At 42.5% G+C, this 72089-nt stretch overlaps 1 long non-coding RNA gene across 1 annotated transcript; it reads right to left on the bottom strand.

Annotated features, from left to right (window-relative positions):
- Positions 1-27720: 27720 nt before the first annotated feature.
- On the bottom strand, positions 27721-37292 carry LOC310704378. Its single transcript, XR_014524747.1, has 3 exons — positions 35171-37292; positions 30477-30608; positions 27721-27976 (listed from the first exon to the last, which is right to left on the bottom strand). It is a non-coding gene; the product is annotated as an uncharacterized lncRNA (long non-coding RNA).
- Positions 37293-72089: the final 34797 nt, after the last annotated feature.

The following is a 72089-nucleotide window of genomic DNA, read 5'->3' as shown; positions in this document are numbered from 1 at the left end:
ACAGTAGGTGGAAAGGTTTTGCTTTCTTCCCTGTGAAAACACACCTTGAAAAAATAATTTCATTATGTTCCAATAATGGGGGCGGGGAGGAGAATGTGGATGTAAGAACCTTATGTTGTTATAAAAAAATATACAGTAATAGCACACCAATAATAATAATCCAGCTACAAAACTTCAAAATATAACCTCTGTGATTTCCCTTCCATTCCCCCCCCACCGTGTCAAAAGTTCCACAGACAATTAGCTTCAAATGCAGAACTACATCAGCTGCCTCTTCAAAGTCAAGCTGTAAACACTTTAGTGCTGTGTTCTTTTTGTCCTTAACCTATTTTTTTTCTTTTTGTAAAGGGAAGTCAGACTGTAAACATAACACAATTATTATTGAGTTTCAATGCATACAAAGCGCGTAAGATTTTCTCTTTTGAATGACTGGTTTGAAGCATTTTCATAGGGATAGGTGAAAAAGGGAAGCATTTGCTATGTGGTTAAGTTGAGGCAATGTTTGGAGGGTACTGTCAGTAAAGAAAGACCAAGGCTGCAGTCTTAGGCATACTTACTAGGGAGTAGGCCCCACTGAATTCAATGAGACCTCTGATGAAAGTAGGTGCAGGATTGCACTGTATTATTGTTATTATTTATTGAATTTATATACCACCCTATACCCACAGGTTTTAGGGTAAATCACACTGTAATCCATCAATTTAGTGCACAAATATGCAGAGAATTACACTGCAAGACTGATTTCCCCCACTAAATATACTAGCCCTAAATGAGTGTTATCACTCTGTTAACTATTTTAAACATCTGATAATAACAATATCAAAAATACTTTTGATAAACATATCAAACTATAATATAACATGCAAAGAAAAGAAATATTCATTAAATAAATTGATAGAACAAGCCTATTCACTGTGTATTCCAAAGTGAGCCCCATTGACTTACTTCTACTATGTTTACAGGACTGCATATTACCAGTGCTTTTAATATTAACTGAACAGACTTCATGGAAAATGTAGGAAAATGGCCAGAGTAGAAAGAGCACTAGAACCATTTCAGTATCATCAAGATCACTTTTTTTTAAAAAAGAAGAAGTATAGGATAAAAATGTTCACATTTGTTGTAAGACATAAGTCGGAGGGTCCTTTTTTAATCTCAATACCTTTTTAGGCACCACATACTAATTCTTGTAATTTTAGGCTTCGTTAACTGAGAAAATGCATCACTACAAAAAGATATAATGACAAGGAGGTATAACAATTACCTACTAACTTGTTCTGTCAGTTCAAGGATTTATGTTTGCCAAATGGAACTCCCCCATCCTCCCACAAATCTGTTCTGAAGGGTTGGGTTTACCCCTAGAACAGATTTAGGAGTAGCATGGAAGAAGAGAGGGGAGAAGTTCCATTGTGCAACTGGAAATCCTTCCACTGATGGAATGAGTTACCTGGATACTGCCTTGTAATAATACTTTTTGTTGGCAGCCATCTGTCTTGAGAGACAATGGAGTATGCCTCTGGGAGTAAAGTCAAGACAAGACCCTCCTCTCAGCCTCGCTGTTGTGGTCCAAAGGAAAGCAGAGCATTATGTCTGGCACCAGCTTAGCTGCAGAAGTTGCCAGAATGAGGTGTACAAGGTGCCACCCAACCATCATACAGACTTCACTTCGGTCTTGTGTAGGTTTACTCCTTAGCCGTTTCTTCTTCTGAAGATATCCCACAAGGCAGAGGAGGTTTAGGACCAGAGTTTTCCTTCTCCTAGATTGGCTACCTTCCCAGGTTGAAAAACCCATCTGTTCCTCACTTCCCTCTACAGCACCTGCAGAAATTGCCTTCTTGACCATTGGACCCCCTATTAGTCTCATCTCCTCAATCCATCGGAGCCTGTCTTCACATGCAGGAGAAGTCCCTAACTTACTTACATGAGACCCATTGGCTACCCTCACATGGTTTAGCTGGCCAGGGTGTGGTCTCTGTTGCATGGTGACAGCTTCTTGGAGCTGCAGGTGAGAGTTAAGTGCAGGGTGGGGACCAAAGGTGGACAAACTACCTCAGAAGGAGCACAACATGGCCCCTACCAAAGGTGCTACCCCTCCCCTAACAACGCAGAATTTGGAACTAAAAACTCAAGGACATGGAGATGGTTCAAACTGTGCAGTTCATTTGTTTCCAAGATATAGGAGAAAGAAGACATTTCTTTCAAGGAAAGCATTTTGTTTTGCTGATGAAAGCCAAGGAAGGAACTGTGACTGGGTCAGCAACATGTCATACTTAATAGTATCAAAAACTGTAAGGTAATTAAAAAGCAATAGGTCAGTCACACTGTGGCAATCTGGTAACTTTTAAAACTAATTAATAATTCAAAAAAATGGATTTTAGGGAAATTTTTGCTGTGAGGTTATCAGGCAAATTACTATCTAACACTGTCCCCAAGGTCTTAGCCAGGCACAGAAGGAGAGAGTAAAGGTGATGATTTAAGTAATTAGGGGATAATGGTAATTTATTTATGATAAATGAATAATAACATCACAAATCAAGGCAGATAAAACAAAGTTTCAAACAAGACATAGGCTCACAGGTCTTCTGTAACTTGATTAAAACCCTGATGCAGTTTTTAACAAATGCATTACAGCCTGTTCTGAGGATTTTAATATGTACTACAAAGATTTATGTACGCTTTAACCTTAAGTGTGTTGGGAATTTCAAAGCTACAGTTTAATCAGCATGGGAGGGAAATCTTCAAGATTTCAGACACCATGCAACTATGTGTTGGATATCCTGATGATCACAAATGGCCCTATTGCTATGGTTTTGTTTGATTAACTTGATGGGTGATTGTGGGAATGTTCAGGGATGCAGGAGATGATATATTGTTTGATTATATTCTTTCCAACTTATGTTAACAAGTTCTACAATTTAGCAGAGTAACATTCCCCTATTTAAACTTGCACAGCGGATGCATTTGCTAAGGCTTGATAAAGCCCCTAAAATATGTTTTCCTTTTGGTAATTCCCCATTTAGTCCCTCATAAAAGGATAGACATGACATAGTCTTCTATAAAAGTATAAAAAGAGTTTACTCACACATTCTGTTCACAATTGGATCCCAGAAGGCAGACATAAGTTAGAAAAGTAATATACACCTGGAAACAATCCCATAAGGAGACAGTCCCTTTGTCCTCTCTTGGCTGGAAGCCAAGAGAGCATCTTAGGCTAAGCGGATGTTGCTTCTTCGACGAATGTGGACAGAGAGAGAGATGGCTGACCAGTCCTGCTCTTTTGTTACCTGGGCAGGTGAGGTCACGCCCACCTCTAGTCACATGCAGAGGAAGTCTGTCCCAGTCTAGGAGAAACAGGAAGTTCCGACTGGCTGATCCAGACATCCCCTTTTATGTCCACTCTAGGGATGTTGTACTTGACTGCTCTTGTGTTTCACATCCTACAGTGATCAGAAAGTTAATTCAAGGTCAGAATGCTTCTTATTGGATCCAGACATGGGCATGTAACAGCCAGAAGAGTTTGAAGGAGGGGCAAAGAGATAGCTAGAAGCAATTTAAATCTTGTCAGAGAATTTGGAGTTTTTAAAGCAAAACTAGGATGCAATCTTTATGGTTGGAAGAGTTGCCCTTTGGACATCTGATGTAGAATTAGCTGCCTGCTTTAGGAGTCTGATTACAGCAGTGTAACCCTAGAAATATCTACTCACTTATTTCCAGCAAAATGTGGACAGGATTGCAGCATAGAAGTATTTAACATTGGCTAGATGATGCCCAAAGTTATCTTTCAGTTTAAAAAAGTTTTTGAACTGTACTTCAACGGCACAGTAAAAAAAAGTAGTTTTGAAAATGTGTTAGATTTATTGTGAGCCCTTCTAAGAGATAACTTTCTCACTTTTGAAAATAGAAAGCAGAAAATAGAAATGTTTTTTGTTGTTCGTGAGTGTTTGCTGCATGATGAAAGGCTGCAGCTCGTCTGCCTTTTAGTTTTCACCTTTTTGAACTACTGTCATGTGTCTGTAAATTTGTTTGCACCATGAATGTAATGTGTAAGTGAAAGACCAAGTGTGAATAAAAGCCAAAGTCAGAGAAACTGTGCTGCACATCCCCACACCCATGTATATAATTGACACTGGATGGCTTTAACTGCACCGTGGAAAGTGAAGACTTTTTTTTTTGGGGGGGGGGGAGACACAACAGAGCTCAAAATACTGTAGCCTTCAATTTCATGATAATGAGAACGAATTCCTGTAAAGATGTAGGCATAGCCAGTTCTGTCATGTCATACTGTGGCCAAGAAACACAATGTAACAGTGTTTGTAAGTAAGTAAGTAAGTAAGTAAGTAAGTAAGTAAGTAAGTAAGTAAATTTTTATTTATACCCTGTCCTCCCTGGCCAAGACCAGGCTCAGGGCGGCTAATATCAAATGTCAAATACATTAAAACACAATCAAGCAATTGATTAAAATACAGCTTAAAAATTAGAATCAGGATTAAATTAAATGACTGCCCATGAAATTACAACCATAGGGGTCAGGAACCTCAAGTATTCATCAGGGCCAGCTATCCATGTTGGTCCCACATGAGCCGATAAAAGGGCCAAAGAGGTAACTTACAGTGTCCCATGGGTGTGTGTGTCAAACTGGGCCCGGACTGAAGGCCAGATGGAACAGCTCCATCTTGCAGGCCTTGCGGAAGGATATCAAGTCCCACAGGGCCCTGGTCTCCAGTGATAGAGCGTTCTACCAGGCTGGGGCCAAAGCCGAAAAGGCCTTGGCCCTGGTTGAGGCCAGTTTAACCTCCTCGAGGCCTGGGACCTCCAAGATATTATTATTTGCAGACCACAAGGTCCTCTGTGGGTCATACCAGGAGAGGCGGTCCCGTAAGTACGAGGGTCCTAGGCTGTATAGGGCTTTAAAGGTTAAAACCAGCAGCTTAAACCTGACCCTGCACTCCACCAGGAGCCAGTGCAGCTGGTATAGCACTGGATGAATGTGGTCCCGCAGCAAGGACCCTGTGAGGAGCCTCACATTCTGCACTGGCTGGAGTTTCTGGGTCAGCTTCAAGGGCAGCCCCGCACAGAGTAAGTTACAACAATTGAGCCTGGAGGTGACTGTCACATGGATCACTGTGGCTAGATCAGGATGAGAAAGGTAAGGGACCAGCTGTTTAGCACGGTGAAGGTGGAAAAATGTTGCCTTTGCTGTAGTTGCAACCTGCACCTCCACAGATAGGGAGGCATCGAAGGTTACACCCAAACTCCTGATGGAAGGCGCTGGCACTAATTGAGCCCCCACAAGAGATGGGAGTTGGCTCCCAAACCCCATGTCATCCCGACCCAGCCAGAGGACCTCTGTCTTCTAAGAATTTAACCTCAACTGGCTCCCACACAGCCATCCAGCCACAGCTTCCAAGCATCTGGTCAGTGTGTCCGGGGCCGAGTCAGGATGGCCGTCCATCAACAGATAAAGCTGGGTGTCATCAGCATATTGATGACAACCCAGCCCCAAATTCCAGATAAGCTGGGCAAGGGGGCACATTAAAATGTTAAAAAGCATCAGAGAGAGGATTGTGCCCTGCAGCACTCCACACACAAAGGGGTGCCGCGACGACAACTCCTCCCCTAGCGCCTAGTTTGTCTAGGTGAAGAGGTGAAGTTATGCAGATCAGTGAAGATTTAATTCCCTGAACTCTAGGGCCATGTGATGGGTTTAGGTCCCACCCCAATGACATCCCTGAGTACTTTGCTCCATAAAAAAATGGCTGCCTTTTGCTCCTATGGGGTAAAGTGCTGCACTTGGTGTCACTGTTACGATGGACTTATAAGCTATCCTGTACCATTTGATGGCCTGGCTTTCACTTATAAGAAACTCAAAGGGGATGTAAGAGAATAGGGACAGTTTCTAGAGGGGTGCACAAAAGGTAAACTCTCCCGCCCTTCCCCCTCCAACACTAGAAATAAAATCACTGATGTATTATAAACTGAGTTTTGCAGCTCTATCCCTCTGGAATCAACTCCCAGCTCAGAATAGGCAGGCACACAGCTTCCTGATAGTTAGGTGCCTTCAGAATATTTTTTGTTTGTTTGTTTAAGAAGGATTTCTCTTAAGTGCAACCCAGTCACTTACAGAATATTAATTGTACATCTGTAGAAATTGTTTTAATGTTTTTAGAGTTTGTAGAATTTTTAAAATTGTTCTTTGGGCTCTTTGTTTTGTATTTTATCTTATTTTCCACCTTGTTGTACACCACTCCAATGAATGAATGAATGAAAATGCAACACTGTACATAAAACCAGAAGACGAAAACCCAGCATCTCAAAGGCAAACATCAAGTGGTGGAATAATTCAAACTTAATTAAAAGTCTGGCAGAAGAGGAAGCTGCAATGGAAAGGGCACTGTAATGGAAAGGGGCCTTCACAGCCTATGTACCACTGTGTGCACACACAGAAATGCACTGCTTCACCAAGGGGGCCTTGCCTTATGTAAACCCCACCCATACCATGCCCATTGTTCCAATGGATGCTTTATATTTAGGACTGGGTGGAGTCAAACCTGCTCTGAAAGGTTTGTGCAGGTTTGAGAGAGGAAGCACTGGATAGCTCAACTGGTTAGATCATGGTGCTGATAACTCCAAGGCCGCAGAGTTGATCCCCATATGGGACAGCTGCACAGTTCTGCACATTGCAAGGAGTTGGGCTAGATGAGCCTCATGGTCCTTTCCAACTCTACAATTCTATGATCCATTCCACCAAAACTCTAGAGTGGACTGCAATATCTGGGATAGATGCCACAGCCCATACTAGGAAAGGACAGATGGGTCGCTAGTACACACACACACAACCTCTCTCTCTCTCTCTCTCTCTCTCTCTCTCTCTCTCTCTTTCTCTCTCTCTCTCTCTTTCTCTCTCTCTCTCTTTCTCTCTCTCTCTCTCTCTCTCTCAATCTGTAGCATGATGTCTGTCTGCTCAGCATGTAGAATATTTGAAACAGGCAAGGGAAGGCCCAGCACAATCTGGGAGAGAGCTCTGATATGCTGAGAAGGTGCAAGCCATTTTTATCAGCTGTGTGGGAAAGTGTAGGTACATTAGCTCTATAGGAACATGCATTCATATGCTGCTTTTGTGCAAAATTAAGCTTAAAACTCTCCAAGTCCCATGAGAAACTGGAAGTTAGAGCAGTTTAACATTCAGATTTTGTGGTAACAATATTGTACCGTGAACCTCCACTGTTTCTCCTGTTTTGCTGAACGCTTAGGGAAATGGATCTAAAAAGATTCTGCCTCACAAAGTCCATGTTCTGCATCTAGCAAAGCATATAACATTTTATGGAAGGGCAAACATATTGTTTTGCTCTCCATTATATTCCTCCTGACCTCAGTTGCAGATGGGCTGTGTATGGGTTTCCTTAAGCAAAATAATGTGATTGGGATTTTTAAATCTGGGAACAATTAATAAAAGAACATGCTATACAGTCAGGGAATAGGAGCACAGATGTATTTTATTGGTACTGTAAACAAACCATTGACCCGGTGCTCCAACATGCCCTGCACTGCACCCAATTTGCTGCTGCTAGACCACCCGCCATAAAAATTAAATGAGAAATTTTGAGGGCTGTTGAGCACTGTACATTTTCACCATCAATAAGCACACACAGTTATTTAGAACAGGTGTTTCTGTAATTGTGATACATTGGGAAAGTGGAAAGCATTCAATGGTTATTAAGTCTCTCGCACTTTCATCTCTGCGCTGCTGTGTCCTGATGTTAGCGCTCAGGCTGCAAGGCGCTCTGAAAGGAGACTGGCGGAAAAATGCAACACCTGCAGCTGCAAAGTGCTTAATAGACTTTAGAATCAAGGTCACCTCCATTGTTATGATCACCACTCTATAAAAGGACTAAGAGGCCATTCCATAGCCAACTCCCCCCCGCCCCATGAGATTACCATCCTATTTTGTGGGGCTATGATATATTTCTAAAGTGGGACAATTTTTTTAAAGTCCCTAAAATGTGATGTTGAAAATATAGGGATGGATCCAGGCTTAACTGAATTAAACTGAACTGAGGTTTGTCGTGACTAAGACTTTAAGTATGATGTAAGTCTGGATCCAACCCTTAGAAAGCAGACTCTTTAGGGTATGAATTAAAAAAAAAGAAGTCCTGCTCCATTATCAGATTTTAAAACCCCCCTACTAAGATTCATTTAAGATGTTTTGAGACCCTCCACCCCAAGTTAGACTTGATTTTGAAACACTCGACCTGTTTCTTCCTTTTTATTTTATTTTTCTTAATATATTTTCCTATCATTTATAACACCAGAGAATATAAAACAAGTGATATGTCATTCGCTTAATAAGGATTTGTAATATTTAATGTGTGACTTGATGAAATATGGCTCTAAAGAACGGTGTGTGCGCCCCCCCCCCCGCATTTTAAAGTGGAGATGGAGATAAAGTACAATGAGGTTTTCCTCTCCTCCTCCTCACGTTACCCAAATCTGCTCCGGAGTTTCAGGAGAACCCCCAGAACAGCATACAGGGGAGTGAAAGAGAGAAGTATTGTTTCATCTGGCAAGCAGGAATACTTGTGCTGATGGAATGACCAGAAGAGTGCAACACCGAATTCTTCCTTCCGTATTAGAATTCCTTCTAATCTGTCATGGCTTTTGTAATAAGTGATCATGGTTTTGGGAAGCTGCATTTTGCCAGTTGCCTGAAAGCATAGTGTAGGGTTGCCATATTTCAAAAAGTAAAAACCAGGACACCCCCCCCCAAAGTTGTAGAACAATAAAATATCCCCCCTCCCATGATTTGCCTAAGATCCAGGACAAAGCACTACATTTCAGAAATCCCCCCCCCATGTCAATTTTGCCTTTGAAATCCTGGTAATGTTCAGGAAAATCTGGATGTAGTGGCCGAATACCAGCAAATGCAAGTAGAGGCAGTATGTGGTGACCATACAGAGAGAAAATATCACTCTATGGCGGTAAAATTCTAGCTTTCGTGATGATGAATATGGTACTGTGATTTTAACATATGCACATTTGAAAATCCCATGGAATGAATTCATATGCCATACTTCATATAGTATACTATAATTTACTTAGGTGGTATGTTTAGGACCATATACCCACAACAGATTTCCTATTTCCCACTAAATAAAAATGTAGGTGTGCTTTAATTGTTCAGCATCTTAGTGATTGTTTGGCTATAAAAATCACACGGCTTCCGCACGGCTGTTGTCTTCCCTGTTGCAGAGAGTGCTGACACGGAGGCACCTGTTCTTTCAGCCCACCATTAGAAATATCATTACATCTTGTCTCTAGAAATTGTGACTTTTTTCCAAAGAGGGAGATCAGGTCAACTCGGAGGTCGTTTCTGCAGCCACTGGTAATGCTAACAATGGCCTGGCAGGGGATTAGACAGAAACGCTCATTCAATAAAGTCGAAAGGATTTTTGTCTCCCCAAAGCACTGAGAGAAATGAGTTTATAGATAACTCAACTACCACTTGCCCTGTGGACAATATCCTTTAACTTCCACTGAGGCAGTGCCTTGTATGATGCTGGACTTTGTCCACCGTTAGAACAGAACTGGGAATCCTTGCTACCTTGTTCTCTTAGCATTGCATTAAGATGCTCTGTAAAAACATATCACGCCGGGGGCTATTTTTAGTGACAATTTTACAATTTGCTGGTTGTTTCTAGCATTGTGCAGTACACTATCACTTTCAACGGCTTGTTTAATTGCCCTGTCTGAGTAGATCATTTGCAACTCTGAGGGAAACCTGTTTCAGCTTTTAATCTTGCCATTGGCTTCTGCCTCATATCCACACTTGTCACATGCTCTGAAGCAATTGGGAATTGCATCCATTTTCTCAATTTCTTTCACAAATCAAGGTAATTTGTTTACTTACTATGCAAACGTAGGACTCAGAGCTGAACTAAATGTACAGGTTATTTTCTTCAATTATTTACAGCAAAAACTGACTGAAAGTTAGGCAAGGGGAAAGGTTTCATATACCGTTTATACTTTTATGTTTCATAAAGGAGCATAGATTAACACTAGTGTGTATTATTAGATACACCTATACACAAAAAGCAGGAATACTCTTTGGGTGTTTATTGGAAGGAGACTTTCACTTCTTTCCCCATTGTCCTGTATGACAAACCTCAGTCTGGGCATGACTTGAGTCAGTCAGAGATGGATTTAAGGTCGTGCGACCTATTCTTCTGCACTGGGCACTGAGTGTAGGGGGTGCTGCAGGGCATCACAACTATGACACAGTGAACTGAGCAGAACAGAAGGTGGGAGATGGGGGTACGCTGAATTTTGGCTGCACACAGGGCGCTACTGAAATTTGATATACCAGGGGTCTGCAACCTTTAAGACAAAAAGAGCCACTTGGACCCGTCTCCGAAGAAAAAACAACAACTGGGAGCCGCAAAACCATTGCGACATTTCAAACAAATTTATCTCTGGAGCCACGATCTGACAGCGGACGGGAAGGTGACGTCGGGACGGTGCGTGACTAAGGCACGCACCGCCCCCATGCGACGTCACAGCCAGTACAGCGCCGGCCACAGTGGGGAGTGTCGGGGCACACAGTGTGCCTCCTCCCCTCGCTAGTATCCGCCCCGGAGCCGCAGGAAAGATGTAAAAGAGCCACATGCGGCTCCGGAGCCGCGGGTTGCAGACCCCTGTGATATACCAAAGTCTATTCCCGCCTCAGCACTAGAGCCTCACTAGAATACTTGACCGCTGGCCCACAGGGTTCAAAATGATTTTTTTCCATCTCAACCTAAATTGGTTATAGGGCTTGGAGCGGGTTACCTTTCTGATTCCTGTTGGGTGATGTTGGAAGTTTCATATACTCTATCAGAAATGGCACTGGGCAGGGTCAGCATAGAAGGAGCCCCCCCAGGGGGGCTTGGGGTGGAGGATTAACTATGAGACACCCTGAGTTTGGGTTGGGGCCTCTGCCTGGCTGGAATCTCTCAGTCACCCAGTGAGACCCTGTATTCTTGGCTTGTGCCAGGGTTCAGCACTGGGCACCTTCCGGGGAGGGGGTTTGGTGCTTACCTACCCAAACAGAGTGCCATTTCATCAATGCCAGCTGGTGGAATGAGGAATTGGATCCTCGCCCTACTGCCATGCCAACCCTACCTTTCCACTTTCTTGGTTATTTTCACCACTTTGACAGGGCCACACACTGCACCTGCCTGGGCAAGCCAAATCTGCTGAAATTCCCATGTCTACATAGTTATCAAAGCTCCAGGAATCCTGTCTTCTTGCAGGAGGCAGTGGAAGACAGGAGTGCCTGGCGTGCTCTGGTCCATGGGGTCACGAAGAGTCGGACACGACTAAACGACTAAACAACAACAAGTTCTAGATACAACACCCACTATCCATGCATTTGCTGAACCTAGGAAAACATATCGCATCCTCTGCTAAAGCAATGGGACTTCATTGGTCCTTAAAAAGTATTCCTGACCGTTAGGTCCAGTTGCGGCGCTCATCTCGCTTTACTGGCCGAGGGAGCTGGTGTTTGTCCACAGACAGCTTCTGGGTCATGTGGCCAGCATGACTAAGCTGCTTCTGGCAAACCAGAGCAGCACACGGAAGCGCCGTTTACCGTCCCGCGGGAGCGGTACCTATTAACTACTTGCACTTGACATGCTTTTGAACTGCTAGGTTGGCAGGAGCAGGGACCGAGCAACGGGAGCTCACCCCGTTGCGGGGTTTCAAACCGCCGACCTTCTGATCAGCAAAGCCCTAGGCTCTGTGGTTTAGACCACAGCGGCACCTGTGTCCCTCATTGGTGCTTAAGTAGTACTTAAATTTGGTGGGCTGCAAACAATTAAAGATTTTTTTTTAGCAGTGTTGAGACTTGTTTTTCTGTTCTTGCACATACGTGGCATAGATATGCTATGTTATACGCAATGTATATATGTGGCAGAAATATTCATAAGAGGGGGAAAAGCTGGTTAAAGAAACGTTTCCATAACTGAAATTTCTGACAATCTCAATCTTTGTTCATTTAACTATAAAAAATAGATTGTAGCTGTGAACTGAGCTGCAAATATCACTTACTATTGTTGTTTTTTAATCTTCAGGCTGAATGTGTTATGAGCTTGACTGAAGTTTGAAACTTAATTACTTGGTTTTAGATAAAATCCTGTTTGTGTTGCATGATTTGTTACCTGAGCCTTGTATTATAGCTCCAGTCATTTGACTGGAGAGCAAACATGTCTTAAGCTGTCACATAAAGCAACTAAACAACTGAAAATTAGTGTCAGGTCTCCCCACCTCGCAAACAACCAGTACTTTCTATCTTTTGTTGAAATGAATTATCACAAAAACAAAATAAAAGAATAGTGGAAATACTATCTTTTTTTATTTTCAGGAATCAGACTGCAATCTATGCACACTTACTTGGCACGGAAAATGCAGTGCATCTCAGTCTTCTGAGTAGAAGCATAGAATTACACTGTTAATAAGTCTGCAATAACTGACATTCTATTTGTACCAGAAGCAGAGGAAAAGAGAGATAGTAATAGTGTAGCAGAGAGAGTTGTTGAAATAGGCAATGGCCTTTAATTAGTATCCATTGTATTGAGAAGAAAAAGTCGCTGAGGGGAGTATCAGGGGCATTAGGGAGCTTCCCACAGCTGTGAGTTTCATTTCAGTTTCCCTTTCCTTCCTTGCTTCTGTTGGTAACATGCAATGGCTGATAATCTTAAGTAAAGGAACCTATTTAATAAACTTAATCAATGTGTCTGTCTTCCTTGGAATAAGACAAAAAAACGAGTCCGCAGCAATTGCAAGTATGTGTCAGAATAAAATCAAAAAGAAGGGAGGAAGCTGTATGCTTCAGGACCTCTCACAAGCATACCCTCAGAGCATAACAAATTGGGATTTCCTCTCAATGCAAATAGCAGCTTGGGAGGAGTGATTTTTATCAGGATCCAAGTAGGTGAGGAATGGGTTAAATTGTCCCTTTCTGCCTGTTGCCATCCCAATAATTATCAGGCAACCCCCACCTGCTTAGCTGATGCTAGCAATTACATTTTTAAAAGTCTCTTTCACATTAATGCAAAGAGACAACATTTAAAGTCATGTCAAGTTGGGCTCTCACAAGACAATTAAAGAGTAAAACATCTACTACTGCTTAGTCTGAATCCTGTTATTTTCAGCCAATGTTTGCCCATCAACACTTCCTCTTCCCTAATGAGTCTGGAGGACTTAACAATATGCAGAGATATTGCATAGACTCCTCCTATCAACCAAACACATTAGGGAACAGTGAGAATTTCTATGAGAAAAGAAGGACCTAAACTTTCTAAATAAATACATTCACATTATTACCTTCCTGCTTGTGAAAATTTTGTTACTTCTCAGCACAGATGTTAGCTATTCTACATGAAAATGACACAGGAGACTCCAAATATCCTTAAAGCTGATATTATCCTTATACAGTGGTACCTCGGGTTACATATGCTTCAGGTTACATAAGCTTCAGGTTACAGACTCCGCTAACCCAGAAATAGTGCTTCAGGTTAATAAATTTGCATTAGGATAAGAACAGAAATCGTGTTCTGGCGGTGCGGCGGCAGCAGGAGGCCCCATTAGCTTCAAGTTAAGAACAGTTTCAGGTTAAGAACGGACCTCCGGAACGAGTTAAGTACATAACCCGGGGTACCACTGTAGTTGTAATGGTTCAGATGTGGATACTTGGTATTTTCCCATCATGACAATATATTGTGATAAAAAAATGTGGAATTCTCCAGAGCTGTCCTACCCATGATTAAGAATGGTGAGGAGAAGCTGGTTGTGTGTTTGTCATTGGACTCTAATGAGAGAGGTCCACTCACCCTCTCTGATGGGCACCATTGTGGACTGGCATTCCCACATCTGAGGTGGGAAGTCCCAGGCACTGCTTCCAGGCATCTCCACTACACAGGCACGTGGCTTGCTCTGCAGCCACTTTTTGTTGGATCACCTACCCTCCCGCCCTTTATGTATTGCTGCTGCATGTTGTTCTGCCCGACCTTGTTATGGCATAGCCGGTCCTCAAGGACCTCCTCTCCCACATGAACCAACCCAGTACTTGTCCCTGTCATTCACTGACTTTGATCTTGCAAACCCATAAATCAATCCTCAGTCTTGGCAATCAGCCCAGATTGACCTCATGTACTGATCACATAAGGCTACATCGCTGCCTTATCTCCGTAGTCTAAAAACAAGTTCCTATGTCATTACCTACTACATAAAATTAGCCCTTTAAAGGATGCTACCTCAGAACTCGAAATATGGCAATGACTCACACACAGTTTTGTGCCTAATATACAGGGACTGCATAAAGGCTCAGAGAGAGAATTTGTTGAAATGCCACTCCCTCTTCATGATCACAACATCTCTCGTGCTATTGCCAATAAAGGAGTAAGACCTGTTTAATGCAGGTCAACTTGCTGCTAGGTTGATACGCACAGGTTTTTCCTGTAAAGTGCTCTTATGTGTATGATTTCAGTCATTGTCACCTAAAAGCTCTTTGTACTTGGTTATGTTGAGTTTGCTATTATACAGGACATTTTCATATTTTTTTCTTGGTTATTGAATTGTCCCACTAGGTTATGACTCCACCTTGAATATTGTGGCAGCTGTGTATAAGCCAGCAGTTTATAAGACTACTGGCAAATACATTACACTTATCACAGCCAGTCAGCATCTCTAATGGTCTGTATTTAGTAGTTGCTGCAAATTAGTTACTGCATGTTAACAGGGCAGGTTAGGTCAACTTCATCATCAATGGGAAACTGTACCACTTACCAAAGACAATTTTGTGGCAAACTTTTACCAGTGACTCATCATAGTGAAAATGCATTCCCTTTGGAATAGGCTCAATGGGAACAAACCCAGAATCAGCAGTTCAGTCTGTAGCCTTTGTCATGTGTTTTAGTCAGAACAGGATGTCTCCCCACGTCCTGGACTTGAAAGCCCATTACTTGCAGTACCTACATCTTGTCTCGCTTTTGCTTCAATGTATTGGCCCACATCTAACTCATCACTGCCTCCCGGAAATAGTTCAGCACCTGAACTGCCTCTCCTGATTCAGAAGGAACAAGGAAATAGAGCAGGGTGTCATCATTCAGCCTACTGATGGCACCTGATGGCACAACATAAAGGGTACAAGAACCAGCCAGGACATGTTTATTAAATGATTAATACCTTCTTACAGCAGAAATCACACCCCACCCCTTCTCTCTGAAGCACGTTAATGCCTCTGACATTGAAAATCTATGTTGTCAATATGAAATGTTAATTTCAGATGGCTTCAGCTATTGTCCATTATATCTTCTGGGATATATTTATTCTACCTTGGCTCTCCACATAAGAAAATTGGGTTTTATTTTCTCCCCTGTCTTCTGAAACATCTCTCCTTCTTGCCCCACTTAGCCTTAATTGTATATATAAAAAGAAGATTTCTTGTTAATGAAAAGAATAATGTTAGGGTTGGAAGCATAGTTTAAACCCCCACACCTCTAAACCAGACCAATACAGGAGATTGTGTGCAAATCTGGGCCACTTGGAAGCAGAGCTTCTCTTCTTTCTGCCATGTGGGTAGCATGTTTGCCTGTGACGGCAGCTGATTATTTGTTCTTTTTCCCTGACACTGAACTAAAGAGAGCATTGTGGGAAAACCGCCACGACACATGACACAGTGCAAAGGAGGATCACAGCATGAGGCAGCATCAAGGGGCTTACTTGGCCTTGATGCACTCTTGCACAGCATGGGGGCTCCAGAGATGAGTGTCTCTTCCAAATGAAGCAGTAGTGCAATTCGCACAACTCCCAAGAGAGCACACGGTGACAAGGCTTTCAAAGCCATCATGTAAACAGGCCGGGGGGAGGGGGGGAGGGGAGGGGAGGGGGAAGAGAGAAAGAGTGACAACCCCAGAGCCAAGCACAAAAGGGGATAGTTCAAAAGAGGTTCACTTAAAAGCAGGGGGGGAAATAATGTAAATAGAAGTTCTCGCCAGCAATGGGACCAGTTAATATATTAACCAATTTCGCAACTGGGCAGAAAAGAAATCCAGCGGCATCCTGGGAAAGGAACGCGTCCAAACAATTTATGTTTTTGAGAGACTCAGGCTGGCCTGCTACTTCATATTGTTCTGTGATGCATAGATGTCGCTCTGAAATTGTCTTCACAATATCCTTGCTTCCCTTTGCAAACCTGTACTAAAAACAGAAGAATAAAGAAGCCATCTAAATGTTCCTTGGTGTTCTCTCTTTAAGCAGGAGATCTTCCTGAAGCCTCTCTTGCCTTGTTACTCCTGCTTATCATAATGCACTGCTTTTCTGCACCAGATTTACATTTCAAAAAAGAATAATACTGTACTGCTGTGTAAATATTAATTATTAATCTTTCATCAGTCCCTTCCATTGAAACATTTTTTTCTTTTTTTAAAAAAATCCAATCTGGTGATCATGTAGCAAGGCAAGTTTATTCACTACATTTCCCAGTCTTCCACTACACAAGCCTTTTTAAATTATCCATTCCATCCTTTCAGTCCAACTTTAAAAATTCCTCAGACTGTGTTGCTCCTTTGGCCTGCTCCTAAAGGCTAGGGATTATTGGGCTAGGGACCATTCCAGACATGTTGCTGTGGTTTTTAAATTGGGGGTTCAAGATGATTTGTGCTCATGGCATCAGGGTGGTTATTTCAATACTGTTTGCACCTGCAAATATTCTGAAGTAGGTGTATTGCTTTGTTTCCAATCAGTCAGAGGTGGTTTTTGGGTAGCACGACCGGTGCAGCCACAGGGGGGCACAACACTGCAGGGGGCACCACAACAATGAGAGGTGGGGTATGTCTGTGGGACATTCGCAGGGAAATCAAAATGCTTGCTTACAAAGCTATTGTACTACCAACCTTACTATATGCTTGTGAAACATGGACCACTTATAAACACCATCTCCAACTCCTTGAAAGATTCCATCAACGGTGTCTCCCAAAAATTTTACACATCACTTGGGAAGACAGGTGAACTAATATCAGTGTACTGGAAGAAGCAAAGATCACCAGTGTTGAAGCAATGATTCTTCAAAATCAACTTCATTGGACTGGTCATGTTGTGCAGATGCCTGATGATCGTCTTCCAAAGGAACTACTCTATTCCGAACTTAAAAATGGAAAGCGTAATGTTGGTGGTCAACAAAAGAGGTTTAAAGACTGTCTCAAGGCAAATCTAAAAAAACGTAGTATTAACACTGACAACTGGGAAACACTGGCCTGAGAGCGCTCTAGTTGGAGAACAGCCTTTAACAAAGGTTTCATAGGCTTTGAAGACACTCGAACTCAGGACGCAAGGGAGAAACGTGCTAAGAGGAAGGCACGCTTGGCAAATCCACACCGTGATCAACTCCCTCCCGGAAACCAATGTCCCCACTGTGGAAAGACCTGTGGATCCAGGATTGGCCTCCACAGTCACTTATGGACTCATTGTTAAAACCGTGTTTATGGAAGACAATCTTATTTGGCTATGAGTGATCGCCAAAGAAGAATGTGTGTGTGCTGAATTTTAGTGTCGCACAGGGCTAAAATTTGAGAGTGCAAAGTCCACCACTGAATCAGTGCATATGTCTCATTGGTTCCTGCTGAAATTCAGCAATCTTTTTCATGCCACAAATACTTGATGTGGGGAGCAGGGGTTGTCCTACATTTGTTGCAATATAGTGCAAGAGGGTCCTGCCAGACACTGGGGGAAACAGCGCAGAATAACCCACTAAAGCAGAATGATGTGTGGATGATCATATATAAGCCCATCACTGATGAGCTATGACACGCTGCAGAATACATTTGCAAAAAAAGCAAACCAAAAACTCCAGTGTGGAGAAGCCTTGGATCATGATGTCTGTGACAAGCCTTGAAACATAAGAAGAGCCTGTGAGATCAGGCCAATGGCCCATCTAGTCCAGCATCCTGTTCTCACAGTGGCTGACCAGGTGCCTGTGGGATCTAAGCTGAAGAGCACAGTCTTACAGCAATGAGTCTTAAGAAAAACAAAAGTGTCACCTTTGGTTACCAATAAAATGAGAGTGCATCTCTCATTACAGCTGAGTGCAATATTTTTATGACATCTTTATTTTATGGTATCTTTATTTAGAACCAGTGCTTTTTTCCCTTTTTCTAAAAAAAGGGGTTTAGGGCTACTCTCATTTTCCTACTCATATTGAAATACTGCCCCTCAATGAGGCCAAATTTAGATTCACAAAATGTTCAGGGGTATGCATACCCCTGCGTCCCCCCCAGAATAAAGGACTGTTTAGAACCAAAAGAAGCAACATGACTACAATTTAATAGAAAAACAATTACAAAAGAAAGAAAGAAAGAAAGAAAGAAAGAAAGAAAGAAAGAAAGAAAGGGAAAGATTAGAAGTTCTTGTTATGAGTTATGGAGGAGTTTGTAAGCACTAGCATGATACATACATATATATATATGAGTTATAGAAGATTTAGTAAAGACTAGCAGGATACACATATATACATCACCTACTAAACAATCTGTGCAGGACCAGAATTCAAACAACTTGTGCAGACTGAACAAAGAATAATAATATAGCATTGGTATAACCCATGCACTATGTTTTAAAATAATGGTCTGCTAAGATGGGTTGGGAAAAATTACCTCTTCAGAAGACATATGTCTGGGGAGCATGGTATCATTTTAAAGGGCAGAGACATCGATTAGGAGAAACCACATTTGCATTGCTCTTTTTATCTTTCCATCCACATGGCACTGGCTTAAGAAACAAACTTCTACCATTTCTCTTTCACAGTTACTTTAAAATGTATTCAGTTTTGTGTGTGGAAGTTGGAACTGTTCTGAGTATTGTATTTAATCAACAGTGAATTGGGATCAATACATTATCACTTACATGAAATCAGATAAAGCAGAAAGGCCAGCATAAACTACTGGGTATTTACTTTCTTTGCCACTTGTCCTGTAGTACTTTGCTTTAAAATAATTTTTTACTTCCACATTCTGAGATGCCTCAGATTTCAATAGAGAATGGGGAAACTGAACTATCTTCCCTGACCCTCCACACTGAGGATGAATTCACACATGCATGTCCATTGCAGTGGCAGACTTTGGGGTTTCAAATTTCAGTGGTACCCTGTGCGATGCCAAAATTTGTTCCCTCCCCACCTATTGCTTTCCATTCTACATCATAGTTGTGAAGCCCCCTGCAATGTCTCTGAAACTCTGTTCCCACTGTGACCGAACCAGTTGTGGTTCCTTAAATCCTCCTCTGTCCATTACTGGACAATGGCAATAGGTCAGAGGAAGGGTGGAGGAAAGAAGGAAGGAAGGAAGGAAGGAAGGAAGGAAGGAAGGAAGGAAGGAAGGAAGGAAAATAATGTTGACATAGAAACTAGAATTTTCCTTTTTTCCATTTGTTGGAAGTTTTAGTCTTTAAAAAATGCACACCAAGACGCCCCTCCATATGCTCAATGGCTGAAACGATGGCAGAAATGTCTTTTTCTACATTGAAAGATTATTGTGGCCTCCCATTCCTGAGCAGGTACAGGTTTGTGACAGATGATGAATGCTGACTGGGATAAACCTTCCTTTGGCTTTCACCTCTGCTTTTCCGTCATGCAATCAGAGTGGGCAGTAGAGGCTCTAGTCATTTCCAGGCTGTTGAGCATCATATAGCCAGAGTGCGGTTGAGCACATGAATAAAAGTAGCGTTAGCAGACACACAGCTAAGGTAACATCTACAAGCGCTCTCCTTCCACTTGCTGGAGGGCACAAAGTGATCATGCAGAGCTGATCTTGCTTAAGGGCATAAGCTGGGGTCATGAACAAATTTCTGCCCACAGCACAGCAATGAATATATATATATATACACACACACCATAGTAAGCACTTCACGCCTTATTCCAAAATCACTGAGTGAGCCACAAATGTTGGAGTAGACAGATAATTATTTTCTACATTGGTTAGCAATTCCTATGTTCAGCTCTTCTTGAGTAATGCTAACTTAAACTAATTGAACACCAAGGCATTGGCTTATTTCATGGAATTCTACAATTCTACGAATTGGAACAAACTCCAAGGGTCATCTAGTTCAACCCCATGCAATGCATCCATGACACTAAAGCATCCATGGCAGATGGCCATCCAATCTCTGCTTAGAAACCTCCATGGAAGGAGAGTCCACCAGCTTCCGGGGGAGTCTGTTCTACCATCAAGCAGCTCTTACCATCAGAAAGTTCTTCCTGATATTTAGTCAGAATCTCCCATCTAACTTGAATCAACTGGGTCAGATCCTACCCTCCGGAGCCAGAGAAAACAAGCTTGCTCCATCCTCCATGTGGCTGCTCTTTAGATATTTGAAGATGGATATCATATATCTGTCTCCTATTTTCCAGGCTAAACATACCTAGCTCCTTCAATTGTTCCTCATAAGAACTGGTTTCCAGATTCTTGATTATCCTGGTTGCCCTCGTCTGTACACATTCCAGCTTGTCAATATCCTTCTTAAATTATGGTGCCCAGAAGTGGACACAGTACTCTAGGTGTAGTCTGCCAAAGGCAGAATAGAGGTGTGTGTGTACACACACGCACCTTTAGAGCAGTACTATTATTCCCCTTGATCAGGACACTATACTTCTGTTGATGTAGCTTAGGACAGCATAAGCTCCCCCCCCCCCCATTGCATCATTCTGTTGACACATGTTAAGCTTGTGGTCTACAAAGACCCCTGGATTCTGGATGTACTACTGGTAAGCCAGGTGTCCTCCATCATATATTTGCACAGCAGTTGTTTCTTCCTAAGTGTAGAACCTGACATTTGTCATACTGAATTCTGATTCTGTCTTCTGAGGCATTAGCTCCCCCTTCCATTTTGGCGTCATCTGCAAATTAAGTGGATTTATAGTATTCTGGCTGACCAGCATAGAGAAAATGACAAGTGCAATTGTACCTGTGGATTTATTTGTTTGTTTAATCACTGTATGACCCCTGAATGTAAGTGAAAAAAGAGGCACTAGCTAAGGAGAGATATTGATGGACAATATTTGTGCCATGTGCAAATGAGAACTTCATTTTGTATTGGCAAAAAGCTCCAAGATTAGAAGATAATTCTTGTTGGTGTAAAAGTATCTTTGGAGAAGTCATTTCGGTTAGAAAAGGAAGGCATAGTGTTCAGCATATCCTTCTTCCTTTTGTACAGTGCTTTTATTTCTATGACTTCATAGGGATGAAGAAATCTGTCAATTTTGATTTCTTTCAGTTTCTCCTTTCCCCACCCCCCAAGCTTCATTTCACATCATTTCCAGATCGATTTGTGAATTTTTCTACGAATTTGTATGAATTTCCCTCTGCTACATGCTATTTTTCCTAATGTAGCTTTGTACATTGCCTTCACAAGTATGTGCTTTGTGTGCATGCTGTTTGGTTAGAGAACTGCATCTGTAACACTTGGAGAAGTGCAAATTCGAAGTATCGTTGTGTGTTTGGGTTTGCTTATTGGTTCAGAAGGGGCAAATTAGGTAGGTTAGCATGAACTCCACCTCTCTGGCCTCACCCCCTTATCCATGTATACCATTTAAACAAACCTCACTTCATAAGAATTCAGAGTAACCTGATGGGTTGTGCTGTCATTACATCTTGTTTGGCCTTAATGATCCCTTTTATATCTGGGCCTTCCTTATCATCCCTTTGCTTCATACATTTGTGTCTGAATGTTATTAAAACAATAAAGAAGGCAGAAGTACTGAAGTTATACGCAAGATATCATTTTGCATTTGATTACTGTAATTTTGAGCATATGGCTTATATTTACTTGTAATATTCTGTACAATAATCCCAGCTGCCCTCTTTGGAAGGATTTTTTATTCTTGACGACAACATGCACAAGAACAAAGATTTTGATTGCAGTTTTACCATTAAAGTAATACGTTTCAATTGACTAAGCAAGCTAGTAACAATTTAGATAAAAGGATGCAATATAACAATTAATGAGCTATACACAAATTCCTCCTTGTTCCTTAACTCTTCAGAGTGTGCAGATGAGTGAATTCTCCCATCCTTCTCTCCCTGTCTCTTCCGTTTGGAGGGTTACTCATATCTGCTCCCAAATTTTGCTTTTAATAAAATGCAGGAGATTTCTCACATTTCAGTGAGGGTGGCTCTCCTCCATTCTGTGTATAAGCATAGTGCTCCACATTTCTCATTGTGTCTGATAAACTTGCATGTCTAAACACAAACTGGTTGTGAGACTGGGAAGAATGAGCCACATCATTCCTTCCCCCACCCACTCCCAGTTCTTCATCTTCTCTACCAATGTGTGGATGTTGTCAGTGTACATTATGGGAATGAGAGGTCTGCACATGCTTCAGCTTTCTCTCAAGATACGGTTTTATTTTCTTTGGGAACTCAAGAAACTTGCACAGTATGTTGGAAGTACAGTGGTACCTCGGGTTAAGAACTTAATTCATTCTGGAGGTCCATTCTTAACCTGAAACTGTTAACTTGAGGTACCACTTTAGCTAATGGGGCCTCCCACTGCCACTACACCATCACCGCGTGATTTCTGTTCTCATCCTGAAGCAAAGTTCTTAACCCGAGGTACTATTTCTGGGTTAGCGGAGTCTGTAACCTGAAGTGTCTGTAACCTGAGGTACCACTGTATGTAAAGTGGATCCTCTATTGTTGAAACTGTTCTTTTGGATAGGGCCTATGATAGGACTCCTGAACCGACAGTTCATATCTCTGTGCACTCATGGTGCTGGGGAGATAGTGCCACCCTGAACCAGAACACACATTGCTAGAACACTGTGATCACTTGAAATAAATGTTCTTTTGACATGCTCAGCACAACATGCAAGTTGGCCTTTCTGTGACTGCCCCAGTGTTTTATTTCTAGTGCAAGCGCTACATCAATATGCAAGCTATGCAAAGTATTGTTTGACCCTCATTGTCGTCTTCACTGAGGCTTAGGCAAAGTTAGACCAGCTCCTCCTGCTCAATTGGGATCCATTCAGTGTCATGAAACGGGTCCTCAGCGCCCTTCCCACAGCAGTGAATGCATATATTTCAGTGGTATATAATGGGGTCTGCTCCCTAGGTACTTGGCAAAGTATAGTTCCTGTTTGCCCAAGCTTTGTGCATGGATACGTACTGTAGTTTTGAAGCTTAGGGTTAGTCTCCTAGCACAATACCACACAAAGAAGTGGAACAATCTTCAAAAAAGCTCAAGATGCATTAGCGAAGGTCAGAACGGAGTTTCAAGGGGGCTCATTTCTTAACTTGCCCACTAAGTAGCAACGAATTAATTCATTAATCCTTCTAGACACTTGCATGACTCATCACCAAATCCCTGAGAGCCTCACAATGATTGATTTTATTTTCACAAGACTTCTGTGAGAGAAAGAGGTGTGATCTCCATTTTTATGTCTGAAGGAATTGAAGTGCAGTGAAGGTTTAGTGTCTTGCCTTTGGCCACAAAGTCAAATTTACCCAAGATGTATGCCAGGTTTTTTTGAATTATTGGCCCATGAGCAATAGCTGAGGCATCCCAACTTTTTGTGAGCTCTGCTTCCCCCTCCCCCCACCAAGTCCAGGCTCTTTGGTCCCTTTCCTCAGTTTTCAAAAACTGTGCAGTCACAAACCCTTTGAGGAACTGCACATGGAAGGCAAGCTCCCACAAAGTGGCATCAGATCACACACCTCCACAGAGGTTTTCTGGTGAATCAGACACTGGTAACCCAGTGACAAATGCATACCTTCAATACTATCCTACAGTCAGGACCATACCTTTTCAGTGCCCACATTGTAGTTACTGTCCTGCATTTGATAAAATTCAACTGCTCTTCAGATGTGAAGTGGCAGAAAGAGAGATGATGGGGGGGGGGATTCTAAAGCCAATGAGGAAAGTCATTTCATCTATTTATAATTCTCATAAAGAGACTCACTTAAGAGGCTTGGCTGGAAATGTAGCCTCTGTTCCATCACAGCTTGTGATGGCAGAATGGTACAAGGAACAGAAAAAAGCTCACCCCAGCTCTCAGAACTTTAGAAAAGGGAAGGCATGCAATGATACTGAAATACGGCGCTACAATTTACATACTTTATGTGAAATCCTACTCTGTTTTTATATCTTTATAGTATACACAAAGGTCTGCTACCCAATCTATCTGGTGCTAGAACAGAGAAGTTACAGTTGATCAAAATCCACATTACTGCCTCAACAGCCACACTTCTCAAATGAACCAAAGGCAGCTTGGGATGGAGTTTGACCTACTTTCCTTTGGCAGAGGAAGCAATTTGCTGTGATGCAGTGGTGTGTGTCTGCATGTGTGCGAGAGAGAACACTCTGATGTGCGCATGGAGTGATCCCACCCACCAGCTGGCACATCTGTAAAGTGATGTGTGTGCACATTCATCCAAGGAAATGAGGATGCCAACTTGCATGCTGTATACACTGGCTGAAGCAAATACATAGCTTTGGGTCAGACACTGTGTGTATATGAAAATGATAGGACTGAGATCTGCAAATGCTGTGGAGTTACTTATTTCAGCTACCCATTTGCTTAAAACGTCTCATTTGAGACTTATTACAAAGGGATAGTGATTACATGAATGCATGCACTTGCAAAAAAAAGAGAGACTAGGATATAAACAAATTCTAAGGCATATAGTCAAGGAGAAACTCCTTAAGGTTAATATTTATATTCTTTATTTACTTTGGAAATAGGATTTCAAGGTGGAAAAATATCCTACTCTGCATTCACTCCCCCTTCTTGGTGCATCAAAGTTAAAAATCAAATCAATACCATCTCAGTATTAGACGGTGGTGACAGCATGCGGACATCAGTGCTGTAATTAAAAAGCCATTCCGCTCACTTGGTAAAATGTAATTTTAGCTGTAGTCACTAGCTGTTTCCAAGCAATCTATTTACCCCCAAAATATCCTGAGGCTTGGACCGAAGAGTGTGAAATGATCGAGTTTTAGTTATCCTCATACATAACAAATTTCAATTATAACTCAGACTGTAAAAAATGTTGTAATAATATTACACTGAAGTCCCCCTGCTAACTGGCATCTATGATTGGGAAGGAGGAAGAAAATGTAACCATTATTCTTGCTCTACATCAGGCTTCTTCCATGTGCTTTCAGGGAAAAAATGACTTCAACTGACTCAAAAGAGCAGCTCCTGGTGTACAGTTACGGTGTTCATGCTAAAAAACCCACACCTTCTTCATGGCAAAAATATTTTCTAACACTGTCATTATCCAATGAGCTAGGGTTCTGTTGAAAACATTTATCCGTTTTCACCATTTACAAAAATTAGAACTTTTGCGTTTTAAAAGTCTCTTTTCTCAAAACGCTCCTTTGTGTTTATTTATAATTAGATTTGGTGACCCACAATGGAAATGGTTTAACATCGGTGTGTAATTGCACCATTACACACACTGCCTGCTCTCTTGGCTCATGTGACTAACACAGCATCATTACCAACATGGAGTTCTTATCACATTATATTATTTTTGAAGTTGGTGCCAGCAAGAGAGAGTTTGGCAGTGGCAGCCGTCATGTTGTGGTTGTGCCTTTCAGAGCAGCGGCTGTGGTGGAAAGTCTAACAGAAAAAACAGCGGAGGAGCTTTTTAAGTACAGTGGTACTTCGGGATTCGAACAGGATCCGTTCGTGCGCATCTGCACGTGCACGGGTCGTGATTCACCGCTTCCGCGCATGCGCATGATGTCATTTTGAGTGTCTGTGCATGCGTGAGCGGTGAAACCCGGAAGTAATGTGTTCCGTTACTTCAGGGTTGTCACAGAGCGCAACCTGAAAACGCTCAACCTGAAACATATTCAACCCGAGGTATGACTGTACATAAGAATGTAACATCTCGTCCAGCATCCTGTTCTCAGAGTGGCCAACAAGATGCTCACGGGAAGGCCACAAACAGGACCTGTGTGCAACAACACTCACCCTGCATGTGATTCCCAGCTACTAGTATTCAGAATCAGACAACTCCAACAGTGAAGGAAGAACATAACCATCATGGATAGTAGCCTTGTTCTCCATGACTATCTCTATTCCTCTTTTTAAGCCATCCAGGTTGGTAACTATCTCTACCTTTGTGGGAGCAGTGTTGGACCATCCTGCCATGAGGGAAAGGGAGAAGAAGTTAAACAAAAACAGTTTTTTCAATTCCATTGTAACAATTCTTTTTTGCATTGATGCTTGCTGTAACAATCTTTTGTAATCTGTATCAATATTTTCAGAGGACCACCTGAAAAGCAGAAATACCTTAAATAATGAAAAGAATTGAAACTTAGGTATCCAACGATGAGCTCCATGACTGACGGGTGGGATATAAATGCAATCAATCACTGAAAATGGTGCACATCCTAGGGTTGCAATGTGTCCTCTTTTTTCAGGACATGTCCTCTTTTTCAGGGGTAAAAATTGAGACAAATTGCATTTATTTGCTTTGAATGGCCATCATAGCGTCGTCTGTTTTGCTCTTCAAAATATGGCAACCCTAGACTCCTTTGAATGACATTTCAGGGTGAGTAAAAAGAAAGTTTCAAAAATTCATTTGATGTGATAACTGCATTTGATATGTCAAAGTGCACCCAATGAAGGAAAAGTATTTTGGGGGCTTATAGGAGTTCTGATGTCCGTGTGGACCTCCCAAGCCTTTAGTATTTATTACTTTCTGTTCTGTGTCTCTAAAAAAGTGTGCATACAGACTGCTTGCCCTGGTAGATGCCATGGGTTCATAAGTGCAGAGAAATAACAGGAACAGGCCATTGGTTGTTGTATAAAATCCAAGCCAAATATTCATTGACTGCAGTAGGCAAGGCAGGGTTGGCAGGGATCAGTTACTCATTCCACCCACCTCTATATACTGTTGGGGTTGGGAAGCAGCCAAGCCCCCTTCATGGAAGTCATTCAGCACTGAACCCAGTCATGGTGCAAGCCAAGTATCCAGGATCTCACTGGGTGACTGTGGTGAGGATCCCAGCCAGGCAAGGGCCTCATCCTAAGCTTAGGGCATGCAATAGTCAATCCCGCCTCAGGACCCTTATGCAGCTCCCTTTATTACGTTGATCCTGCCCAATGCCATTTCTGCCCCCATACGTACAAATATTGCCAAATGCCTAACAGAAGCAAGCCTTAATTTCACTGAGCTAAAATAACCCCCACTAAGGGCCCACATTTCCAGCCCAGTCAAGCAGCAGCCCAAATATTTCAGTGAATGCTCTTAAGTTAAGGGTGGATGGGAAGCTCACAGGGTAATATGGCCCTGAACCCTTGAGGCTGAGCCTGTTTAAAGTCTTCAGCCTCTGCCCCATCTTATGAGATCTATGGGAACTGAGCTTTCCTCACTGGTCTCTGGGCCATCCATCACACATAGTGTGCCTGGAATGAGGCTTCTTTCATTTCAACTAAGGAGGAAACATTCCTCGCATGTGCATATTGAAACATAAGCAAGGCTCTGTGAAACAGAAGAAATATGGCACACAATTTTTTAAAGCATTGTTATCAATCAAATAAGAAAGATATAAAAGGATTTTATTTTTGGAAGGTCTTGCTACAGAATTGCAGAGGTGGCTATGAGGCTTGTATTTTAAATGTTGATTAGAACCCACCAGCAAATGCAAGCCATGAGTAAGATCTAATGGTGGCTGAAGGAGGCGGGTAGGGAATTGTCTTTTCTGGCACCCAGCAATAGCTCACTCCTCAATGGCTTAACTTGCAGGAAGATGCTGAAGAGATGCAAGCTGCGAAGTGCTATGAATAAAGTAGCAAGTTGGTTACTGTCGGGTTCTCTGTAACTTTCCGCTTCTCCTATTTCTCAGTTTGTCCTACAGTTATGCAGATCTGCTGTGCGCGTTAATCTTTCGCTTGGCAGCGAGAAAATGTTTGGGATGCCCATTTGAGGATCAAGATGTGATGCTGTTGATTAAATTACAAATGACACATGGCATCAATTCTTATTAGAGATGCTCAAGGCAAGCAGTAGCGTAAGCAGATTCGCATGGCCTCTGTGAAACACTTTATCTTGCCCATTTCTCAAAATGCTCAACTCAGTAATTATAAGCCAAGATTTCAGGCTAAGCTCAGCTGAGTCGTGCAGTTAGCTGTCAATCAAGGCTGAATTTTTTTTGGCAGTGTCTATGTGATAGTTAGGGATCATGGCTTTTTCACCCTACCCCTCGCGCTAAACAATCACCGCCCATTCCAGGAGTTTACTGGGAAAAGAGCTGCGTAATCAATTCTCCTGCCCATCATTTCAGAATCAATAGCAGCAACTCTTTACAATGACATTGAATTTCCAGACTTTCAGAATGCTGAGGACCTTTTGGTGCAGCTATAAAAGGTACAGAGGGAGCCAAACATCTTCCAGGACTGTACCTTGGGCAAAAATGGGGCCTACACATGTGACTAATTTATACTAAGCTTACCAGATTTTTTTTCAATAAATCCGGAGACACTTTTCAATTTCAATGGATTTTGTATGGGGACTGGTTTGTAAATCCGGGGACTGTCCCTGGGAAATGGGGACATCTGGTAACCTTAATTTATACCATCTGCCATGTACACCTAAATGTCACCTAACATTGAGACTTCCAAGGCATTTTCAGACCTTTTCCTTGTGTCAAATGAATGTATGGAAGGGGGTGGGGTTGTGTTTCATGGCACCCATGTATTTTGCCCCTACACATTAACAGAATTGTAGAGTTGGAAAGGACCCAAAGGGTCATCAAGCCCCTGCAATGCAGGAATCATTTAGCAAGAGTTAAAGGAGAATTTTTTTAAAAAAAGGGGGGGGGGCTTTTTGCTGCCAGCCTTGCTGCATCCCTCCTCCTCTCCATCCCAGTATGCTGTGGTGGCTCAGCTGGATGGAGGTCAGGTGAGCGGCGTAGCCCCACAATGCGATCTGCTACCGTATGTGAGATTATACTATAGCCTGCAGGGATAATGGAGTGGGATCCATTTAGGTCTCCCTAGATCAAAAAAGGACAGTGTACCTTTGCTATGTAGAGGCCTCCATCAAGACCTTGGACCTCCTAGGTTCAAAGTGATAAACAGCCAGCTTCCAAGGCAGAGGCGGTTTTAGGGTTGTGCAGCCGGTGTAGCCACACTGTAGAGAGTGCCACGACAACTCTCTGCACAGAGTGTGAGAGGCAGGGCACATGCTGAATTTTAGGATAGCACGGGGTGCTGCTGAAATTTGAAAGCCCAAAGTCTACCACTGCTCCAAGGTTACAGACCAAATCTACACAGGAGAGTCACACAGGGAACATGTAAATGGAACGTTTTTGCAGTATGTTAAAACTTTTAATTGGCTTTTGTTGGCTAGCTATATACTGCCTGGGGTTGTTTTTAAAGCATTTGTTGTGTCTTTTACCATATTAGTTAGAAGTAAATATTTGCTTTCAATAGTGTGATCTAAATGATTCAATTTCCTGCCATCTGAAATGAGAAAGCAGCCTTCTCTTATCCATCAGGTGAGATGTTTGCGAGTCCAAGGGAAAATGGCACATGAAAACATGTGCGCAGCGTGACGGAGGTCTTGGCAATTGGCATCTGAGTTCTTTTGATTTTTATGGGAGCATTTATGTTTCATTTCCAGTCTGTCAAAATACTACACAAAGTCAATTTGTTTATCAATAACAACCTGCCGAAGAAACCTACCTTTAAACAGGGCTGCGATAACTCAGATGAAGACATGACAGGCACATTTTGACAAAAAGTGATCCATCAAATCTCTTAACAGATACGCAGTAATTAGGAACAGAGCAGGTATTCCAGCTTGCGTTCAGTTCAACACCCATTTAGAAAAGAACTAGTGCATATTAGGGAGACGGATGCCACCTACCTTTCTAAGCTTTATTAAACTGTAATTTTGGAGGCACAAGGACAGCTATTGACTCTTGGAGCAGGTTTCAAATAAGGCGAGTGTTACTAAACTGGCAGGCTCGTGGGATTGAGACAGAGCATTTCCCTTCCAGATCACTGGGTTGAAACAGGCTAACTGCACATTGTAACTTTTTAACTCCTGCTCGGTGGCCTTAGTAGTTTGACTGTTACAGTTCATTTACTAGAGAGCAGGTGTTTATTTCACACACACACACAAGTGCAAACACAATATAAACTACTGCCGCAGCACCTGTCATGCTTCTAAGAAACTGTTTCGGGTCCCCTCCTCGGGTACCAGCTGCAGTTTCCAAACTGTTTGCAAAGGCAGCTCCATGTATAATGTATTGTCGCAAGCTAACCTAGAAGTTAGGCAATCCCTGTCCATATAGGGGTGTTGCTGGGCCACCAGCTGAAGCTGATGGAAGGTACTCTGTGCCACTGAGGCCACCTGAGCCTCAAGTGGCAGTGAGGGATCTAGAAGTAACCCCAAGCTGTGTACCCAGTCCTCTGTCAAGAGCGGGCCGCTGCTCACCCATCAGGTCTAGGGAACCACCAGTTAACAGTGCCTCAGCCTCATCTGGATTGAGCTTCAGTTTGTTGGCTCTCCACCAGTCCAGTACAGAAGTAAGACATCAGTCCAGTACATCCACTGCCACAACTGCAGCTGTAAAGGAGAGGTGGAACTGTGCGTCACCAGCATATTGCTGACAACATGCTCCAAAACTCCTGATGACCGAACTCAGTGGTTTCATGTAGATGTTAAACAGCATGGGTGATAAAATCAAACACTGTGGAGTCCCACATTGAAGGTTCCACAGGGCCAAATGAAACTCCCCAAGCACCATCTTCTGAAAGTGACCATCCAAGTAGGATTAGAACCACTTGAAGGTGGTGCCACCCACCCTAACTCAGACAACTGCTCTAGGAGTATACCATGGTTGATGGTATCAAAAGCCCTTGAGAGATCAAGGAGAATTAACAGGGACACATCCCTCCCCCACCTCTCTCCTGACAGGGGTCATCACACAGGGAAACCAAAGCAGTTTCCATGTCCAAACCAGGCCTAAATGGATTTAGAAAATAGGGTTTGTTTAGGGAAGCCTGGATCTGGCCCATGACCACTCTCTCAAGAACCTTTCCCAAGAAGGGGATATTAAAGACTGGATGGTAATTACTTTGATTTTCTGAACCCAGGGAGGATTTCTTAAGGATTGGCCTTATCATTGCCTCCTTTAAGCAAGCAAGGACCACTTCCTCTAGCAAGGAGGAGTTAATCACCTCCCTAGCCCAGCCAGCTATCTCCCCATGGCTAGTTTTTATCAGCCACAAGGCGCATGGGTGCAGATGGTCACCCAGACTGAACCAAGTACCTTTTCCATGTCTTCAAGCCTTCTTAACTGAAACTCATCCAGCATAACAGAACTAGACAGTGTTCTGGACACCTCTTGAGATTCATCCACTGTAACAACTGAGTCCTGGCAGATTCAAGTGATTTCATCCTCAAAATGCTTTGCAAACAAGTCAGTGAGCTACCTTCAGTTCTACCACCTCCTTTGGGCCAGACTTTTGTTTTTGTTTAGTCGTTTAGTCGTGTCCGACTCTTCGTGACCCCATGGACCAGAGCACGCCAGACACTCCTGTCTTCCACTGACTCCCGCAATTTGGTCAGACTCATGTTTGTAGCTTCGAGAACACTGTCCAACCATCTCATCCTCTGTCGTCCCCTTCGCCTTGTGCCCTCAATCTTTCCCAACATCAGGGTCTTTTCCAGGGAGTCTTCTCTTCTCATGAGGTGGCCAAAGTATTGGAGCCTCAGCTTCATGATCTGTCCTTCCAGTGAGCACTCAGGGCTGATTTCCTTAAGAATGGATACGTTTGATCTTCTTGCAGTCCATGGGACTCTCAAGAGTCTCCTCCAGCACCATAATTCAAAAGCATCAATTCTCTCCTCTTTCACCCTCATTAAAAGGTTCTTTAATTCCTCTTCACTTTCTGCCATCAAGGTTGTGTCATCTGCATATCTGAGGTTGTTGATATTTCTTCCGGCGATCTTAACTCCGGCTTGGGATTCATCCAGCCCAGCCTGTCACATGATGAATTCTGCATATAAGTTAAATAAGCAGGGAGACAATATACAGCCTTGCCGTACTCCTTTCCCAATTTTGAACCAATCAGTTGTTCCATATCCAGTTCTAACTGTAGCTTCTTGTCCCACATAGAGATTTCTCAGGAGACAGATGAGGTGATCTGGCACTCCCATTTCTTTAAGAACTTGCCATAATTTGCTGTGGTTGACACAGTCAAAGGCTTTTGCATAGTCAATGAAGCAGAAGTAGATGTCTTTCTGGAACTCTCTAGCTTTCTCCATAATCCAGCGCATGTTTGCAATTTGGTCTCTGGTTCCTCTGCACCTTCTAAATCCAGCTTGCACATCTGGGAGTTCTTGGTCCACATACTGCTTAAGCCTGCCTTGTAGAATTTTAAGCATAACCTTGCTAGCGTGTGAAATGAGTGCAATTGTGCGGTAGTTGGAGTATTCTTTGGCACTGCCCTTCTTTGAGATTGGGATGTAGACTGATCATCTCCAATCTTCTGGCCACTGCTGGGTTTTCCAAATTTGCTGGCATATTGAGTGTAGCACCTTAACAGCATCATCTTTTAAAATTTTAAATAGTTCAGCTGGAATATCATCACTTCCACTCGCCTTGTTATTAGCAGTGCTTTCTAAGGCCCATTTGACTTCACTCTTCAGGATGTCTGGCTCAAGGTCAGCAACCACACTACCTGGGGTATATGAGACATCCATTTCTTTCTGGTATAGTTCCTCTGTGTATTCTTGCCACCTCTTCTTGATGTCTTCTGCTTCTGTTACGCCCTTTCCACTTTTGTCTTTTATTATGGTAATCTTGGTACGAAATGTTCCTCTCATGTCTCCAATTTTCTTGAACAGATCTCTGGTTTTTCCCATTCTATTGTTTTCCTCTATTTCTTTGCATTGCTCGTTTAAGAAGGCCTTCTTGTCTCTCCTTGCTATTTTTTGGAAATCTGCATTCAATTTCCTGTATCTTTCACTATCTCCCTCGCATTTTGCTTGCCTTCTCTCCCCCGCTATTTGTAAGGCCTCGTTGGACAGCCACTTTGCTTTCTTGCATTTCCTTTTCCTTGGGATGGTTTTAGTTGCTGCCTCCTGTATAATGTTACGAGCCTCCATCCATAGTTCTTCAGGCACTCTGTCCACCAAATGTAAATCCTTAAACCTGTTCCTCACTTCCACTGTGTATTCATAAGGGATTTGACTTAGATTGTATCTTACCGGTCCAGTGGTTTTTCCTACTTTCTTCAGTTTAAGCTTGAATTTTGCTATGAGAAGCTGATGATCTGAGCCACAGTCAGCTCCAGGTCTTGTTTTTGCTGACTGTATAGAGCTTCTCCATCCTTGGCTGCAGAGAATATAATCAATCTGATTTCGATGCTGCCCATCTGGTGATGTCCATGTGTAGAGTCGTCTCTTGTGTTGTTGGAAAAGAGTGTTTGTGATGACCAGCTTGTTCTCTTGGCAGAACTCTATTAGCCTTTGCCCTGCTTCGTTTTGAACTCCAAGGCCAAACTTGCCGGTTGTTCCTTTTATCTCTTGACTCCCTACTTTAGCATTCCAATCCCCTATAATGAGAAGAACATCCTTCTTTGGTGTCATTTCTATAAGGTGTTGTAAGTCTTCATAGAATTGGTCAATTTCAGTTTCTTCAGCACCAGTGGTTGGTGCATAAACTTGGATTACTGTGATGTTAAAAGGTCTGCCTTGGATTTGTATCGTGATCATTCTATCATTTTTGAGATTGCATCCCAGTACAGCTTTTGCCACTCTTTTGTTGACTATGAGGGCCACTCCATTTCTTTTATGGGTTTCTTGCCCACAGTAGTAGATATGATGGTCATCCGAACTGAATTCGCCCATTCCCTTCAATTTTAGTTCACTGATGCCCAGGATGTCAATATTTATTCTTGTCATCTCATTTTTGTCCACATCCAACTTACCAAGGTTCATGGTTCTTACATTCCAGGTTCCTATGCAATATTTTTCTTTACAGCATTGGACTTTCCTTTCGCTTCTGGGCCAGACTAAAAGGCCCTAAAAGGCCCTGTGGTACCCAGAAAAGCTTTGCTGGATGGCACAGCTATGATGCAATGGAGACAGAAAAGTATGCATTCTTTGCTGCCTTCATTGCCATTGAATAGGCTTGATAATGAGCATTCACCAGTGTTTGATTGGCATTTTCCTCCACTTGTATCCAAGCCATCTCCCAGCTTGTTTCCTTGCCCTGAGTTCTGGAGTATACCAAGTATTTGATGCAAGTAAATGTGTGTTGAGGACAATAGCCTTTTAACCTGATCCTAAACATAGTACATGGAAGTACATTCCATCAGGCAAAACAATCTGTGCTCTTCTCAGTTTGATAAATTGTTCACACTGAGGAACCCAGCCTGGATTAAAAGTTATATAGAAGCAGTCAGGCTCCTATTTCCTTTTCGCTATCTCATTTTGAAAAGCAATTGAAACTTAAAATATTCTCTTTCACACAGAAAAAAATTTGGGGTTTTAGTCCATTTTCTTTCAAAAGCAAAAAATGAAGCAATAGATTGCCTCCCTCTTATACTATGCAGCACTCTTAAAAGCCAACACAAAAACCCAAATGGTTACTTTCTGCCTGCTGAAGATGAGCACAATCCAGTCAAAATCCAGCATGATTAAGTCCCACTGGTCTGAAATGCAGAGTTAAGGCATATGCTTAACTTTCTGCCGTTCAAATCAGTGAGAATAAAGCACTTACCTTAGGCTGGATCTGTAAGAAAAACACTGGGGCCTAATTTGAATAGTAGAGTGCTTGGTATCTGGTGGGCGGGGCTTGTGTGTTTTGCTCCGGAATAACCCCTCCCTTCAGTGTGTGTTCCGTTAAGGATGTCAGTTAAGAGGGACCAACTGCCTCTTCTTGTTACTTGCCTCATGTTGTTGTATTTAGTTTCTCTCATTATGTTATTTTGCTACGGTATTATTATAGCTTAGTTTTTATTTACATGAGCCCCTTATTTTTCTCAAAGAAAAAGAAACTCTGCTGAAGAATGTTGGAATATCCTAAACTTTGGGTGAGTGAGTAGATATTCCCAGTTTGCCAAGAGGATTGATTTTGTTAGTCACCCCACCACCTCCACAACAGGATCATGCCCTACCTCTTTAGTGACTGTTCCCCCTTCTTTGAAGCAGTTTGTCAGAAATGCTTGCAACACCCCAATGACACCCCAGTGGCTGAAACCTCCAAGCACGCTCCTTGCTGCTGAAAAATACATGGCTGCCAGAGAAAAGGAGACATTCCGTAAACTGCATGTCACTATCAGCTATTGGTGGTCAGTGATTTGTTCTGAATCCAAAGGCTAAGCCAAACCTCATGCTGCTGTATGTCAGATGCAATTGGTCCAAAGTCAAAGTTTTACAGCTCAGACAGGGCACACTTTATCCTTCAGGCTGCTACTTAAGCTAGCCGTGACCCTGAGGAGAACCAGTCAACAAAACAGACAGACAAGAGGATGTGATTTGTATGCATCCCTGAGCCTGCCCAAATCACCTCTGACCCGCAGGTCAGGCTGCAAATGACAGTGGAGTGCATGCACCTGATCAGACGGCACAGTCTCATTAAAAAGCCTGGGAAGAAGGCAGCAGTTACACAGTGTTTACACACAGAGACCAAACGCAATCTAGCCAGGAAATGAGAAAGGAAGAGAGAGAGAGAGAGAGAGAGAGAGAGAAGGAAGGAAGGAAGGAAGGAAGGAAGGAAGGAAGGAAGGAAGGAAGGAAGGATAAACAATTTGATTCAATGGAAATATGTGAGCAACACATTATGAAATCCCAAGCTAATCCTGTACTTGCATATACCTGAACAGGATCCCTGCATTTCGATTGATGTATAAATTATGTAAGGCCAATTTATACATCCGGCAAATTCAACTGGTAAGGCTTTTTTCTGAACCTTAACATCACAAACTGCAGGGAGGGGTGAGTGAGTTGCCTGTCTGGATGTGCGGGGGGGGGGGGGGAAAGAATCTCACTCTGCATAATAAAATAGCATGCCAGAAGAAAGGTTTTAGATGAGGAGTGCCCAAACACGATTCCTCTACCTGCAGCCTGATGTGGAATAATCTAGGACAATTTTCACCACTTCATTGTTGTGAATACAAGACAGGTTATAATAAATGCTTTTTATGGGTGGATTCCAATCTGTTGAAACTATACCTGCAATACAGGTAACACTCAGCCTCAAGATACTCTAGTTTGAACCAGATCTCAGTCCTATATTGCTGTTGTGCTTTATGCTTCTCACGCAGCAGAGGGCAAATAATTTCACGTAAAAGGTTATGTTGCACATTTGATGATCTGAAGTTTGGGAGCTGATTATCTGGCAAGATTATCTCTGTTTGTAGACTGTTTTAAGTTCATGAGAAGATCAGCCAAATCTCAGTCATAGGCTCAGTGGTCGCTGGTGGAGATATTACCACCAGTAGAAAATACAGACTCTGGCATGCACACGTGTACACACACAATCCATGGCATGATTGTAAAATATCAGAAAGGACCCCCATAAAGAGCAGCCTCGGTAAAGGGCAGTTTGGTTTTTGTTATTGACATCGTCATTTTATGGGGCAAACACGTACAAAGACAGCATGTCTACGGTTTGCCAAAGTTCAGTACCCTTTCAATTATGTTTTTTTGTTAGAGTCAAATTAACAGCAAAACATGGAACTAGTTTATTAAGGTAGAAAATGGGTTGAGGTGACAGAATCACTCTCCCAGAGCAATGCCCAGCTATTTTAAGAATATTCCCACCACCCACAACACACAGAAACACATGTCTAATTTTTGTAACACATCCACTATAGCACAGCGCTGGAAAGTTTCTCTTTGCAGTATAAATGTGCTTAACTTTGGCCACATTATGACTAGTGTACCTAGCATGAGAGATTCACAGGCGACAAGAAGAAAGTTTAAGAAAAACAGCAAATGTTAAAGAGGAGGCTCTAGTTTTGTGTGTGTCTTCGTGATCAAGGGAAGGAAGAATTTCTTTGTGTCAGTACAAAATGTTACTCTGTCCATGAAAGGAAGGAGACAGAAGGGTAGCTCTATGGAAAAGGCTGACAGCATCTGACCAACTCAGCAGGAGAAACACTGGTTATCTCTAATCAGCACCTTCTGTTACAAGAAACAGCTCTTAAATATATGCAAAGCCCTGGAGCCCTGTTCTCGGGGGGGGGGGGATATCTTAGTGATTAAAGAACTTTAAATAAATAAATAAATAAATAAATGTCTGCCTAAACTTTCAAAGTTTCTGAACTTCTGCTGTGGAATTTATATATGCATATATATAATAGCGAAATAAAACAACTCAAGCATAGGATATCTCCATCTAACATCACGTTCCTCAGTAGTTTCTGTGTTATTTGACTCCCTTTAATGCCGTCTGCCTGGGACGCGGGTGTGGGTAAACCCTCAGCGTCTAGGACTTGCCGATCGTCAGGTCGGCGGTTCGAATCCCCGCGGCTGGGTGCGCTCCCGTTGCTCGGTCCCATCGCCTGCCAAACTAGCAGTTCGAAAGCACATCAAAAGTGCAAGTAGATAAATAGGGACCGCTTACTAGCGGGAAGGTAAACGGCGTTTCTGTGTGCTGCGCTGGCTTGCCAGATGCAGCTTGTCATGCTGGCAGACAGCGCTGGCCCCGGCCTCTAGAGTGAGATGGGCGCACAACCTTAGAGTTGGACACGACTGGCCCGTACGGGCAGGGGTACCTTTACCTTTAATGCCGTCTGCAGTTACTTGGGACTGATCCAGACTTCCTTCCCCACCCCCACCCCAGCTTTTCCCCAGGAAAACCTACGTTTTAGCGCTGAATAGGAACAAAAGGGTTTTCTGTAGATTACCATTCCAGTTTACTGTTAAAGAGCAGATTTTCTGGGGGAGGGCAAAGGCAAAACATCTTGGACCTGTGCCTAGAAGGCATGGGATAAATGGAAGTGTGGATGAACCCTTAGTTATGGATTTTAGAAGGGGAGTGAGTAGTTTAAGGCCCTTCGGTACTATCTATCACACTGGTTTGCACTGGAAGCCCCAATCCCTGATTCCTTTGTCAGCCAGTAGTCACACCTTTCTGAGAACCTTACACTGCAGCCAAAACATATGATGTATCCTCTGGCTCAGTCTTGGCCTGCCAGGGGGTCCAAGTGAGCCAGTGAAGCCATTCTTCTTAAACCATGCTCAACTGACATCACCTGTGACATCATCTTATGGATGGAAAGGCAGGCTGAAAACCTCTGTTGGCTGCACACACCTATTCCCAGCAGGGAACAGGGGTGCACAGCCAAGGCAGCATGATTTCACCCTGTCAGCTGTTGGCTGAAGGGGTTAAATCCTGCTCCTGATTCAGGAAGGTGTTTGCATAGGGATCCCCTTCTTAAAATGAAGGGGAAAGACCCATTTTAACAGAGCCTTGCAAGGTGCTTTGAGGTCCCAGCTTCAGAACTTCAGAGCACCTTGCACCCAACATTCATTGTGGCACCAGGTGTTTATCAGGTAGATGATGTGTCCCACCTGTCTAATTTGACTTGCCGGACTGATTTTAGTAAGGATCTGGCACATGGAGTCTAAAAGATTCTACATCCTTGCATAAACCTTTACCTACTGACAGAAATACCATTTGGTACTCAACTTCAAATTTTAGGTCTGGTAGAATTTCAAGCCACCTGGGTGACTGAGACAGTGGGATTTTTGGCTGTGAACACAAGCAGTTATACAGAGCACTTTCAGTGTGATGTACTTTAACTGGTAGCGGGAGATCTAAATCTATTTGGTTCTTTTTGTAATGTGGTCTATTTTTGAATATTACCGAGCCTAGCATAACTGGAACACAAACACAGCACTTCCAAATTGGACAGCATCTTACCAAAGATGCCCCCCGCCGCATCCTTTTTAGGATTTTATGGGATGTTACCTCACTTTATGACAGTTCCCATTGTAGCGTAAATACTGAACATTTTCTGTAAGTGAGGCAATGCACTGTGAAATGTCAAGCAAACGATAAAATCAATAATCTGCAAGTTACCAAAGACAAATGCTCACAGTGGATTGCGGGTAGGGTGGGGGCTGTCAAAGACAAATGCTGAATTCGGGAGACCATGTGCTTTACTGCTTTTCACTTCCCCTCATTTCATAGGGTTGTTGGCTCTAAGGCTTTGGCTCTGAACCTATTCTTATGGTCGAAATGGTTTAAATCTCAGGGTGCTATTAGAAGCACAGAAACTGTGACTTTATTTTCATTTGGTAAGTATTATTTTGTTCCAGTGCATTACATTTTAGGATTACACATGGTTCAGCCAGCACTTTCTCTTCTCTGGACAGACCTGGGAGTTCGCAATACATCATATTTATAGGTTACACTTTGAAGCAATTCACACACATTGTTATGGCTAAGCACTATTCTGTCTGTCTCTCTGTTGGTTTGTCTACATATGGATAAGCTTACACCAGCTTAGTTAGGTAGGCTGGTATTGCTAAGAGTGGGCTGAGATTGTGGGGAAAATAACTTGCTTAAGTTTTCGTAGCCAAATCATGGCTGAAGCCAAAGCACAGTTGAAGCTGAATTGAGTATTTTCTAGTTCACTGTTTTCATTCCTAGCCACTATGCCACACCAGGGATTGCCAAGGGAATCTCCTCCCTTGATTCATTTATGTTATAAACCATAATATAGTAGACTATTTGGGAGTTAGCTGCTTGTACTGGCTCCATTGAAACCACTGTAAAAAATGCCTTTAGAGTTCATAAAGGTTGGCTGGGTGGGCAGGGAAGGAGAAAATACTGCAAATCTTTCTGGTAAGGGTTGCTTTTAAACTTGTCTTGTTAATGGACTGAAGGGGGGAAGGAAGCATTGGAGACCCACTACTCTATTGCTAAAAAGACAAAGGGGAGGCTGGCAGGGGGGGGGGAGGGGGAGGGGAGGCACAATAGCCTAAAGCAAAAATGGTACGAGTTCAAAATTAAAGGAAAAGAAAATAGAGCAACACAGTGACATGCATAATCATGTAGGTTATAACATTTCTTTAATGTTTTATGCAGCCAATAGGACTGAAGAACTCAGAGGCTTCTGTCAGCGCTGGTATTTTCTTATCACAGCACGCTTATTGCGACTTTCTAACTGCTCTGTTGGTCCAGTGTTACTTTGCTACTGAAGAAAATCAGATGGCTTCTGGCTTTTCTTAAGTATTGCACCTGCAGCACTGCCTGCCTCCTGGGAATAATTCAGCTCATTGGTAAACACAACCCTTATACATCAAAAGTTTCCACTTTCTCTCACCCCTTTTAACACGCTGGCCCCTCCCTCTCTGCAGGCTTCTTGTGGCTGTCTAGGGAATCTTTCACTTTTTGTCCTTTCCTGACCCTCCTGCACCACATTCGAGTCTTATTCAGACCATCTGCTGTCAAGGAAGGTAAAACTTCTGCTGTGAAAATAGCCGTTGTCCCTGGCAGTTAACTTCTTTTTTAAGTTACCTTTTCAGGATGCTTGGCATTTCCCCCCTCCCCAAGAAAAGAGGGAGTAACATTTGCGAGATCTTAATTCAGGCTCTCCCTTCTGGCTGGAAAAATAGTTTACAATTGATATGTTTCTGGTTGTCGCCTTCCTTTTCCTCCACCCCCCCTTTCCCAGATAGTGGTATGCTCTTCTAGTTCCTGACAGAAGTGTTTCTAAAGGCCTGCTCAAGCCTCACTAAGCAGCTGTGCGTTAGGTCATTTTCCCAGGAGTTTTACATGTGGAAAGCTGGGCATTTAGCAAGGCCTCAAAAAGGACACCATCTGGCCCTAGTGAGGGGAGGGGGGAAGGATCATGACACTTTCAGTGGTACCAACAGGCCCTGATGAACCATAAAGGAATGCAGGCCTAGACTGTGATCCAATAGCGACTGGCCCAACAATCACCTCAATGACAGCTAAATCCATTCATCTCCAAAGTTATCTCATGGCACAATGGACTTTTGTGCCACGCTGTTTGCTGAAGGCGTAGTAGAATCCATTTTGATTTTTGTGCCGGGTTTCGGGGCCTGCACATTTTCCTGGAAGGCATATGTAGCAAACTTTGAGTTCACAAAAAGACACATCTCTCTTAACATTCAGGCCCTCTCCATTTCTGTCTTTCCATGTCTACCCAAAATATAGAAGAATAAACATTAGTCCCAGGAATGCTTTCTAGGTCTGTGGAAACTTAGTCAACATTTCAGAGATTTCAGACAATGATCTGAACCTTGATTCATTTATATTTTATTGGGGAGGGAAATCCCATTATTGTAGTTTACCATTTACATCCCCAATTAGTTTTGTAATTTGAAATAAGGCAGACTTTTTCCCCAGTGGCAAGACAAAATAAAATGTATTTGACATTTAGCTATTATAATGAATTTTAAAAACACATTTCTTTGCTGAGCTTATAACTTTTTGATATGTTGATTCATTTCAGGTAATGTTTGGTGTATGTAAGACTGCAATCCCACCAGCACATTGATGTTTAACAGATATGAATACCATAAAAATAACAACTGGTAGTAATGTTATACAATGAAGTAGATACAAAGAAGCTTTTGACTAAGTGGAAGACTCTCCTGCTTGGAAGTAAGGGGAGAGCCCTAATCTTTTACTTATTTCCTCTTTGAGCTTTGCCCCATCTAATGTCACTCTTCTAACTGCCTGGAGTGGCTTTGGGGACTGAAAGAGAAAGTAGGAAAGCTTCATTATGCTAGCAGAAGTCCATGTGCAGTGATTATGATACCCCCACTCCCTGCATGCATACATATGCACACCAACTTTCCATTTATATAGCCACTTTACAAATTTTATTGTATCCACTCTCCCAATAAACCTTGCATGGGAGGGGGGGTGTCATTAAATATCTGAAAAAATGCCTTCCATGCAAACCTGCCTGTGCCTTAAGATCAGTAGACAAAACCCTCTTGGTAATCTCTGTTTAGGATGAAGTCCACGGTATGGGGGCCTGGGGGAGGGCCTTTACAGTGATGGCTCCTCACATGTTATTATTATTATTATTTGTTAAATTTGTATACCACCCTTCATCTGAAGATCACAGGGTGGTTCACAACATAAAAATACAAAATGAAGACACAAAATACATAATGAAACATAAACAAAAGCAAGCCAATAACCTGCCTCTCACAGACACTTTTAAAAGGCCATAGAATGTTATTCAGCCAAATGGCTAGTTGAATAAAAACGTTTTTGCCTGATGCCTAAAGATAACTACAACTAATCCAGAATGCGGCAGCTAGACTGGTGACTGGGGGCGGCCGCCGAGACCATATAACACCGGTCTTGAAAGACCTACATTGGCTCCCAGTACGTTTCCGAGCACAATTCAAAGTGTTGGTGCTGACCTTTAAAGCCCTAAACGGCCTCGGTCCAGTATACCTGAAGGAGCGTCTCCACCCCCATCATTCTGCCCGGACGCTGAGGTCCAGCGCCGAGGGCCTTCTGGCGGTTCCCTCATTGCGAGAAGCAAAGCTACAGGGAACCAGGCAGAGGGCCTTCTCGGTAGTGGCGCCCGCCCTGTGGAACGCCCTTCCAGCAGATGTCAAAGCGATAAACAACTACCTGACATTCAGAAGACATCTTAAGGCAGCCCTGTATTTTTGGTTTTTATGGAAGCCGCCCAGAGTGGCTGGGGAGGCTCAGCCAGATGGGCGGGGTATAAATAATAAATTATTATTATTATATTATTATTATAAGTATTGAAGGTACCAAGCGAGCCTCCCTGGAGACAGCAATCTGCAAGTGGGGAGCCACTGCAGAAAAGGCTCTTTCTCATGTTGCCTCCTTCCTGACCTCTTGTGGAAAAGAAGGGTCTCAGATGATGATCACAGGGTCCAAGTCTCTCCCTACTGACTTCATTCCTATTTTTTTTAAGGAACATATGACACCACACTATAGTAAGTCAGACCACGGGTTCATCTATCTCAACACTGTCAACACAGACTGGCAAGGAGTCTCTCCCAGACCTATGTGGAGATGCTGGGAATTGAATCTGGGACCTTCTGCATGCATAGCAGATACTCTTCCACTGAGCTATGGCCCTCCTGGAATGGGCTGCTCTGTTCTCCTAGCCTGGATGATGTCACCAGTTCTGATACTGGATCTGAACTGGGGCTGGTGTGGGGAAGTCCTTCAGAGGAGAGACTCTTGATCGAGGACAAGACAGCCAGAACCACCAGTGACATCAGCTGCAACATTCAGAACTTGCACTCAACCTTTCTTTCCCCTCCTCCCTCCCATTAATTTTCCCTTGTGTGTTATGTCATTTTAGATAGTGAACCTGGGGCTAAGAAACTGCCTTAGAACCCTGGGTTTAAATCCTGCAAGTACACAAAACAGTGGCCTGCATATGCCACATAGGCAGATGATCTGTGTGAAAAACAACTGTCAAATGGATTGCAGACATCATATGCATGATCCTGAGACCCTTACAAAAGGGATATAATCTGTTAAGAATGGGAAGTATTAACATTGAACTGAACAAAACCAAACAGTCAGTGTAGTGGGTGAGCATTCATGGCGTGTTAAAATTAGCTTTTTGTATATGTCTCCTGTGAGTGATTTAAAACAAGAGGCACAACAGCTAGTATCCACTTACCTACGTATTATTTGCACAATTGTGCATACTTCCATTCACACTGTGTTAAAACCTTTCAGAGTTTGCCTAAATTAAAAAATTGTCAACATGCTCTCAGCCAAGAACAGGCACTGAGAGTCGCTAACATCAGTACACAAAGAATATCTATGAAGAGCAGCGCTGAGTGAACCCACAGAGCAGAGGATTCTGAGTTTTGAAAGGGAAGGAATGTAGATGCATGGGAACAGCTTTTGAAGTCCACAAAGAGCTTTTTCTAAAAAAACAAAAAACAAAAACTGAAAGAGGAGCGGGGAGGAACAGATCAGAACCTTCTATTAATTCTCAGCTCCACAAACATGCAAGGCATTTGTCTAGATGATGGGCAACAGTTTCACTTTGAAAATCACAAAGACAACTCCTTATCTTATAAATAGAGTTACATGTTTGCAATCCAAGGTATGTGTTCATTCAGGGATTCATCCTCATTGTAACAAAATGTGCTAGGTTCTCTCTCTCTCTCTCTCTCTCTCTCTCTCTCTCTCTCTCTCTCTCTCTGTGTGTGTGTGTGTGAAATATATAGCTATATATATCTGCATGCATGAGCATACACACAGACAACAGCACACGCAAAAAGGACAATTTAGGAATTTGATATATTGCAAAACCATTAATTTAAACCCTCATCTGTTTGGTGCCTTTTCTTACCAATGATTTCTCAGAGTCAAATGCATTCTAAGGATTAAATGATTTTAAGGGGGATTAAATGTTAATTAAAAATATAATAGAAATATCAGTAGCAGAGATGGCCAACGTAAATATTTATCACTTAAACTGCATGATCACGCAGCACACTCCACCATTTATTTTCACAATGTGGAGCTACAGTTCATGTAAATTACAGAAATGGCACACCCACACAAATCTATATAATGTAACAACACATTTATTTATACTTCACAAACATAGAGCAATGTCCTTGAAAATTCTAAAGGTCATTGTTAATAGATTTTTTTTTCTTCTTCCACCAACTGTGTCTTTCTTAGCCTGTAAGAACGCTGTTCCCGGAGAGGTCCTTGAAGGGCTGGGAGGCGCAAATTCCATGTGGCCAGTTCAGCTGCAATAATCTCCTTTCTCCTCCTGGCCCAAGCCACACATGACAGCACTCTAGTGTCTCTCATCATTATTTGTCACCCTTTTGTGTCATGCAACTTATATCCACGGCCATTCCAGCAATTAAGATGGGGGGGGGGAGGCCCAACGTTATCCACCGTGAATAACTCTGAGGCAAATGACATCAAGTGCCAACCGCTCTATTGAGCGATTGGTACCTGATACCACTAGACCATTGTTAAGTGTTTTATGAGGAACACAAATAAACTGCTACATTGGAGGGGTCAGAGCCTAAGGAGGACTGATCAGATCTCTGCAGTGACTTGGCAGTAGGGACTGCAAAGATTTTACAATACGCTGCTTGTAATGAGAAATGAGGAGTGGAGAGGAAAGAAGGCAGTGGCTTAGTCCTAGAGGCTTATTTTGAAAAGGCTGAAAACTTCATATCTCATTTATTTTCCAAAGTACCTCAACCTGCAGCAAGATCCCAAAGAAATTAAACTGATGAAGGCTGTGATTGGAGACTATGTTCCTAGGATCGCTAGACTCCTGCCAAATGTCTAAGGCTCTGCTGGTTAAGTCTTTGCCATCAGTTTTGAAGCAATTTGTGCAGTTGAAAGCGAGGCTTAAAGTTGTAATAATTACTGTTAACTAAGTCAGGTTTCACCTACTATGAAGCTCAATGGATCCATGTTCGACTTGCTGTTGTTAGGGCTGTAATAATCCACACATAGTCATGGCTACACCTGACTGTGTGTCACAAAGTGAACATCAAATGCCTTTGTCACTTGTGCAACGGTGCAAAGTGAGGGCTGAAAGTTTAATTGGCTGACCAATCATTTAATGAATTAACTAAAGGTGGTTAATTGATCATTGGCAGCAATTTTTTAAGTGATAGAGCTATGAGTTAAGAGAACACTTGTGTAATTTTTTTAAAAGGCTGATTTTGTTATAGTGTTCCCCCTTCCAGACATAAACAGAACTTAGCGCTATATGAATGAGTTTCAACAAGCCTTTGACTCACATACTCTCCACCCACTTCTCCCATCTGGTACAACCACAAGGGGAGAAGTTTGGTAGCATCTACTTTAGCTTTTAAACTAACCTGAGTTCCCTGTTACATCATAAGAACATAAGTAGTGCCTGCTGAATCAGCCTAATGGCCCATCTAGTCCACCATCTTGTTCTCACAGTGTCCAGCCAGAAGTCTGTGGGAAGTCTTGCAAGAAGAATATGAGTGAAACTGTGCTCACCCCTCCTACACTTTCCAGCAACTGGTATTCAGCAGCATACTGCCTCTGTCAGGGGGTGTAGAAAAAAGCCATTGTGGCTAGTAGTTTTTTTAACAGCCTTGGCCTCTAATCCTCTTTTAAAGCCATCCACATTTGTGGCCATCATTGCCTCCCATGGGAGAAAGCTCAATAGTTTAATCACGTGCAGCATGAAGCAATACTTTCTTAAATCCATCCCGAATCTTCTAACATTCATTTTCATTAGATGGCCATGGGTTCTAGCGTTACAAGAGAGGAAACAACAACTTTTTTCTATCCATGTCATGTATAATTCACAAACTTCTTACTCACCTTTTGTCTAAACTAAAAAGGCCGAAAGGTTCATAAGAGCCCCCCAATTTCACTGATTTTTGTTTTTTGGAAGGAGAACATTTTCAGATGATTTTGGGGCCACTTAATGTGGTAGTCCTGTCCCCTCCACCTTGCTTAGCAGTAAGGCACAAAACCTAGTTTCATTGATCCTTGTGGTGGCAACAGCAGCAAAGCTATTGTCATAGCATTACTCAGGGCAGATTTGAGGAAAGGGGAAATACATTTTTTCCCTTGTTAGTATTTTCTTTTTAACTGTTGCTGTGGCAAGCGGCCTGGGGGGGGGGGGAAAAGTCAAAAGATTTCACCACCTGAAATTACCCTCCTCAACTCCCAGTTTTGGAAGCCTGAAGTCAGTTCCCCCAAGAATTTTGCGGTGAAAGTTTTAATAATCAAAGAATTGGCATGGCATGCTTCTTAAGACCAGCACTCCATCAACTGTCATCAATGCTACACCACATCTGCGCCTGCATGACATCTACTGTAAGCCACTGTATTACACCACATCAGCTATCAATTGCTTAGAGGTGGTAGTTGTTCTATTTTAATTAAATAAAAATCTTGTTAAATAAAAATAAATAAATAAATGATGCACCATGTGGCAGAGCTTTTTAAAAGCACATATGCACACATACACAAATATGTATTTCTAGAAATTCAAATTCTGCTATCGAGAGAAGCTATACTGTCGTTGCTGTATAAGCAATAAAAAAGAATAGTAGCAGCTCTAACAGGTGAGAAATCAAAAACACTTGTTGCCAATTTTTTTATTCTTTTTTAATGTACACATGAAGCATGGGAAAGCGAGCCTGCACCTTTTGTTGGACTAATGAATGTTGAAAATTCTGGAGGCGTAAAGCGTTTTGGGGGTGGGTGGGTTTGTGGGGAGAAAGTTCATGTACAAATGTAGAGCAATTGCGAGAAAGTTATTCCTGAATATCGGTTCTTTGAAAATCACTGCCCTTTAGGATGTAAGCATGGGTACTTAGAATCACCATCAAGAGGCAACCAGAGTGTGTACTTGCAAATCAATTGACTTTCATTCAGTTTAGAGGTGAAGGTAATGTCAACGCAGAGAGTGTATTGAATTAGTTTGTATTTGAGCCCATGCCAGAGACTGTCACATATCTCAAACATACTGTGTGGAACTGCTGCCAGAGAGAAGAAATAAGAACAACCACATCAAGCAGTCTTCTTTTTCATAGTTTCCTTTTTCATAGTTTCACTGGCTTGTTTCAAAATATCCAGTCATAACTTGGGTTACAGATGCTTCAGGTTGTGTGTTTTCAGGTTGCACACTGCGCTGAACCCGGAAGTACCGGAACGGGTTACTTCCGGGTTTTGATGTTATTTTTAGAAACAGAAGCACTAAATCGTGCTTTGCAGAAGTGCAGAAGCGCCGAATCGCAACCCACGTGTCCGCAGACGCACAGGTTGCGAACGCTGCGGGTTGCGAACGTGCCTCTCGCACGGATCACGTTCTCAACCCGAGTGTCCACTGTATGCTTGTGTTTGGGCTCATTCAGCTGAGTGGGGCCCTGTCCTTCTGCAACAATGTCCTGCCCTGTTGGCCCCAAATGAATTCATATTATAGGTCAGTCATTATTAAAAGAAGCATCCTGACATGGGGTGAGAGGTAGGTCCCAAGCAAATCCCACCTTTCACTTTAAGAAATGAAAATCTATCAAGCAACATAGGACTCAAGCCACTGGTGTTATCTAGCTCTGTATTGTCCACACTGACTGCCAGCAATTCTCCAGGGTTTCAGACAGGGGTCTCTCCCACCCCAAGTTAAAGGTGACAGGGATTGAACCGGCGACCTTCTGCACTCAAGGGAGATGCTTTGCCACTAAGTTTCTAGTGAAATACCCGCCCCCCTCTTGCACACACACACACCTCTCTCTCTCTCTCTCTCTCTCTCTCTCTCCCTCTCTCTCTCTCTCGCACAGATACAATCTTTTGCTTTAATAGAATCTGCAAGGGGGGGGGGAATCTGCCACTTTGATGTTATTTTTAGAAACTGAAGCACCCAAATGCAATTTTGTTTTGAATTTCCTCAACTTTAGAGAATGCTTAACAGTTTGCCTAGGTGTCAGCAACAAGATTGTTGGACCCTTGAAGGTTGCATTCAGAATAGCCTTCTGTCTATTTTCAATTTGAAAAAGGCCGGCTAGAGTGGAACAAACACTCGAAGCGACAGATTCTGCATTCCAATGAAAATTGTGCCATTATCCAAGTTAAATATAACTGCTCCTTTTTTTTTTAATTAAAAAAGGGCATTATAACCAAAACCTGTTATTGCATAAGTAGCAGGAACAGGCGGGGGTGGGGGTGGGGTGGACACATAACACTTTGCCCTGGAATGTGTGATTTTTTTTAAACAACAGCATGAAGATGTGACTTCACTGAAATGATGCCTGTGATATTATGTTACACACACACACACACACACACACACACACACACACACACACACACTATTACCTACAGCTCAATCGTAATCATAGGTATTCGGGTGTGAGTTCAGTGGGACTTACTCTCAAGCATGTTAGCTAGAGAGTACGGTAATTGCCATTGCATTCTGGGAGCCAGACTCTGGATAGCCATTTTGAACTTCCTCGGCGCAACTTAAAAGAACATCCCCGGCTCTTTTTCGCTCTTTTGGATGTGGTCTACCACCCGATTCTCTCCTGGTTTTTACTCAGATGTAACTATACCAGAACCACGCCTTCCCTGTTATCTGTCCCTAATTTCTGATGTTCTGAGGACTTTTCTGCTAACCTGATCCTCCAATTTTTAATTTTGGGGTTGTGGTGAGTTCTGTTTGGTTGTATTTACATAGTCCTTTCCCCCTTCTTAATGGTACATAGAGCTCTCTCTCACACCCTTTTAAAATGGTTTTTTGTTTTCCTTTGCATTTTAAAATAATGACTAATGACTAAATCAAATGATTAGGCTTTGAGTGTCATTGCTTATGTTGCCAGACTGGCCACTGCTTCCACAGAAGCAGAAGGTATCAGCAGGCTTGGTCTTCCTTGGTGACATACCTTTTGGGGCTGAGGTGGCTAGATAATTATCTTGCTACCCACCCCCTCAGGCCAGCAGGTGGGCAAGACCACCCGCCTCTCAAAGGTTGGCCTACAAGGGTGAAGGGAGGTAGCAGTGGCAGACCTTGGGGTGTCAAATTTCAGTGGAGCCCTGTGCAACATCAAAAATTGGTGCCCCTCTGCTTCTCTCACCCCATTCTAAATCATAGTTGCAGCTGCCTTGGGGACGCCCCTGAGGCTCTGCGTCCAGTGCTACTGAACCAGTCATGCTCCCCTAAATCTGCCTGGAGATAGTTACGGGGCAGGATTTGACTCCCCGCTGAGCAGCTGGTGGGTGGAAGAGCTTAAATTCTGCTTCCTGCATAGTTGAACCGCAAGCAGGAACTGGTAAGCACAGCCAACGCAGCAGAATTAACACCTTCCTGCTTGCCATGGGGTAAGGAGTTATTCTGATTTCTGCAGGGATTGACTATGCACACCAGTAACTTTCAGGGAACTGGTGCACACAGCCAAGCAGAATTGAACCCCACCCATCGGATGATTGGCTGACATTAGTTGACTGACAGGTAGGTGTGGCTGTTTTTTGTTCTGTTTTTAATGGCATTGTCCCACAGGCTGGAAGTTCCTCATCCTTCACTAAGAATTACAGTTGTACAAAAACAAAACAAAAACTTTAAGAAAAACTTCAAGGGAATGGGAACTTCCCAAACAACAACCATCAAGCTTCATGGCCATGAAATACTGACTGATGATTGGTTTTTGTTTGTTTGTTTGGAAAAGCAGAAATGGAGAAGAAGGGGAAATGGAATGGCTAGAATCCTGCAGCACTCTGTACTGCAACGTTCTTTTTCAAGGTCTCATTTGCAGTTCAGAATTTCTATTCTGCCACACACCAGCAACCACTTAGGTCTACATTGTTGTAGACTCTTATATAGAACTGAGGCAGTCTGTGGAAGAAGAAACAGAAGAGTAGCCCCCGTTATACAGTCGTGCAAATGACTGTGTATTTTTAATCTCTGTTGCTTGATGTTTCATATTCGCTTTTCTCTTGGGGGAACAGAGATAATACCCACGGAGTGCTGCACTTTCTTTCCCAACCAGTGGGCAACACAAGCTTGTCTTCAGAATATGTTATCCATCAGGAGATTTAGGCATGTGGCTCTTGAGCATCAGTCAGATGCTAATTCTGAAGTGGTGGGAAGCTCTGGCTAGCGGCGGCGCACGAGGCTTCTGGGGACAGCCAGAATGCTCTTCAGTGCACTTCAAAGGGGGTTCTCAGTTACAGTGGGGAAAAAGAAAGATTTTGAAGTTTCTTGCTGCCAGAAAGCTTGAAGGAGAGCCCCTGAAGTTGTTCTTTTATAAGCAGGGATAATGCAGGTAAGGCTTTCCCACTTAATTTGAGCCCAGGCTTTTCAAACTTCATAGAAACAGCAGTAAGAGAGGGATACCCAGTTAGTTTTAATTTGTTTTCTAGCTGCTGCTGCTGCTGTTGATGAGGGTGATTTTGGTTTTACAATATCATTGTTTGCAAATATCTCCTGTAGAGATGACACATATCACTGTGCATGTTGTAGAATAATAACTGGGATGATAAGAGCTGTATCCATTTCTAGCCCTACTCAGAGTAGACCCACTGAAGTTCACAAACTTAGGTTCATTAATTTCAATGTGTGTATTCTGAGTAGAATGTGTTTGAATATAATTTACTATCTCCAGAATTTGTGAATTACATATAATTTTTTGTGTGTGTTACATATATAAGTGCCCAGCGGTGGCAGAGGGATTCTCCGCTCCAGGCTGTATCGGTGGCGAAGGGATCATGCGTCCTCCGCATGGAGTTTGAGTAGGTTGTTTGCCGACGGTGCCACTTGAGCATCATACAGACAGTGGTGGAGGGTGCAGCCGTGAGGATCCTCTGCATGCGGCTGAGGCAGTGTGATTGTGGCCGGGCGAGCCCCCCACAGGGTGCCTTCTTGTCACCCCCTCAAAGATAGCACCCGGGGCGCTCCGCCCCCCTGCCCCTTCCTCTGCCACTGTAAGTGCCCAAAATATTAGGTAACACAAATAAGGAGGCTGAACACCTTCACTATGAGGAAAGATTACAGTGTTTAGGTTTTTGAGTTTAATAAAAAAGGAAATCACCATAAAGGTAAAGGTAAACGTAAAGGTACCCCTGCCCGTACGGGCCAGTTGTGACCAACTCTGGGGTTGTGCGCCCATCTCGTTTAAGAGGCCGGGGGCCAGCGCTGTCCAGAGACACTTCCGGGTCATGTGGCCAGTGTGATGAAGCTGCTCTGGCGAGCCTGCACCAGCGCAGCACACGGAAACGCTGTTTACCTTCCCGCTATAAAGCGGTACCTATTTATCTACTTGCACTTAGGAGTGCTTTCGAACTGCTAGGTGGGCAGGAGCTGGCACCGAAAGACGGGAGCTCACCCCGCCGCGTGGATTCGAACCGCCGAGTATATGATCGGCAAATCCTAGGCACTGAGGTTTTACCCACAGCGCCATCCGCATCCCCAAGTCACCATAAGTCACCATAAGCCACCCGAAGTCACCATAGAGGCTTATAAAAGAATGCACAGTGCAGAAGAAGTAGATAGAGACAATCCTATATTACTAGAACTCAGGACTTCCCAAATACATGATTGACAGTAGGTTTAGGACAAAAAGAAGTAACTCCCCCTCCAAATGCATAATAAATATGTAGAACTTGCAGCGATAACATGCTGTTATAGGCACTAATTTGGATGACTTCAAAAGGGAAATGGTAAGCAATTCATTAAAAAATTGGTCTGTTAGTTCCTGCTAGATGGAGCTTCCAGATCTAGATCTTCCTCTGAATATAATTTGATGGAGAGTAAAGAATCAAGAAAGGAGTGTTGTCTTTATGCCTTGGCTGCAGAGATCCCACAGAGCATTGTTTGGCCATTTTGTGAAACAATGTGTTGGCCTTGATCAGGGCTGGATAACATATTTCAGTCCAAGGTCCACATTCCCTCATGGAAGACCTTCCAGGACCAAAGGCAAAACAGTGGATGGAGCAATGGATACAACTCTTACCTTTATATGGCAGACCAAAATGAAGCATCTCTCCAGCCTCTATCCAGGCACATGAGAGGATGTGAAAGAGGTTCAGTGTGGGATAGACAGACAGAATTGAAGGATTCTGGGTCTGAGGCTTCCCACCACCTGGCCCTGGGGGTTTGTGCCTGGAATATTTTTTTCCCTTATTCTGCACACGTGTTCCCAGAGTGTCCTAGCCTCTCCTCCATTTCCCTCAATTGCCTATTTAAACTGCAAATGTTGCTGAATAAATCAGAGTTTCATCTATTCCATAACAGATGCATTGTGAGACTAAACATTCCATTAAACTTTTTTTTTTAAGGATTAAAAAAAGAAAATGGTTATGGTCAGTTTTGCTAACCCATCTGCTTCAGAAGCAAGCGCAGAACAGATTGCTACAGAATAAATGAATATATCAGACAAAGAAGAGCTTTCAGCAATGTGTCATAGTGGCAGGGGCTTGGGCAGTGATACTTTCTGTTACAGGTATTTCAAGTGCACAAGAATGACTCTGCTTCCATCGGGGAAAGACTGACGGGATCAAGTCTAGGAAAGCCAAGCGAATGTTGCAAAAGTCCAATATTTTGCTCCTTCTCTTGTGTGGCACAGTGCAGCACAGTATCCCATGCAATGAAATTTATGTCCAGGTCAGGCTGGGAAAGATTTGCTGCCTGAAACTCTGGAAAGCCTATGTCAGTTTGTCTAGACAATGCTAAGCTAGATAGACTAATGATCTGACTACTGTGCTCCTATGGAGGTTGGCAGCTGGAACACTTGAGAACAGCATGTCTCTGTCCCTACCATATTTAGGTGCTGGTTTTTCTTCCACCTAAACATGATCTATGGGCTCAGGGTGCCCACTGAAGCAAGCAACATGGCCACATCACAACTGCTCCAATATTATTACAGTCAGTGACTGTTTAAGTTTTAAAATGATGATGAAACTATTACTCGTTTTAAAATGGATAGTTGACTGTGAAGAGGGTGATTGCCTTTTCGATAGCTTATTTCTCTAACATCATAAAGCTCCACACATTAATAGATACCTCCTAACAGATTTTCTTATACGATGCAGAGCATGCAAAATGACAAGAAGCTTCACAGGCAGAGTTAGCCAATGGGTTCGAGTACTCCAGTGCGCTGCTTATTCCTGTATAACTGTGGTGCTGGACAACTGCAGATCTCTGACAACATTAGGGCTGCCATACATCCAGTATGTGTGTGTGTGTGTGTGTGTGTGTGTGTATGATTTGCCTGTTGGAAATAGCATCCGGGCAGAATTTTGAAAAATCGGAAAAAATGTCCAGAAAAACCTGGGTGTATGGCAACCCATGGCAGAAGGTGTTTTTTTGTGTGAATTTCCTTAAAAATAGCCCAAAAGTTTCAATCTTTTTGGAGATTTTGGCAAGAAAGCTCAACAACTTGTGTCCAGATCTTCACTTTTTGAAATATGGCAGCCCTAACCAACATACCATTGGGTTCCACCTATGCAAAGAGCTTTAACTGGTAGAACACCATCCTCACTAGCTAGCATGATCATAATGATTACTACTTTGCAGAAGGTGGACAAAATCTTTGGAAGGTGAGGCCTGTGTCATTCACAGAGCTAAGGGTCAATGAGAAGTGTACATGGGTGATATCAGTGTATCCAAATATTGATGTTATTGTGCTGTGTTGGAAGCAGGGACGTTGGGATGTGGACTCCCCACACCCTTCCGTTGCTACAGCAGGGAGAGAGGGGTCACATCTGCGCCACACATTTATAGTACAAGAATCCCAAGAATGGTACTTTGCTAAGGGCCCGGGGAATTGTAGCTCTGTGAGAGGTAAACTACAGCTCCCAGGATTCTTTGAGGGAAGCCATGTGCTTCAAATGTTTGGCATGGATGTGACCAGTGATAGGTATACATTGATTAGGAGGCAATGGATGTGCTGGCAATGGCCCTTCACTGTGAAAGACTGGAGTGTGCTATGGACTTGGTACTGCGTGGCACACTGATTCTGTACCAGGGGTCTGAGTGGGGGGTTGCACACGTGGTTCATCCCAAATGGATCTTTCTGAACTTTCACATTGACAGGAACCCTCTTGCTTTGACTTCAGCACACCACTGCCAGTGGCTAAGCACCACCACCTCCTAAATATTTACATTTAGTCCCAGGAGCGGGTGGGGACACAGAGTTGCCCTTCCAGAGGTTGAGCAAAACAGGGAGATGTAGAGGATGAGGCTGCACCACACCAGCAGAGCCAATCTGGTGCTCCGTCATGTGCACTCACAAAGCCTCAACCTCGCTGCCACCTGTCCTTGCCTTGTCTTAGGAAGTTGCAGAGATGCTACTGTTGGGAGGATGCTTCCGTGTCTCTGCTTGACTGAGTTACCTGCTCCTGACCTGCTGGGAGCCTGAAGGGCCCTGCCCTGCCTCTCTCCACCTGGCTTGGGGTGGGGCTTGACAGGCTCCATAAAGGACTGCTGCTGCTGCTGCTCGACAGAGAGGACTCCTTTTTAGAATTGTTTTTATATTTTATCTATGTCATTTTAAATTGTGATTAATATTAATGTTGTATTTTTAGTTTTAGATTTTATGATTTATGTGGAAATTGTTTTCCATTTGGTTGTGTACCTTTTGATGTGTTTTATTTATTGTTTATGACTTTTGTTATGTTGGTAATTATGTAAATCTTGTCATGTTGTAAGCCGCTTTGAGCATTGTTTTAACTATGGAAAGGAGGCATACAAAGAAAATCATGATGATGATACTCCTGGATAGCCTATTAGAGTTTTTTTTTAAAAAAATACACATTCATTCTGTTTGCATATGTAGTTCATTAAACCATTTGATTATTTTATGGCCTCTCTGCCGGCATGGAATAACCTTGCCCAAAAGATTAAAACAAAGCTATGGTGTTGTTGCCTTTTAAAAAATCCAAGCACTATAAACTTTCCACCCACCAATGAGCTACACACATAGCCTTAAAAAGACATGTGTGACTTGTTCATAGCTGACCCTGGCAGACTATGATATTAATAGGTTATTGACTTGCTAGGCCTTAAACAGCCAGAGGGAACATCACTAGCAGTAGCTGCAATGCACTGGAGATTTGTATCATTGATTGGTCTGTTTAACCCATCATCTCCAGGCATTTAAACAATGATATACGCTTGACAAACCTAATATTTCATTTTCTATCTGGGGACCACAAAAAAAGAAATTTAAGGACTGGGGGCGGGGTGGTCGTGGAGAAAGAGACTACAGGATAGATACATACAAGAAGCAGTGGCAAATTGAAGGGGAAATTCCATGTAGCTAGTGGTTGAGATTTTGTGCTGCGTTATAGCCAATTACGTATATAAAATAGGAGAACACCAAAGGAAGGGGAGAGGACTATAGAGCAGAAATAAAATATTTCCTAACACTGAAAACACTATGGAGATATAATTATTATGAATTAGTTGTTGGTCTCATTGTGATTGATCTACAAAATAAAAGACAAAATAGTAGATCAGATGCCAAAACACAAAATGCTTGGTGTCTATGAAAACAATGAATTCTAGGTAGGTACTAAATATATATAAACATTTCAGGGTTTAATTTGAGACAGCAGATCACTTGGGATAACTCAGGAATTGTTTTCAGTGCCAGGGCTAAAAAAAAGAGGAGGATTTTGAGGCCTCCCCTCCCTATCAATATCTCTGTTGCATGGCTAGCCTACCTCACAGTGAAAATAGCAATTAGATGTACACTGACCTCAGGTATAATTACGAAGGACCACAAGTGTGTGTGCTTCCATTTGAATTTCCGAGCATAAGGCAGCTATGTTACGGCTCAATATTTAGTTTACATCTACATTAATACAATAATTATGTGGTGGATATTTATATTCTGTATGCTACACTAAAATTATTCTGGAACTTGCTTGAAGCACCATTCAATTTCAAAAGGTTTCAAGAGCTGTCAAGCTAGCAACAGGGATGATTCAGTGTGTAAGTGATCTGTGGTAGATCACATGCCACCCACGGCATGCTAACTTTTGAGACAAAACGTGTTTTGCAAATTTCTAGATCCTGATTTACGAAAGCCAGAAGATTGAAATGGATAGGCCAATATGCTGTTAAGTTGCCCTTACCCATTAATAAAGAAGATTACATGCACTTGAAAAGTTAAGAGAAGTAGCTAATGAAAGAGACAGACTTAGGACAAATTCACACCATACGTTTAGGTGGAATCTACACACATATAAAAAACACTGCGAAAATGCTTTAAAAAAAACTGTTTTGAAAATACATTGAATTTTGCATAGCTCAGTGTCGCCATCATCTAGTGTCACATTTGTATATTGCACATTACAACACATTTAAAACATTTTATTTGCAGCTGTATAGCTGAGTCCTTAAAGCACTATGATAACTGTCATGGCTACCCCTCCCCCCGAAGACTTCTGGGAACAGTTTGTCAAGGGTGATGAGAGATGTTAGGAAACTGCTATTCCCCTCACAGAGCTACAATTCCTCTTCAAAGGAAGTCTGGGAATTGTAGCTGAGGGGAATAGCAGTCTCCTAACAACTCTCAACACCCTTAACAAACTAAAGCTCCTAGAATTCTTGGGGTGGGGAGCCAAGTGGTATGAATGTGGTCTTAAGAAATCTGGCTCTCTAAGGCTGAAAACCCATGAACACATACCTGGGCGTAAGTGAACACCCTCAGACTGATTTTCAAGAAAATATGCTTAGGCCTGCACTGCATGAGACCGGCTTCCCCATGCTTGCTGCTGTGCATTGTAGCTGACAGCTGCCTGGGCTAAATTCGATGCACGTGGAGTTGTCAGGGAAGAATTTAAGTCCTCAGGGATGAATTTAGATCTTCAACACAACCTCAAGCTTTGTCCATGTTTCTACTGCTTTCCCTAACATGTTTGTGCAGCCATAAAATATAACTTGGCATGTTGTAGCACTTGGATAGGTCTTTCTTCTTCATGTATTCATAATGTAAAGACATTTGTCTAATGCATATTACATTAACATATGCATGTGAACATTTGTCACATACTGCACTCCTGAAAGCGCTGCACTGTCAGGTGCATATTAGCTCAGCTTTGAAGAACCAAGCGGTGAAACAGGTTTCTTTTTTAACGGAGGGTGTATAACTTAAAACCATTCTAGTTAGGAGGCCTACCTGTGTGCAACATTGGGGTTTCATGCTCGTGTCCCTAGTTGGATAAGGAACTCTATGTGGAAAAGGGGTGGTGTGTGCAGTTCCTCTGCCAATCCAGCTGTTGGAGTGCAGGTACAGTACCTCTTCTGCAGCTCAGCTCCAGATGTGAATTAAGCCCCTTTATGAACAGTGAGGGTCACTCCCAGGTCTTCTGTGTTACGCTATGGAATTCACTTCCATAGGAGGCAGTGATGGCCACCAAGCTTTTAAAAAGAGGATTAGACTAGTTCATGGATATGTGGACTATTGATGGCTTGTAGCCATGGTGGCTATGCTCTGCCTCCACGTTAGAGATAATGATGCTTCTGAATAGCTGCTGCTAAAAATTTCAGAAGGGCAGAGTGCCCTTGTGCTGCTAGCAGGTTACACCGGCATCTGAGTGGCCACTGTGAGAATAGGATGCAGTGCTGGGTAGGCCATTGCTCTGATCCTGCAGGCTCTTCTTATCTTGTTATGTGAGTGTAGCAAGCCCTAGCTGCTATGTTGATCTGTAAATAAATACAACTGCAAAAGGTCTCCTGACCCTGCTGCTTCCTGGCATTAGGGCAGACCTGCTGCAAGGTTTCTTCACATAGTGAGCACCCTTCCAAAACCCACAGGTTTCTATAGTGTTTACTTATAATACTAGCAAAAGCACTGGAGACTATATGGGAGGAGAAGAAGTGCTGGGTGGATTTCCTCCTCCACACCAAATAGCTGATTAGCATGACTGCAGATTTTGTGGAAAGGCTACAGAATTGTACATTGGACATCTCTCTCAGATTGGGGCTGTATGGGAGGAGAAGAAGTGCTGGGTGGATTTCCTCCTCCACACCAAATAGCTGATTAGCATGACTGCAGATTTTGTGGAAAGGCTACAGAATTGTACATTGGACATCTCTCTCAGATTGGGGCTGTAGTCTTTATGCAGATGGAAGTAGACCCTCCAAGTGTTCCTGTTTTCCAGGGACAGTCCCAGATTTACAGAAGCCATCTCGGTTTCTGATTTGATCCTGGAATGCCCCGCTTTCCCTTAGAACGTCCCTATTTTCATCGGAGAAATGTTGGAGGGTTTGGAGTTATCTGACCACTGAGCCATCTGAAGGCAGCCCTGTGTAGGGAATGTTTTAATGTTTAATGTTTTGTTATGTTTTCATAGAAAACATATATAAAAATAGCCAGGGAAACCTAGTCACATCAGGGGTGTATATACAACAACAACAACCACAACGGAATAGGGCATCCCCATTTTCATTGGAGATATGTTGGAGGGTATGTGGAAGCTAAAGCTAGCGAGACTGAACTACATGAATGTTTATTTATTTTTTGAAATTTCCAAATTACCTTTTCAGCTGATGGTTTACCAGATGGTTTGGAACGTAATTAAAAGCATAATTCAACAGTATTAAATTACAGGCCAAGAGAGCCGCTTAAGTAAAAGCAACAGAGACCAAGAAAACAGAAAACAGAATAGTGCCTTCAAATTAATCTGAAACTCAGAAATTGAAAGACCTGACATTGGAGTCTGACACCTAGGCCTATAAAACATTATTGTCCATACCTTCTTGGCAAGGTATGTCAGGGTAGTCAGTGGGATGCAATCCACATGTTGTGGGCCTATGACTTCCACCATGCCTGTCTATTGGCCATGTTGTCTGGGGTTGATGAGAGTTGCAGTCAACAACATCTGGAAGGTACCATGTTGGCTGTTCCTGAACAGTTCTATCACCCTGTTTTGTGACAGTGAAACAGTGGGAATAACCTATGCACATGCTTTATTTCCTTTTCTAAATGATGTGTTGGAGTATTGCTCTTGGATTAGTGTTTGAGCACTACAAGAAATCCAAGAAGCAGCTTTTTGAAGTCTTCTTAAAGAGGCAAGTGATGGGGAATCTCAGCACTGCTACCATAAACAGCATCATGAACATTAGCTCGCATTCCCCTCAATGCATGGATATGGTGTGATCTGGGGTTCTGTCATTTATTTGGAATTTACCAGGTCAGACTAAAGAAACGTGATCTTGGAAATTCTTCCCAAAATAGCAGAAAACCAGCAATCCCAAGCAGTAAGTCTCATTGAAATCAAAAGGGGCTTCCTTCCAGTAGACTCCCGCTGAAAGGCATCTTTGAGAAACGCCTCGCTGCCTCGCAGTGTATGCATTCATTTTCCTATCATGCGCTGAAACAAGGCTATGATGGGGGAGGGGGTAAAAGAAAAGAAAAAGCCCTAGCAAGGTTGAGCATCCACTGCATGCATGCAGATATGCCTGCTCTGAAAATTTACACAGTGCTTTATCAGTTGAAAAGAAATCACTCATCAGAGCAGAAAGTCATGGTATCATCCGCGGAGAGTAAGGGCATGTATAGATCAACACATGATGAGCTATAATATAGGCCATTTTTCTTTCTTCTACACATTATGCAGATTGTTTCCTACATGTGCCATTTCCACACCCAGGGAGGGGAAGGGAGAAAAGAGAAGAGGCTCAGTCATTGCAGACAAGGCTACGAGATCCAGCCATTTCCCTGATAATGGAAGCAGTCTGTGACTGCCTTTATTATTCCGCCATTGACTTCCTTTAGCTTCCTGATGCACGAACCTGTCATTTGGAGTACTCTCCACCCTTCTGATAAGTGTTTGTTAGAAGTCTCACTCGCTATCTCTTTCCATGTGGCTTTCTGTAACTCTCCCCCTCACTATGTTAATCCTCATTTAGAGCAATTAATCTTGAAGAATAGCCCTATAGCAATCAGCTGGTATTTCTCATGCGAGGAAGTGCTCATCAGTGTGGGTAAGAAAACAAGCTATTTTCAGAATGAATTCAGAGACACTCAAAGAACCAGTTTAACACCAAGGGGGTGAGGTTATTTGGAAAGGTGCTTGGCACATTCTGACTATGCCATATCACAAAATTGCCTCCATCTCTGGGGTGATGTTTTTAAAGTTTTCTCAGTGGTATATGTGTGTTTCAGAAGGGAGTTAGCTTTGTTCAAGTATCTCCCTTTCTTTCTGTTTCTCTGCATTATCTTGCCCCGGTCTCTCCTCGGAAACAGCACAACAAAATCTCAGGAATTGGGCTATTTCATAAGTGCCCCAGCTGCAGCTGAATCCTGGATCCAAATCAGGCTGATTTGAATTGACCTGGGATTCAGCTGGGGCAGGGGGGTGAGACTGCCCCAGATCGCTCCATGTAAGACTGGAGAGATCCAGGGCTGTCAAAAGTGTGTGTGTGTGTGTGTGTGTGTGTGTGTGTGTGTGTGGCAGCAAGGAGAGGAGGGCTCTTGCATGCATCTCCCTCCCTCCAAACTGCATGATTAAAAATTTGCTAACTGCTGTGTACTCTGTGGACAATTATAGGGCATGTGTAGCTCCCTAAAATTGTTGTTTTCCTGGAAAACTACTTTGGTTGAGCAACTGATGCTCGCCATGCTTAGGTATATGCCAAGGGTAACAGCAGCTTAACTTGACCTACAGCTAATTTGATCTTCTACCCTTCCTTCATTTTCTCCTATGCCCCACTCACCCAGTTCTAATCACACCTCATCTTACAAATGTGGGGAGATGCAGTGGTAGAATATCTGATTTGCATGCAGAAGATCCCGGGTTCAAGTCCCAGTAGGTAGGGCTGGAATGCCAACTGCCTCAAGTCCTGGAATGTGGCTGCCAGATGGTCCCAGAGTAGGATGAAAACTAATGCTAATTTCTTCAGTTGTTAAAGCCTAGATATTGGAGATAAACCTGGGATTATAGATATTGGCAGGCTCAACATAGGACAGATATAAAAGGTTTACCAGTATAACCCAAACTACTCATGGGAACATTTTATGAATATTGCACTTCTCTTTTCTGGTTTGTTTGGTTTCTTGGTGAAAAATCCTCCCCCCCTTTAAACTGATAATGACATACTCTAACTTTTAGTTGCTGTCATGTATCCTCAAAGACATCATTATATAGCCAAATCTAATGAGCTACAGAGAATTGTGATACGATCCCATTCACTTATCATTCCTCCTTGACTGGGATCAAACATCTGACTCAATCACAAAATATTGTCCCTTTTTGCCCTCATTTGTCTTTAGTGACAGACTCACGTAGCCAAGTAGCTATGCAGTGCTGGGAATTAGGATTTCTTCAAGGCACTTCTGTACTAGCCTTCATTAAAAATTCTTTGGGCCGATCACAGCACTACTGTCTCAATAAAACAAATATATTAAAATACTTCTATGGTAAGCCAGATAAAAATCTACAAAGCTTGGTATTAATGATCAAGAAAAGCAGAAGTGAACGAATCATGTTTCAGCAAATCTTTTGAAAACATCTTGTTTGGCCTTACGTGATCTCTAATGCTGTGGGATTATCCAGTTGACAAATATGAAACAGAGAGAGAGAGAGAGAGAGAGAGAGAGAGAGAGAGAGAGAGAGAGAGCAGCCAGGGAAAATAATGGTGCAGAATAGGATTGAAAAAAAGTTTCACACAATCAATTTTTGGGGGGTGGGGTGGGGGGAACCCCTACAATGTACCTTGGTTTTGATTCCAAAATCAATACTATTGAATATTTGGCACATCAAAATGCATCTAAATATGCACTCCTTCACACAGAAAGTAGCAATATGCTCTCCTATTGTATTCAATGTTCCTGTCTCTCACAGAGATGAAACTATGTGGGTATGTCTGAACAGGCATGTTATTATGAAGATGAAAACTCCGTTTGTGTTTTTTCCCCACAAGGAAAACTTCAGAGAAAGAGCATGAAATGTTTCCATGAGTGCAAGAGGACAGCAATAACCACCAACACAAAGGCTTGTTCTAGGCCTGTATTCATCGCAGGCAGTGATCTCTTTTCATAATCAGAACTCTTTGGATAATAGCTGGATTCCTTTCATATGGTCAGAAAGTGCAACCAGGAGGTATCTTAACCTGAACTCTCCTGAGTCACTTTGCCGCCGAACAGGTTTGAAGCTCTCTGGCTTCTTGAAGTTCTTAGAGGGCATTGATTTCAGCAAAAATTGTTTGCAACACAGTACTCCGCCTGAGTGAAAGTGGAAGGGAGGAAAGTGTCATTTCTCCCTTTTGCATCCTGAAAGGAAAAGTCTCTGAATTGATTGTTCTCAAATTGCTAGCAATTTGGTAGGCAATTTTCTTTTAAAAAAGGGTGTTAAATACCTTTTTTTAAAAAAACAGACTTGAACACAAGCATTTAGGAAAAGGCATGTATATTTCAATAAATAAATTACAGTTATTTACTTGTTTCCTTTCTCCTCGGTGCTGAAGCCCCGTTATGACGGCTCTCATTTCAGGGGGGACAGCTTCACTGTTCCCAGTCTCTGACATACACCTGCTCATGCTGCTTTCATGGCCCGCTAGATTTCACCATACCATGCACAGGACCAGCTTTTCAACGTTTAAGGGCCAAATCATAAGTGCTACAGGAAACCTGTGATACGGATCTCTCAACTTTTTAAAGTTTATTCTAACCACTTTAAAACAGCTTCAGGGTCACTGCATTAGCTGGCAACAGTGACACTGACTGTGTGTGGCTTAACCCTATAAACCCTTTAATAAGTTATGTTACCATTATTATTCACATACATATGTCATATCTATGCTATATTTTTTCTCTTATTATTCTGTGTTTAACGGTAACACAGTATGCATTGATGATACGATAAAACAGAAAAGCAAATAAAAAATATATTTTGAAACAATCCTCTAAACCCTTTAACTGGTTTTTTTTAGTGAGAGGACTCAGCTGGATTGCTAAAGAAAAGGCGTTTTATATGCATTATAACAAAGTGACACCAGATGGCACTGTGGAGTTCCGTTTTTGCCAACGCGATTTCTCATACAAAGTTTACAACGCATTTTTATGAAACGGTTCTTTGATGTGTCTAGATCCAGCTCAAATTGTCAAACTGATGTGGCAATGTGGACAAATGATTGGAAACTTTATATCTTTTTTGTCTCATGTTTGCTGATTTAAATACTGAGCTTTTGGCCTTTTAAAAAAATAAAATAAAATAAATGTTTTTCTAGAGTGGTGGTTGTATTGATGTTCTGTGTTACTGTTGTTTCAGATATGTGTTGCTTTAATAGTGTAGGATAAGAGCAGGGCAAATCATTACAAAGTAACAGACATTTGGGTTGGCCCTTGGTTTTTATTCCCTGATTGTATACAGAATTGAGGTTTCTCTATGGAAGTGTATCACTGGCCGTCTTTTCATTAGAATAGATTAGTATTATCTATAAAAACCAGTACCCAACCAGCCAAATGTAACACATTGGCTTTTTTTTTTTAAACTCATTAAGAGTAAATGGGGAGATGATAGAAACCAATCACTGCGCGTTTTGTTTTTGTGTCTCTCCAGTTGCAAATGATCCCAAAACGAGAACTGGATTAAGCAGGAACTTTGCGCTCTCGACAACACACCCAACAAGTACTGCGAAAGCTCTATGAGTTAAGAGATGGCAGATTTATGAGCCTTACTTGTTACCTTAGGCCTGTCATATTTTTTCCCACCTTTATGTTAGTTAATTGCAGAGTAACATAAATTAACTTTGGAACACAGCACAAAAAAAAAGAAAAGAAAAGAAAAAAGAGAGGGAACTTTATTTATGAATTTCTTGGATTTCTTTACCTCAAGCCAAACAACTAAATTGCTACTTAGCATAAATTATTTATTGGCCCAGGCTCGATACCATCCAACACCAGCCCCCGGAGGTATGGGAGATATAAAAGATTTAAAGCTTCTGCACGGCGGCATTGGTGCAGCCGCTGCGCTAGGCTTCTTTCCAGAAGGGTCCACTTTATTTTCTTGTAAATAAATAGAGCCTAAATTTCAGGGGAAGGCAGGGTAGCCTTCAAGAGGACCGTGGCACTTGGTGGGTACATTAATTACTCACCCCTTTATGCAAGATCCTCCTGTCCCCTTTCCATGGTTATTGTTTTAAAATTTATTTCCATTTATTTCGCACGGAGCGCCAGCCACATCTTCTCGGAGTCAGTGGCCAAACCCCCCATTCGTGGTTCTGAATCAAGCTTGCCTAGCACAGAATTTGCCTTCAAGAAAATTCTTTCTTTGTCTGCTCTTCTTTGTTTCCTGAGAGCCGGGCTGGTGCTATGGGTTATGCTAGGACCCACCCCACTCCTCAGAGGCCACGGTTCAAATCCACACTCAGCCATGTAGCTCTCAGTGGCTCCAGAGCCACCATGGCTATGCTCTGCTTCTGCTGTGGGAATGCTTCTGAAAGCAGTTGCTGGAAACCAAATGGCCTTCAGAAAGCATCTTCAAGTTGTTTAGCAATAGTGAAGGTTCCGTAATGAGCTACCCTTACTTAAAGGTAAAGGTAAAGGGGACCCCTGACCATTAGGTCCAGTCGTGGCCGACTCTGGGGTTGCAGCGCTCATCTCACTTTATTGGTTGAGGGAGTCAGCGTTCAGCTTCCGGGTCATGTGGCCAGCATGACTAAGCCGCTTCTGGCGAACCAGAGTAGCGCATGGGAATGCCGTTTACCTTCCTGCCAGAGCGGTACCTATTTATCTACTTGCACTTTGACATGCTTTCGAACTGCTAGGTTGGCAGGAGCAGGGACCAAGCAATGGGAGCTCACCCCATCACGCGGATTCGAATCGCTGACCTTCTGATCGGTAAGTCCTAGGCTCTGTGGTTTAACCCACAGCGCCACCTGCGTCCCTTACTTAGTTTTGTGTTAATTATAGTGAACCAAATGGTGCCCTGTTGGCAACCGATCACTACTTCTGGAAACCACAGGAGGGGAGAATGCTCTTGTGCTCAGGTCTTGCTTGACCTCCCATAGATCTCCGGGTGACCACTATGAGAACAGGCTGATGGACTGGGTGCTCCATTGCCCTGATCTAGAAGGTTCTTCTTATGTTCATTGGTGAACTTTGAGCCAGACACTATGTGTCACTCTAACTTACCTCCCAAGCCGGTTGTTAAGACAGAGAGGGAAAGACAATAGCAGCCAGAGGGGTGGGACATTGACACAAAGCTGCCACCCTGATGATGGTGTCGCTGCAGCTTGCTTGGACAGCACTGGGGCAAGGTCTGGCGGCAAAATCAGGGCCGTGCAGATGTAGCAGTGGAGACAATCTGGTCGCCTTCCTGTTGCATCCCTCCAACCCTGATCTTGCTGTCCCACCGTAGAGCTATCCAAGTAATCTGCAACAACACTGGGGTCAAGAGACACTGCTCCCTACACCAGCTGCTACTGAGGAAAGAACTAAGATCCTTGGAAGATACAAGAACACGACATAAAATGTACTAAGATAGAAATCTCACAAAACTCATCAAGCAAACACAATCATGAAGCTATGATAAACACAGCATTAAAGCTCCTATAGCACATTCAATTTATATCACTTTCACATGTGACAAATTGCTAGTCCACTCCATTCCATGGGCCGAATTCAACTAACCTGGCATGTCAGCCAAAGCCAATGAAAGGGATCCCACTAGCACACTGGTGCTTCTATCCTTCTTAGGAGTCCTCCACTCTGCCCCAGATCTGTTCCTGAGAGTTGGGAGAACACTCAGAACCATGCATGGGTGGGATGGAGGGTAGAAAGATCTGTGCCGATAGAACAATGGTCTTAGCAGGATGATAATGAATGTCTGCATTACAGATTTTTAACTTCATACTTCAATCTATTTTAAACATATTTTCTCTCAGGAATGCATTTCTGAATGCATTTTTGTTTGCATTCACTGGAACACCCAGGAAGTGCAAAAGCTGGTAGGCAATTATGTTTCAGTCTGCACCTTTGTCCGGTAGGTGTGGATCAGGTTTGTTCATATTGGACTTCTTCACTCATCCATAATCTAAACTAACACGGTGGTTACTCTTACCATGTGCTCTTTGATGAAGGATCCTTCATTACATTTATGTAGCAAGCTGGCATACTATGCAGAGGTTTCTGAGAGAGAAAAAATGTGATAAGACTTCTCTCTTTTTTAAAAGGAAAAAAAATCCTTCAAGCACCATAGGTCAGCTTTCACTTTTGTTAGGCAAATAACATTAAGAGAACATTTGTAGAGAGCCTATCATTGCCATGATAAGACTGACAATGAAACTAGTAATCAGGGAAATTGGAGGCATGGTGTTTCCTGTAAGAAAGGAAGCTGCCTATACACACACACAAAGGAAGAGTCCCTCACAATTTGTCTTGGTATTTCGATTCAGATTAGACTTGTTTCTCTTACTTTGCCCTTAGATGCAGCTTAATAAGAAGTTCTGTACTGTTATAAGAGGTGTGGGATAATTACAGGTAAACAATCACATTTATGTAATGAGAATAATCTATTGAACTCTTATTGGAAAAACTAATTTTAATTGTTAAGGTGATCAACCTGAAATTGCTATTTTCTGCATTATGAAAAAAATGAGATGAGCGGTTAACTAAAGTGTGGGTATAAGAACAAATATTTATCTGCACACTGGCAAATTTGGCTCAAAATCTGGAGATGGATTCAAATATTGGGGCTTCTCCAGAAAATATTATTTCTAAATTGTGAGCTGCTATTGATTTGCTGCAACACACACACAAACACACACATATATATACACGTACGCGCGCAACCCCCCCCCATGATGGTGTAGATGGAGAATTCCCAGCATTCAAGAAGCAGCAATATTTAGTTATAAGGGAAATGTCATTTTCTCAGCTGATTGGATTACTGTGCAATTCTTTGCAAGTCTGATCATAAGTAAGACCAATGGGACTTACTCCCAGGTATGTGTATATAAAACTGCAGAATAAATATAACTACCAAATGGCATGAGGCTACATCACGTTATAGGCACCCCATTTGTGAAGATTTTCAAAAATGATCTTTGCTGAATGACCACTCCTCTTCTTACTGGCTCTAGAGTGAGAGCAGCATATCTTGGATGCCTAGTTTCCATCCATATAACTTTCTATTATTTAAAGTGGGATTTAAGGCACATTAGGGATGACCAGATCAATCATGACACCTTGTCGTTGTCCTCTTCATATAATCATTCTGTTTTTCTAAAGCAATTGCAAGTACAAAAGGTTGCACAAAAAATTGTAAAAAGACCCCAAGATTTATAGTCCACTGAGAAAGTGATGTGGGAGGGAAATAAAGGTGCAAAGGAAGCAATGCATTTGACAATAGGTCAAATATTATTGCAAGTTTCCAAGACAAAATAGTTTGTAAAAGGTACTAGAAGACTTCAGCCAAAGAACTGGATAGTTAGTTCAAACTAAAATGTGAAATTAAGAACCTGCCACAACGTACTACCCACTGCTTTTAGGTCTGTTGTGCCCCTTTAAGATTTTCAGGTCACAATGCTATAGCGACAATAGAAACTACAACCTGAAGAATTGCCCTGTAAGGGTCTAGGCTGCATAACCCTATGTGCCATTGGCATCTTTCTGTCTAGTAATGCATGATCCACCCTATCCCTTGGTCAACATTCCTGCCTTCTCCTCATCCAACCCACCTCCACCAACCCCCCACCAGCACACAGCACCACCTGGCCTTAAACACTGTGAGGTTCCTTCTGAGCCCCTTCTCACCTCAATGCCATATCTCTTCTGTCTACTCCTTTCCAGTTCATTGCATACTCAGTACCTTTCCTGCAGCATCCTTGCCACTGGACCTCCAGTTCCACCTGTTCCAGAAGATGCATATAGCACAAAGCAGTAAGCTACAATTCTGGTCATCTGCTTGGTTGGTGGGGAACTGAACCCAAATTCCAAGCATCACTCCTTTCTTCTATTAACCAGGGTGAAATAATAGTTCTGGGGTTATGGAGCAAATACATGGTCATCCTGACGAATTGTATGAACTGAGCTACAGGCAATGCAGCAGAGGTAGAATTGTCCTAGACCAGTGATGGCCAAACTTGGCCCTCCAGCTATTTTGGGACTACAACTCCCACCATCCCTAGTTAACAGGACCAGTGGTCAGGGATGATGGAAGTTGTAGTCCCAAAACAGCTGGAGGGCCAAGTTTGGCCATCACTGTCCTAGACAATTCTGTCCATCTACCATCTGGCAATTTATCTGTAGAGCCAATGGTTTTTTGGGGGTGGGTGGGTGGAGGAATGGGGATCTTTTCAAAATTAAATTATTGGATGCTAACATGTGCTCTGTCTCTGAATAAGGAGGCACAGATGTGGCAATTGGTGTTTTAACATATGAGCTGATTTGTGAAGCAGTTGGAGCATGTCCATGGAAACATAAATGACACTGTGTACGGCAGTGCAGTCCACTCTGCAGACAATGCATCTTGACATTGTTCATCATAAGATTGTTTGGGATTTCACAGGCCATAATTAATGCTCTCTGTTGCTAATGAAAGTTTTACATTATATGAAGCCCATGATATTTTCACTAGGAATATGACTCAACATCAGACGTGTTGCTGTTGACTTCAGACAGGTGACAAAATAATGATGATGCAAAGTTCCCTAGAAGCACATCTTCTTTAATATTGTGATTATATCTGACATGTGGGTGGCATGTACCATATTATTTCAAATTTTGTAAAAATAATATTTATACCATGGCAGAAAGAAGCCAACCCATGCAGAATAAATGATCCCTTCTCCTTGAAAGTGTATAATTAGCTGAAATCCAAGAAATGACAAAAATCTTATCTGGTTGAAAGTTTCCTCCATGAGAACATTTTGAAGGTGAAAAGATAAGACGATGAAAAGCATAGTTTTCTCAGATTTAGAAGTGTTTTCTGCAGCATGTTGCAATAACCCAGGCAATAGAAGACTCCCTTGAGCCTGGAGCCACAACCCCACAATAAGGCAATGGTTTGTGGTTGCTCTATTGCATTCATTGGTGATTTAGCTCTCACAGAAACCACATACATGAATATTCTCAGATCAGTTCTAGATGTCCCGAGAAACTCTGAGACCGGAATGTGTCCCTTCTGCCTACCTTTTTTTGCTTTTTACTCTTCCATACAACAGGAATTTACATATGGTTTCAGATGCACCTACATGAAGCAACATCTCCCACCTGCCATGAGTTCTCTTTAGACATGCCACAGAAGGGGAAATCTTCAAATTGGTGTACTCAAACACCCACAGGTCTGCACTCATTAAAGCACCCCATGGCTCTCACACAAAACCATACATGAATGTTGTATACATGGAGTGTCAGCTTTGTTCTACAGTTAGGGGGAAAAAGATCCACACTGAAATGTTAGAGCTCAGTGTCTCCTATTCCCCATCCAGTGAGAAAATGCTTTCTCTTTCATTGGAGCACTGTAAAAGAATAAAGCACAGCATTCTCCATGAAAACAACACAGGTAAAAACCAAAAGTGGATTGTGAGTCTTTCTGTTAATCTGCATGATCCCAACCTCCTGCTTATTTCTCCGACTGTCTCATCCATGTTGTGTCCCAACACCAGCTAAGTGTGGGAATAAGGGGAAGTTTCTGTTCAGTGGTAGCACCCAGACTGCTTTATCTCATCTTCTTGCTTATGGGTTTCCACCACCTGGAAAAATCTGTTCTGTTTAGGGAAGCATTTGGCTTGATACCTGATTAACTTGTTATTCTCTTTGGTCTGTATTAGTGATTTTTGTGTGTGTGTGCTGTTATTTCAAATTATATTGCTTTTCTAATATTGTGTCTTTTAACACTCTTGTGGGAGTGTAAAGGGGGATAAAGGTACTGCTGAATAAAAGTACTAAATGCACACATACATTCCTGTTAGGTCAATATAAGAGATGCTGGATTTAATGGGAATTGCAGTTATACGTACCTTGGACAGCTCCCAGGCACCACACCTGTATTAAAGCTTCTGAGGGCCTCCCAAACTTGATGACAAGAACTGCCATATCCCCCCCTTTTGCATATGTGACTGTACTATTTCAGACATGGATATTGGGTTCCTACTGCAGCAACCACCCTTATTCCTAACATTGATAAAAAACTTGTGAAGGGGAAGTCTGTGGCCTTGGCTTGCTGTGTGCTGGTTATTACAAGAAAGAATTTATGCTGCAAGCTAAAGTGGCTTTGGGGGTGAGGAGTGTGAAATTTAATTTAGAGAAACACCACAACGAATAAATTCAGCTTCCTCCCCTAACATCAATTCCTAAGATAACTAATCATGGATCTCTTCTTACATTACATCTTGTTGGGTCATTGTATACCACATTCTACCTGAGGTTGTAGGAAACATTGTATTATAATTTACCTTTTTTTTTTAATAGAAAAAAATGAGTTGCATTGTTTTAATTTTCTATGGTGATGTGGCTGTGGGGCTGCCATCATGAAGCGTTTGCATGAGGAGAAGGAGTCAATTGTACCTACACCAAATAAGAAGCTTTCAGAGCAATCCTATGAGTCAGGCAGAAGATGGTGCTGAACAACAAGGCAGGCCTGTACCTGTAAGGGTGGGCGCGGTTCAACTTGTGGCTCTTTGGAGGAAGAGTGAGGCAGCAGCATACATTTTAAAAGTGTCTACTGTCAAGTATGTCTGAGTGAGTTCTGTGGGACTTACTCCCAGGTACGTAAGTATGCAAAAGACTGTAGCTTTTATGTGTGGGTTCATAAATTTGTTGGCATTTGTTGTGATGTTCCTTCTAAAGCATTTTATACAGTTGACTTGAACTTATAACCTATGGTGTGTGTGGGTGGGTGTTTGTGTGTGCTCATTTGCCACAAACTGACCCTCTTAATGTACACACGCTTAAATTACTTTTCTTCCTTTCCCTTTCTTCCCCCATTTTCTTCCTCCACCCTGCACTCCACCACATGAAAGTGCTATATGAATGATAAATAGAGCTAGGATATGCCAGGAAAAGAGTGTGCTATAAGAGGAAGATTACGTCGTGCTGAATGCACATGGCTCAGACGTTTTAGGTTTTATTGCTCTGCCTCAAATTCTTGTGTAAGGGTAGGAAAAACACTGGCCTTCCTCAGATGTTACATTTCCCTCGCATTAAACAGCCATAAATCACCCTACAATGTTTTAGTGATATCACCCACTTAATTTTTTCTTCTTATTCAGATACCATTTTAGTCTAGGCATAATATTAGGTGGTTTCTTGCCAAGGTTGTGTTCATTTGATGCATCTGAAATCGAAGTCACGATCAAAGGCCTAGTGAATGGCAGGCAGAAGATGTTGCTGAAGAACGAGGCAGGCCTGTTCCTATAAGGGGGGTGGGTTTCAGCTTGTGGCTCCTTGGAGGAAGAGTGAGGCAGCAGCTTATATATATACTTTTTAAAAGTGATTAAAAAATTGTGGAGATGTGCATTTGACTAAAAATTACAAAGCGGTAAAAGTATACCAAGCATATTTATTTGTAGTTATAAAACTATATCTAAACCACCAACTCATAAGAAATATCAAGGTGGCATACAATAAACATCACTGAAATATCACAAAAGCATAAAAGCATAGGATACAGAACAAATG

Source organism: Podarcis liolepis (genome assembly GCF_965112155.1).
Source record: "Podarcis liolepis genome assembly, chromosome: 3".
Lineage (NCBI taxonomy): Eukaryota > Metazoa > Chordata > Lepidosauria > Squamata > Lacertidae > Podarcis > Podarcis liolepis.
Note: the sequence above shows the minus strand (reverse complement) of the source record. Positions and strands in the feature narration are given on the sequence as shown.